Here is a 71,688-nt window from a genome sequence, read left to right on the forward strand (position 1 = left end):
GGCAATGGCGCCGGGAATTCCTTTTGATAGCGGCTTGAAGCTACGTCGGTATTTCCCCAAAGAGGAAGGGATGATGCAGCACAGCGACGGTAGGTATTTCCCTCAGTGATGAAACCAAGGTTATCGAACCAGTAGGAGAACCAGGCAACAAAACGTAAACAACACCTGCACAAAAATAACAAATACTCCTAACCTGACGTGTAAAAGGGGTTGTCAATCCCTTTCGGGTACGGCACCCAAGATAGGCAAAATGTACGTGAATAAATTGTAGTAGATTGATAGATCGAACGCCAAATAAAATAAATAAGAATAAATTGTAGCAAGGTATTTTTGGGGTTTTGGGTTTAGTAGATCTAAAAATAAAGGCAAAGGAAAATAGATCGCAAAGGCAAATAATATGAAGAAGTGACCCGAGGGGCGTAGGTTTCACTAGTGGCTTCTCTCGAGAAAAATAGCAAACGGTGGGTGAACAAATTACTGTTGGGCAATTGATAGAACTTCAAATACTCATGACGATATCCAAGAAATGATCATTACATAGGCATCACGTCCAAGATTAGTAGACCGACTCCTGCCTGCATCTACTACTATTACTCCACACATCGACCGCTATCCAGCATGCATCTAGTGTATTGAGTTCATGGAGAAACGGAGTAATGTAATAAGAACGATGACATGATGTAGACAAGATATATTTATGTAGAAATAGACCCCCATCATTTTATCCTTAGTAGCAACGATACATACGTGTCGGTTCCCCTTCTGTCACTGGGATCAAGCACCGTAAGATCGAACCCACTACAAAGCACCTCTTCCCATTGCAAGATAAATAGATCAAGTTGGCCAAACAAAACCCAAACATCAGAGAAGAAATACAAGGCTATAAGCAATCATGCATATAAGAGATCAAAGAAACTCAAATAACTTTCATGGATAAAAATAGATAGATTTGATCATAAACTCAAAGTTCATCGGATCCCAACAAACACACCGCAAAAGAGTTACATCATATGGATCTCCAAGAGACCATTATATTGAGAATCGAACGAGAGAGAGGAAGCCATCTAGATACTAACTACGGACCCAAAGTTCTACAAAGAACTACTCACGCATCATCGGAGAGGCACCAATGGAAGTGGTGAACCCCTCTGTGATGGTGTCTAGATTGGATCTGGTGGTTCTGGACTCTGCGACGGCTAGAATTGATTTTTGTCGACTCCCCTAGGGTTTCTGGAATATTGGGGTATTTATAGAGTAAAGAGGCGGTCCGGGGGCACCCGAGGTGGGCACGTGCTCCCCTTGGAGCAGCCCCCAGGTGCTTCTTCGGCCCATTCGTTGTCTTCTGGTCCAAAAAAATCCACAAAAAGTTTCGCTGTGTTTGGACTCCGTTTGGTATTGATTATCTGCGATGTAGAAAACATGCAAAAAACAGCAAGTGGCACTTGCCACTTTAGTACCAAAAATGATATAAAATGATTATAAAATATCCAAGATTGATAATATAATAGCATAGCAATCAAAAATTATAGATACGTTGGAGAAGTATCACTCATCCACTCTATCTCAACTATATCTATTCACAGGGTCAGCTTTCAGTTTCAGCCATGTCAGACCAAAGTGACAGCCAGAACAAATCTGAGGAGCAAGTTAACTTGAGTGAGGGCACCAGTCCCTCTGGCAGCTATGATGAGGGTAGCAGAAGCATCCCGAGCAACTTGCCCAAAGCAGCAACAAGGACAAGGAAGAAGAGAAACTCAAAATCAAAGGATGAAGACTTTGTTGTTGATGAAGAGGTCACTTCAAAGAAGAATGTTGTCAAGAAAGAGTTTGGCACTACAGCTTCAACCAAGCCTGGGTTGCACAAAAAAGCTCCTGCCAAGAGAGTGTCAATGTCTAAGGCTAGAGCCTCAACTCTTGAGATCTCCATGTCAACAGAAGAAGAGGCTGCTGGTGAGGGAAAGAAGAGGAAGGAAATGGTCAAGAAGACCATGGCTAGAGTTATTGGAAAGCCATCTATGATGATCCAATCAGATGAGGAAGAGAATGAGGAGGATGCTGCACCAGCACCCAAAGCACAGAAGTTGATGGGGGATGCCATCAAGTCAGGGGCTGCTCCATCAAAGCCCAAGACTGCCCCCAAGGCTGCTGTCGGTTCTATATCCGGCGTATCTCGTAGTAGGGGTCCTAAGCTAGGCGTCTTGGAGTGATGTTAACATGGACACAGGGTTTTACCCAGGTTCGGGCCTACTTTTGATTGTATTCATATGGGTGTAGTACAGAGTACATGCATGGGTCTACCACGAGATTGTTCTAATGAATATGAGATGTTCTATTGACTAGCCTGGCCTCGGTTTATATAACACACCAGAGGCCTAGGGTTTAGAGGAGTCCTTGTCTTGGGCGCCAAGTCTTTGTGGAATCCTCCTTGTATGTGGCATGGGCTGCCCGAAGTGGCCCATAAGTGAACCGCCATGGGGGTGTACGTCTCCAATGTATCTATAATTTTTTGATTGTTCCATGCTATTATATTATGTGTTTTGGATGTTTATGGGCTTTATTTTACACTTATGTATTTTTTTGGGACTAACCTATTAACCCAGAGCCCAGTGCCAGTTCCTGTTTTTCCCTTGTTTCAGTGTTTCGCAGAAAAGGAATATCAAACAGAGTCCAAATGGAATGAAACCTTCGGGAGCGTGATTTTTGGAACGAACGTGATTGAGGAGACTTGGAGTTGAAGTCAAGGAAGCTCCTAGGTGGCCACGAGGCAGGGAGGCGTGCCTGCCCCCCTGGGCGCGCCCCCACCCTCGTGGGCCCCTCGTGGCTCCCCTTACCGACTTCTTTCGCCTATATATATCCATATACCCTAAAAACTTCGGGGAGCAGAATAGATCGGGAGTTCCGCCGCCATAAGCCTCCGTAGCCACCGAAAACCAATCTACACCCGTTCTGGCACCCTGCCGGAGGGAGAATCCCTCTCCGGTGGCCATCTTCATCATCTCGGCGCTCTCCATGACGAGGAGGGAGTAGTTCACCCTCGGGGCTGAGGGTATGTACCAGTAGCTATGTGTTTGATCTCTCTCTCTCTCGTGTTCTTGAGGTGGTACGATCTTGATGTATCGCGAGCTTTGCTATTATAGTTGGATCTTATGATGTTTCTCCCCCTCTACTCTTTTGTGATGAATTGAGTTTTCCCTTTGAAGTTATCTTATCGGATTGAGTCTTTAAGGATTTGAGAACACTTTAGGTATGTCTTGCATGTGCTTATCTGTGGTGACAATGGGATATCACGTGATCCACTTGATGTATGTTTTGGTGATCAACTTGCGAGTTCCGTGAACTTATGCATAGGGGTTGGCACACATTTTCGTCTTGACTCTCTGGTAGAAACTATGGGGCACTCTTTGAAGTTCTTTGTGTTGGTTGAATAGATGAATCTGAGACTGTGTGATGCATATCGTATAATCATACCCACGGATACTTGAGGTGACATTGGAGTATCTAGGTGACATTAGGGTTTTGGTTGATTTGTGTCTTAAGGTATTATTCTAGTATGAACTCTATGATAGATTGAACGGAAAGAATAGCTTCATGTTATTTTACTACGGACTCTTGAATAGATCGATCAGAAAGGATAACTTTGAGGTGGTTTCGTACCCTACAATAATCTCTTTGTTTGTTCTCCGCTATTAGTGACTTTGGAGTGACTCTTTGTTGCATGTTGATGGATAGTTATATGATCCAATTATGTTATTATTGTTGAGAGAACTTGCACTAGTGAAAGTATGAACCCTAGGCCTTGTTTCAACACATTGCAATACCGTTTACGCTCACTTTTACCACTTGTTACCTTGCTGTTTTTGCGTTTTCAGATTACAAAAACCATTATCTACTATCCATATTGCACTTGTATCACCATCTTTCACCGAACTAGTGCACCTATAGAATTTACCATTGTATTGGGTGTGTTGGGGACACAAGAGACTCTTTGTTATTTGGTTGCAGGGTTGTTTGAGAGAGACCATCTTCATCCTACGCCTCCCACGGATTGATAAACCTTAGGTCATCCACTTGAGGGAAATTTGCTACTGTCCTACAAACTTCTGCACTTGGAGGCCCAACAACGTCTACAATAAGAAGGTTGTGTAGTAGACATCAAGCTCTTTTCTGGCGCCGTTGCCGGGGAGGTTAGCGCTTGAAGGTATATCTTTAGATCTTGCAATCGAATCTTTTAGTTTCTTGTTTTATCACTAGTTTAGTCTATAAAAGAAAACTACAAAAATGTAATTGAGGATAACTTTGAGGTGGTTTCGTACCCTACAATAATCTCTTTGTTTGTTCTACGCTATTAGTGACTTTGGAGTGACTCTTTGTTGCATGTTGAGGGATAGTTATATGATCCAATTATGTTATTATTGTTGAGAGAACTTGCACTGGTGAAAGTATGAACCCTAGGCCTTGTTTCAACACATTGCAATACCGTTTACGCTCACTTTTACCACTTGTTACCTTGCTGTTTTTATATTTTCAGATTCCAAAAACCATTATCTACTATCCATATTGCACTTGTATCACCATCTCTTCGCCGAACTAGTGCACCTATACAATTTACCATTGTATTGGGTGTGTTGGGGACACAAGAGACTCTTTGTTATTTGGTTGCAGGATTGTTTGAGAGAGACCATCTTCATCCTATGCCTCCCACGGATTGATAAACCTTAGGTAATCCACTTGAGGGAAATTTGCTATTGTCCTACAAACCTCTGCACTTGGAGGCCCAACAATGTCTACAAGAAGAAGGTTGTGTAGTAGACATCAGGGGGTCCTCGGACCGATCCAAGACGACGTGGTGAGTACCGCCTAGTCCAAGACACCGTCAGTAGCCCCTTGAACTGGTCTTCAAGTTGGGGACTCTCCTCGATTCTTCCAAATTGTTCTTCATCTTCGGTCATCGGTCTTGAAAATTGGTTCAACAAATCTTCTCATCTTCAATCTTGAGGATCGCCGAAGTGAATCCGAAGAGTTTACACGTTGGGTATCCAAGGAGCCCCTTTAAGTTATCGGCCTTTATCATTGCCTTGTTATTTTTACACCACACCTCGGGTTTGAAGTGTTTCCTGTGCGGCGGTATCCTCTGCGTCCGAGATCCAATGTCGAACTGTATCCAGGCTCTAATGTCGGACTGCATCCGAAGTGTCTTTTTGCAGCCGAGCTCCAACGCCGGTCTGCATCCGAGCTCCAATGCCGGAGAATATCCGAGCTCCAATGCCGGACTATATCCGAGGTGTCATAGATCACTTTGGCTCAAAAAAGTCGAAGAAGTTAAGCCGAGCTTAATGCCGAAAATGCCCTCTACCGGAAATGCCCTCTATAGAGGCAGCCACTTGCATCCGAGCTTTATGCCAGACTGCTTCCGAGGTGATGCACCACCTCGGGCTTGGGCTGATTGTTTGCGGATTTTTTTCCGGTTGATGCAATTTATTTACTGACATGATATATAGCCAGTAGCCCTCAAGGTGTGTGTCGGCCTAAAACCCGAGATGCACATTATAGGAGATAGTGATTGGCGGACGAGCCCTTGAGAGAGGGTCTCGAGAAGTCGCTGTAATATATTAGCTTGACGCCGGATAGGTCCTAGATAGTTCCTATTGTTATCCGAAGATGTGTTTGCCCATAGTTCGGTCAAGCCTAACACTGAGCACTTTGAATTTTCTGTATTGAATAGGCAATGCAGTAGCCCCCGAGACACTGGTCGGGTGGCAACACCGGATCAGGGGATCAATGTGCCCCTTTAATATTAGTAAATGATAAGCCCGAAGCCCGGTAGCTCCCGAGCCTTAATGTGGGCATGGGTGGCCGAATTAAGGATCGATATCTGGAGTAAAATCACAAATTATGTGTAATGATTCTATGTATCCAGGTACTCTACATCATTAATGCTCAGATTCGCACTATACAAAACTTTGATGACCAACCATCGGTTTCAACCTCCTCGGCCAGTAGCCGGGGAGTGTTTGTCCTACTTTATAAACGACAAACAAGGCAATCCGTCCATATGGTTTTATAAACAAAGGTACACGGAGAAATATGTTATGTTACTTTTTAAGGGAAGAAACATCGTCCGAAGAAAATAGTCCCGCTATCGGTTCCTTTCTTCGGATTGTCATGCTGATCATGATCATAAAACCTCTCCTCCAATCAATGTGGGAGGAAAATATTGAGGATTTAGTGTCGGGAAAGTTCCCGAACTCTATGGTCTTAATGAACCAAAATTTTCACTTCCGTCATTGCCGACCAATTATATCCTTTAAGATCGCTAGCTTTTGGCTTCACCCAGTCTGAGGTACTAACTCGGATGACCCGGTAGTAACAATCATAGAGGTGCTCCCTTTACTGCCTAGCCGAAAACTCCAGAACGTAGGGGTAAGCACAGGAGCCAGGCAACCCAGCTTGGCCAAAATCTTAAGTCAAATTGATGCATATTTATGGCTTTATAACGATGATTATGGAAGGCAGCCCTTGTATATTAAATATAAATGCCGATGATATGTTTATTTCGACTCCGTTGCGATCGTTTATCAGTTGAAAGTGGCCCATCGTCGGCTTCCACCCCCTTGTAGATGCTACGCAGGGTGTTTCCACAATAACAAAACAACCCTTAGCCGACGTCTCGGTGCCCGAAGGCGGTTGTGTTAGCGGAAACGAGGCAATCAGATATGTGAGCTTTATAACTTTCACTTAGTCATAGGAGCTTAAAGTTGGGAGGCCAATTATTAGCTCCCAGTTAGTGTTCGGCGACAGCCGAGGTCAAGCCGTTAACACTTCGGCCAATCTTGTGAACGGCCCGTCGTTTAACATGGGGTGACCTCCATCGATCTTATAGTTTAACACGGTCATCGAACCGCTGACCAGTTTACGCTTATTGTGATAGTCAGTTTTCAGCTTTCTCCACTGAGGCGCTTAACCATGCGAGCTGGAAGCACAATCGCAGTGGTTCTCCCTTTGCACACCTAGCCGAACAAAGCAGAACGTAGGAGGCAAGCACAGGAGCCGGGCAACCCAACTATTGACCGAAGACACAATTCGAAACCGATGCATATAAAGCAGTATCTGAGAATGTTTTGCCGAGGAGTCCATGGAATACTTTGGCTTTTGGTGGGTTCGGCTCTAGCCGCAGCCCCTCTTTGATATTGCCGAATCTTTAAAGGTTTTCGGCGTTGTACTGCGAGACTTATGCTGAAGACACACAAATAGGTTAAACATGCCATAAGATCGAAAAGCCAAAAAACTTACGTAAAAGCTTGACGTCCGAACTAAATCAAGTCATTTGGTGCCAATCCGAAAATTGGTCTTAAAATTTTTGTGCTTCTGTCGTGCATTCATATGACACATCCGATCTCAAGACTTCAAGCGGGCCAGCCTATGGCTGCAACCTCCTATCCCGAAGGCGGAGTACTGCTCGTTAAGCCATTTTAGCGAACTAAACTCGAGCGACATTAGATAGAAAACAGGCTATCCGGCTATTGACCACACACTCGAGTCGAGAAAGAAGTGGTAGAAAAAGACTTTGCAACGACTTAGAAGAAGAACACTTATTATAAAATGGCTCATATAAATTTGAGAGCCCCAGTTAACACGGGCAAAGAAAAGTGGTTTTTAACGAACCTCATTTTGACAAACATATTTTCGCATAAATATAATGTTTGGTCGAACCGAACAAGAATTAAAAAAACTAAGCATGGAAGCGACTTAGCTGGTTAATGTGCTCGGTGTCGATGCGCGGCCTGAGCTTACGGCGGGACGAGGTCCCAGCTCCCAAGCTGGTCCCGAGGTGGCAGAGCGAAGAGTTCGGCACTTCGAAGTAGTGACATAGCACGCCTAATGTGGCGGGGTAGAACCTCTAGTCCGAATGAGGCGACGGAGCAGGCCGACAGTATGACGCCGAAGTCCGTGGTGTGGGTTAATGATATGATGACGAAGCCCTGGTCTAGCCGAGGTGAGCGTGGTCCGTGGTGATTGGGACGACGACGTCGGCTTGCTGAAGTAATCGCGTGACGCAGTCGAAGTCGATTACCTACACATGTAAAATAATGCAGTCCAAAATAATAATAATATAAATATAGAAGAAAACCTCACATAATTAATTTACGAAAAATAATTTTTTAAGAGATGTGGCCTGGCTTTGAAGCCAATGTCGGTGCAGAGTGCTGGCGTGACAAAGCCTGTATTCACAGGGCGATTCGAGTCCCCAATGAGGCATTCACTGAACTGCAGACGGGAAATTGACCGAACCATCACGCAACCATCATTAATGCGGCCATCACTTGACAGACCTGTGTACATATGATGGAACAAATCAGAGTAATAATTTCTCGGAAAAAGTAAACCCAAGCAAGAAAAATTACTAGGATCAATAGCGTATGGTTTATCTGTTGTAGCAATCTGAAGAAAGGTTACTCCCAAAATTGGGACTCGATCGCACACCCATTGCCTGATGGGCGATGAAGCGACGGCATGGCGATGCTGGCAAAGGTTGGCTCGCCGAGGCAAAGCCCCTACGGTCCAGCTAACGTGACGAAGCTGGTCGGCTGATGATGTCGAAGTCTCGGGAGTAAGTTGATGATGAGATGGCGAAGCCCCCGGTCTAGCTGAGGTGACGGAGTGGGTCGGTAAGGAGACGTTGTGGCTGCCCTGTCAGCCGAGGTGTTGAAGCAGTTCGGCATGATGGACATCGGCTTGAAGAAGCAACAGTGCGACCATGCCAATGCAGGTCGTGACTTGTGACGTGGTCAATGTCGGCTTGATGAAGTGACCGTGCGACAATGCCTGTGTGCCCGCTCCGCGTAATCCATGGGGCGGCGATGTTGGTGATGATTTATCCTTCGCGATGCTGAACTCTTGTTCAACTCGTCTAGATGATGATCCGAAGAAGTTGAGCTCGGCTCAACAAAGCGACGACGTGTCTAGCGCAGGTCGCAACCGTGGAGCAATGTTGCCGGACTGGTTTGACACCAGTGTGATGGTGAAGAATACCTTAGAGAAGGCTTAAAATTTTATGGGCACGTGTTTAAGAACAATGCATAATACCCTAGAAAGATATTCTTCCAAAAAGATTGTCCAATATCCCGTTCATGAAGAAAGATGAACTCAGGTTGGATTCGTATTCGCGCAGAAAACAGATCCAAAAAGTGATGCACTAATCGAAAGGTTCCCGGAGTTTGAACGGTCGGATCGAGCTGAAATTTTGAGAGGTGGTAGATATGGAAATTCCGCAGAATATGAATGGTTGGATCTTCCAAATAACCTCCGAGCTAGGCTCTGGATACCACGTCCTAAACTCGTCCAGATTTCCGTCCAGACTCGACAGGCCTCCGGTATATCATAGATCGCCGGAGATTCCTCCATCGGAAGGCGATGAAATTTTACAGGGTTCACTACACCATGACAAAAAATTAAGGGCAATTAACTGCCGGGAATAAGCAAGAATTGGGGGCGAGTAACTGCCTGGAAAGCTTTATATGCCGGGCAATGATGTATAGGTCAATGCATCTGCCGGGAATATGGAAGCTAGGTGGGCAGGCCATCTGCCGGCATCTTTTGGGGCGGCCCAATTGCCCCAAATTCATTTTGGGGGCGAACGCACTGCCCTTAACCAGTTGGCGCGGAATTAACGAATTGAGGCCCAAAAAACGCGCGAGGCAAGTTGTGGGAGAATGAAAAATTAGAAGACACTGGAAGCCCACCGTGGCCTTTTCCCCTCCTCTTTCCCCTTCTCCACACACTTCATCTCAAAAGAAAACACATGTCGACGCTCTCCCTCCCTCAGCAGCCGCGCGCACTGCATCTCGCCGTCGCCGCCAAACCCTAGCACCGCCGCCCCTCCGTCGACCCACCGCTGCCGCGCCCCCATCCCCTGCATCGACCCACCGCCGCCGCCCCTGCGTCGACCCGGCGCTGCCGCCCCTATCCCCTGCATCCACCCGTCGCCTTCATCCCCTGCATCGACCCACCGCCGCCGAACCTGCATCGACCCACCGCCGCCGACCCCATCCCCTGCATCGACCCGGCGCCGACCCCATCCCCTGCATCGACCCACCGCCGCCCCCATCCCCTGCATCGACCCGGCGCCGCCGCCCCTGCATCCACCTAGCACCGCCGCCCCCATCCTCTTCATCCACACCGCAGGAGCATCCCCAATCCAGCCCGCCGCCCCTGCATCCACCCAGAACCACCGCCCCCATCCTCTTTATCCACGCCACAGGAGAATCCCCCAATCCAGCCGGACGCACCAGCATCACGCAATCCAGCGCCGCCGCCCCATCGCCTCCATCACCCCACATAGTTGTCCCAGTGTACAGGCGAAGCTGAATTAAAAAGATCTCAGCTTTGTGGGATATACATACAAAAACTTTGATGCTGTGAAAGGATTAAAACATGCAGGTTTGTGTCTTTGACATAATTTTGTATGTTGTGAAATATGGCTGGATTACAAGTATGGATTTCTTTTCTAGTGTTATTGGCATTTTCTCATATCATACTCATTATGTTTTGTAAACTTATAAATGACAGTTTTTCATAGTATAAACATGCTATTAGGTAGCTTCACCACTTGATGAAAAATGACCAGTATCTAAGTGGCATACATGCTGTTTATAATCCTTTGTTGTTTATTAATCTATAAATGTTTGCAGATATGCAAAGGAGCTCATCACTAAAAAGGCCCTCTATTGGTGCTATATTCCCCAAGAACAACACCTCCCGATACCCTTCGCCATCCTCACCCCTGGTTCACCTCCTCTGCCACCTACTCGCCAACTGATCAGCAGGAGCAGCAACAGCCTGAGAGTCGCAGATAGAGGTTGCACCGAGTTCTGTTCTCTGTTGTCACAGGTCTGCATTTAGAACATGCACAGTTTTTTTTTTGCTGAGGTAGTAAACTTGGCTATGAGCTATGAGTCTAATAGAAGATCCTTGTAACTTGAACTGTCAGAACATGATTCCTAATTTATGCCTATCAGGTGCTATTTAGAGTATATGACTTGGTACTTTTGATTTAGTTTCATTAATGATCTGGATGATAAACTGGACAAGTTTGTGGTACCTTTTGATATGCTAAATGTAAGATCATAACTGCATGCTAGTTGGTTATTGTTCTTCATCTAGGGTAATTATATTTTTACGCGTTCCAGGAACCAGCCTAAACCAGACTTTAAGGACAAGTTTAAGATCTAGGTTGGGAAGTGAAGAAGGTATCAAGCTGCAGCCATCAATAATTGAACAAGTGCCACTTCCAGCTTCTGGTGAGATTCTTGATCATAAGACTTGATATTTTTTATATCGTTGTGTGGTATCTTCTGATTTTAGTTTGAATACCTTGTAATTTGATTCTATCATTGCATGGTAATATTAGACTATATTTCGAATATTCGAGTGTTGCTCTGGTTTGTAATTATTGATTTGTGTTGGCTTGCGATAATTAGGCAAGGGTTCAAATTTAGTACAAGCAACTCGTGATGGACAAGAGTTGGATGGATCATGCTAGGTACAACATTAAGATGAACACGCTTTTCCACTTATATAATATTATCGAAGGATTATCTATTGATGAATCAATAATTGTAGGCATACAAAAACGTATATTGAAGGGGTCAAACAATTTATACAATTTGCATTTACCAATTCTGCTAGAGGGAGCAAGATATTATGTCCTTGTAAAATCTGTGTGAACTGTGCATGGAAGGAATCTAGTGTTGTCTATGAGCACTTAGTATGCGATGGGTTCTTGGAAGGGTATAAAAAATGGTTGTATCATGGGGAGGGACCGTTATGCCTTCCACAATGGTGCGAGCCTGTCAAGTTTCAAAACGACGAGGTTGAAGATGAGGACATATTTGAGGTACTTGATGAGATACCTGAAATGCTTGAAGATATAGGACATGAATTTGGTGAAGTTGGGGATGGTGGTGGGAATGATGGTGACCTAAGGGAGGATGGAAGTGATCCAAATATAGAGGCCTTTCACCAATTATTAGATGATGCAGGACAACTTTATCCTGGGTGCACAAGCTTCTCAAAGCTACACTTTGTAGTTAGATTACTCCACACCAAATTTCTTGGGGGTTGGAGTGATAAGAGTTTTAACATATTGCTCGAGCTGCTTAATAAGGCCTTTCCAGGGGACTCGCCACTTGTTACCTTGTACAATGAAACTTTTTTGATGCTTACATATATTCAGTATACCAAAAAATAGCTGCTAACAGAACACCTTTTTTTTAAAACGGATTAACAGAACACCTTTCATTAGCTAGATTATGCTTTGTTATGGGCAGTGGTGCTACTACAACAACTAAGATTTTGCTGTCCCTTGTTTAAGAATATAAGAATTTTCTAACGACATGGAGTCACATTACACATGACGCATCTAGGAGATACTGCAAAAGGTAATTCATCCTTTGTTGAATTTCAATAATATGCGAGATTTCACTGTTGATGGTAACACACAAGGTGTCTGCAGTTCTTCCGCTTCATTACAAGAGGTAGATCCGTAGATCCACTAGTATGGTTTTTGATTTTGATTAGCAAAAATTATATGGAGTTACTACAGTTCAAATAACGTTCTGTCACCAATTTGTATTGTCATCAATTTGTATTTTGGTATAATCATTTTTGAAGTAGTAACTACACAAGCACCACTGAGCAAGAACAAGTATACAGAGATTCCCAACAAATTCAAAAGAAGGCAGGTCAAATCAACCTATGGTTCCACAATGAAGCAGTGAACTCAAAAGTGATATTTATTATTACGTAGTGAACTTAATTCTCTCTTCCATAAATGTCAAGCCTTGAGGAGAAAATTATAGCTATTTAATGGGTAAAAGGGAATAATCCCTTCCATCATTTCCTATTTAGGCCTTCTGTTTCTACCTTCGTGTCTTTTAAAATAAGATTAAAGCATAGACTGCCAGAGGCAACAGGTGACCAAATTGGCAACATAGGTGATCAGAAATGAAATAGATGCACGTTTCTTTCAATATAATATACATTGTATTCTACGGCTGTATGTGTAGATACTAGATAAAATGATAGATAGATAGTTTTGTTTGGATGCTTGTATAATAACCGAACAAGAGCGTCAGCATGAAATAGAGGATATAGAAAAAACGCCATTCTAGTTACTTGTTTATCTGATTTGTTCTAATAACCCAAGCATAACCGCAAGCACCTAGTGGTCCTGCTACAGATCACACACTGAAACAAGTGCTCTCTCAGTGAATGGGGTCAAGGAGGACATGTTCCAAAGTGTTCAGTTTGACGCGAATTTGTTTACTGGATGGTAGAGAATGAACCCATTCTCCATTCCCCATGTTAGGCCCTCTGTATTTTTTCCAGTCATTGGTACCTTTTTGTATGAGGACCATGAACCAAGTGTGTAGCGCATACATGACTGAAGCATTCTTAGATCTGATTAACTCTACTGCTATAATATGTGATGCGTAATTTAGAAAAATTATTTGCATGTCCTTCTTGACCCCATTCACTGAGAGAGCACTTGTTTCAGTGTGTGATCTGTAGCAGGACCACTAGGTGCTTGCGGTTATGCTTGGGTTATTAGAACAAATCAGATAAACAAGTAACTAGAATGGCGTTTTTTCTATATCCTCTATTTCATGCTGACGCTCTTGTTTGCTTATTATACAAGCATCCAGACAAAACTATCTATCTATCATTTTATCTAGTATCTACACATACAGCCGTAGAATACAATGTATATTATATTGAAAGAAACGTGCATCTATTTCATTTCTGATCACCTATGTTGCCAATTTGGTCACCTGTTGCCTCTGGCAGTCTATGCTTTAATCTTATTTTAAAAGACACGAAGGTAGAAACAGAAGGCCTAAATAGGAAATGATGGAAGGGATTATTCCCTTTTACCCATTAAATAGCTATAATTTTCTCCTCAAGGCTTGACATTTATGGAAGAGAGAATTAAGTTCACTACGTAATAATAAATATCACTTTTGAGTTCACTGCTTCATTGTGGAACCATAGGTTGATTTGACCTGCCTTCTTTTGAATTTGTTGGGGATCTCTGTATACTTGTTCTTGCTCAGTGGTGCTTGTGTAGTTACTACTTCAAAAATGATTATACCAAAATACAAATTGGTGACAGGACGTTATTTGAACTGTAGTAACTCCATATAATTTTTGCTAATCAAAATCAAGAACCATACTAGTGGATCTACGGATCTACCTCTTGTAATGAAGCGGAAGAACTGCAGACACCTTGTGTGTTACCATCAACAGTGAAATCTCGCATATTATTGAAATTCAACAAAGGATGAATTACCTTTTGCAGTATCTCCTAGATGCGTCATGTGTAATGTGACTCCATGTCGTTAGAAAATTCTTATATTCTTAAACAAGGGACAGCAAAATCTTAGTTGTTGTAGTAGCACCACTGCCCATAACAAAGCATAATCTAGCTGATGAAAGGTGTTCTGTTAATCCGTTTTAAAAAAAAGGTGTTCTGTTAGCAGCTATTTTTTGGTATACTGAATATATGTAAGCATCAAAAAAGTTTCATTGTACAAGGTTTTTGTGTTCTTCATGTAAGAAGTTTGCAGGACTAGCAGTGGTCGGTGGAGATGATTTATCTGCGTACTTGTTGACTTCATGACTTTGTTGCTTCTTCACCACCCTGAAAATAATAGCTCTGTTTCGGTTGTCCCAAATGACATGTGACACCCTGAACTCTATTTGGTTGGTGCTTAGGAATTCAGTGAGCAAGTTTTACTTGCTGCAACATTGAAATGATGCTTGCTGGTTGGTTGCTTACTGAATTCAGGCTGAGTTCTCCAGTTGTTGTATTTGTAATATGAGATTTACCTAGTATTCCGTCCATTAGTCGTCAAAAGTTCAGCAAAATATGATAATGAAGAAATATTTCGCCGTGGCACAACCGAGTTGATGCTTACACTAGATATCTGGTTGATGATTTTGCATCTACTGTAATTTATTGCTTTAGCGGTGGAGTGGTTGCTCAGGTTTATTACATACCATGTTGCACCTCAGAGTACATCAGGACTTTTGGTATTATTATGAAGTATTTATTTATTTTGATGTAGTTTCACTATCTTGGCACTCCATTTTATGAACCTTATCATGTGAAGTTATTTGGATACTCACTGTGTTTGCATTTATCTGTATGCAGGAAACCCAATTTTGTATCTCAAATCAAGAGTAGGTTCCTATAAATTCTGGAGAAATGGAAATGGGAGACAAGGCAGTCGGCCTTGTGTTGACCATGACGAGTTTATCCATCTTTACCTACTACACTTTCTGGGTCATAATCTTGGTTAGTAACTTCTGGGCATTACATGCTTCATTTCTATATGTTTCTGTGTTAATGCATCGATGGTGATTTTGTTTCTCTTTTCCCGCCTAGCCATTTGTTGACGATGACCATTTTGTCCACCAATACTTTCTGCCTCAAGAATACGCCATCTTCATCCCTGTGTTTGCCGGTGTGGTGCTACTTTCGTTCCTAAGTATATTCATCGGTCTTGTGATGCTGAAGTCGAAGAAAAAGAAGGCTGCTTGATGGATTTGGTGACTCCCCTGCCGATCCAGTGGAATTTCTGGTGTACTTATAGAACCTAGTAGACAGGTCTTGTGGATATTGCCTTCGCTTGTGATCTAAGGCTTTCTCGTGACACTTATGTCATAAATTAGATCTAATGGGCATTTGCATGTTCTTGGTAGTTTACTGATGGCAAGGTGCATGACATTCCAAGAATGAACATTGGTCAAATATCAAGTGTTGTTACATCAATATTTCTCGGATTATGTGTTTGATCAATGTAGTCGGCACTAACATGTATCATGCTTGTGTGTAGTTCACTTTTGGTACCAGTACAGAAGCTGCACATAAAAGGCACAGCCAAATGTGTCTTGCTCATTTTAGCGTCTCCAAGCTGAATAGTCAATGTTGTCCTCTTGCCCAAAAAGGAAGGTGCGGAAGGCATCTCCGACTATAGGCCTATTAGCCTCATCCACGCCATCGCTAAAATCATCGCCAAGGTCCTCTCGCTCCGGCTAGCCCCCCACATGGATGGCCTAAAATCATCGCCAAGGTCCTCTCGCTCCGGCTAGCCCCCCACATGGATGGCCTAGTCTCCAACGCCCAAAGTGCATTCATTAAGCGACGCAGCATCCATGACAACTTTATGTACGTTCGGAATTTCGTACGGAGGCTACACAAGTGCAAAACTTCAGCACTCCTTTTCAAGCTTGATATCAAGAAGGGTTTGATTCGGTTAAGTGGAGTTACATCCTGAACCTCCTCCAACACATGGGTTTCCCCACCAAGTTTCGTGCTTGGATTGCTGCCCCTTTAATGACATCTTCATCTCGCATCATTCTCAATGGGCTGCCCGGCCCGCCGATCAAGCACGGCAGCGGGTTTTGTCAGGGGGACCCCATTTCCCCCCTCCTCTTTGTCATTGCGATCGATCCGCTGCATAAAATTCTTGACCTGGCAACCTGGAAAGGCCTTCTTCATAAGATTCGTGGGCGGGGGGCCACGGTAAGGACCTCTCTCTATGCGGATGATGCCGCGGTCTTTGTGGCTCCTATCAAGCAGGACATTGATAACCTCGCCTCGATCTTGAGAGGCTTTGGTGAGGTTACGGGCCTCTGTACCAACTTCCACAAAAGCTCGGTGGTGCCAATTCGATGCAACAACCTCAACCTTGGGCACATACTTGGGAGTATGCCGGCTACTCGAGCAACCTTCCCGGTGAAGTACTTAGGCCTTCCACTCTCGGTGTGGCAACTCAAGAAGGTAGATTTCCAATATCTTGAAGACAAGGCGGCTGGCAAATTGGTTACTTGGGAGGGCCAAAACATCACAACCATCGGTCGCACGGCGCTGGTCAAGTCGGTCTTATGCTCCCAAGCGGTGTTCTCCATTACGCCTCTCATCGTACCACCTAGCACTCTCCATAACCTAACCAAGATTCAAAGAGCTTTTCACTGGTCGGGCACGGACAAGACGACAGGCGCCAAATGCAAGGTCAATTGGGATACAGTCTGTAGGCCGAAGGAGTATGGTGGCCCTGGGGTGCTTAATACTGACAAGTTTGCACGTGCTCTTCCGCTAAGGTGGCTATGGTATAAGTGGAAGGAACCCCACATATTATGGGTTCGATTTGGCAACCCTTGCGCGGAGGATGATCTAAACTTCTTTTATGCTTCGATCACCATCACCGTGAGGGACGGCGCCAAAACGCCATTTTGGGATTCCCCTTGGCTTCTCGGGCGCAAGCCCAAGGACATTGCACCTCTAATTTTTTTAGGCTTCCAGGAGAAAGAATTGGAAGGTGAGAGAGGCTCTCAAAGGCAATGCATGGATTCTCAAAATCAACTTCAACACCATCGTCTCCGGTGATCACGTCCGGGAGTTTTTCACCCTATGGATGCTTCTGAGTGACGTCCACCTTGATAAGCAACTCCACGATGATAACGTTTGGAAGCACTCGAACGACGGGATCTACACGGCGGCCACCGCATATAAGGCTCAGTTCCTTGGATTAACTCTCTCCCCATGGACCGCATGGTTTGGCAAGCTTGGGCTCCCCCGAAGGTCAAATTTTTTGCATGGTTGGCCCTCCAAGATAGGATTTGGATAGCTGATCGCCTCAAGAGGCGGGGTTGGGCAAATTGTGGCCTTTGCCCTCTTTGCCAAAGGGAACAAGAAACGGATGCACATCTCTTCTTCAAGTGTTGCTACACACTTAGGCTTTGGAGGTCAATTATCGTCAAGCTTGGCCTTGCTCACATGGACACCATTGATTGGCACCTTGCCGGGTCCGTCCACGAATGGTGGGACAAGCGAACCGGCAACCACGTTCCTAGCCGGAGCGCTTCGGCCTCCCTCGCCATGCTTGTTTCTGGGACCATTTGGAATGAGCGAAATGCACGGGTGTTTCGGCACAAGTTCACACCGACGCCGATACTTCTCAACAACATCATGGAGGAGGCAAAGCTCTGGATTACCGCGGGTGCTAAAAGACTAGGGCCTTTTTTCTTGCGCGAGTAATCGGCATGCCGTGTATGTGGGTGCTCTTATAAAACTCTAAACTCTGCTTCTCCCTTATTTAATAGATGAGGCAAATCTTATGCCTCCGTTTCGAAAAGAAAAAAAATTGCTCAGTTATATAGGGGCCTGTTTCAGAGCCCAGCATATAGGACCAACAAAACAGGGTACAATACCACGAAGGATGTTGTCTCAAAAAAAAAAACAAAGGGTGATGATGGAGGGAATAATTATATTCACGTAGCAATTCACATGACAGAGCAAAAAGAAATATTTCTGAAGCCTCAGGAGTTCTACAACCAAAAGCTACAGTACAATCTGAATCTAAACATTTTCCCCATGTTCTCACTGAAATGAACGACAATCCTTGAGAAAACAAAATTAGACTACCAGTAAATCAAAATGAAAAACACAAAACCAAAGATAACCACCACTGAACAATGGGCGCACCTGGACATAAAGTTTGAACTCTGTAAAAGAGCTACTGAAAATAATCAAGAACATTCTCAAATAAAACTTATGGCGCTACAAACGTCAGGTCATATGCAGGGCACAGATTGTTATATCTTCGCGTTCATCCTAGAAAAATAATACCCACAGTTAAAAGCAACAAAACTTCTATGTCACTACCAGTGGCAGTACAACCACTGAATTAGAACTATTTGCACGGACTTATTCAGCTTGGTCAACTTCCATTGCTTCAACGGAGTCCGTGAGTATTTCCTTCAACTTTTGTCCTCTTTCTTTTGCCAAGCCAATGCACGCCTGCACAAATAAAAGGTCATTAGCTGAACCTCATTCCATCCATTAAGTTAGTGTGATAAAACAAAACCAACACCAATTAGCTAAAGTTGTTGTCATACTTGAATGGATACTAAATTACTAATACGTCAGGAAATAAACCATATTGTTGCCATTGTTATATATATGGGGAAAGGGATTGGAAATCAAACCTTAATTGTTGCCATGGACGTCACTCCACCTCCAGGTTTTTGTATTGACACTAAGCGGCCGGAAGAATCTAGAACAACTGTGACAGAGGTTTCTATTATTGATTCTTCTTCAGCAGTTGGGTCCGCTAGAATACTATCCTTGTGAAGTGCACATGTGAGAGGAAATGGAATGTCACCAAGAGTAAGCTTCCTCTTTTCTCTGTTTACCAATTCATATTTGGTTTTGCCTTCATTGCCTCCAACAGTAAAGACTCTACCATCATCACCAACAGATACTAGGGGAATTTCCACTGTGAATGCAACATGGTATTAATAATGATAAGTAACAAAAATCAAGCAAGATATTCGTGTAGTGAGAATAAAAATCAAATATCGTCAGTTAACAAGTCCTTTGAAGGAAAGTAACTAAGTAATACAGCATTGTTTCCTCTGACAGGCTCATTTGTATCATAGAATCTGGTGGTTACTTAATTTCAAAAGGTTATATAAACTTTGCAACTCATAAACTAAACCATATGAAGTAAAAACAACCAATAATAGATCAGGTCTTATTAAAATCTGTAACATGTATACAAACTTCCTCAGTTAACTACAAGAGGCGGTTGCAATATAAAAAATATGGAAACAGAAGATTGAATCATTACAGTTCATATATCATTAAGTAACCACCAGCAGAATACCAGTGCTAATGTTTCCAGTTATAGGTCAAACAAATAGTGGAAGGTTATCAAATCAATTAAGAGAGTGAAAGTAAATTAAACATACAATGTGTAAATGCAGCCACCACTGAGATCAGTGCAGCATCAAACAAAGATCCATCAGCATTCAAACAATAGACATCCTGCAAAATAGAGGTGTCAAGAAACGAAAAAAGCACATATCTCTTTGGCAAACTTATTAACAGAAGGCTATCTCAAACTTGTGTTTCTTCATTGGGTTTGTACAATGTACAAGCACACATCACACATGCTTGCCCAGTGCAGAAATCTAGAGAAACGACATATATGGTGCTACCATATGAATATGCGAGGCATGAACACAAAATTACAGAAGCAATTCTCGTAATGTAGAGGTAGGTGCTAAAATTAACCACCATCATCAAATTCTAACTACATCAGCACAGTAACAAAGAGACAAAGGTATTACGCATAAGCTCTTTTTTTCTTTACTTTGTGCTGTGTTCTGTTTATCATTTTTTTTAACTGTCGTGCAGAGTTCTGTTTATTTTGTTTGTTGCTGCGCAGAGCTGATCATTCTCCATTGAGGAGCGCGCTACTGAAAGCGTCAATCCTCAGTGAAACTTCGAAGTTTGGATAGGCACCAAGGGTGGAGGCCTTTCTCATTCTTATTCGACTTATCGCTATCACATGAATTTTGTCCTGATGACTTCTAAAGATGACTGGTCAGGGATATACTTTGATTCTATGAATAAAGGAATACCGGCGACCACAGTATCAAAATCAAAGTTGTATTACCAGGTATGCTACCCACGAAGCCTTCCCACTGATCAAACAGAGCTCCTTCAAATTTAACATCCCAGAGCTACAAAAGAGGATACAATAAATTAACTTCAGTGCCATATATGAGAAAAGACAGGTTACAGCACGGTAGGTAGAAAAAATGTGTGATCATCTATCAACCAAACTTAAATCTCTCAGAGCAGCAAGCACACTAATACCTATCCTATAACTTGCAGTTGAAACAAAATAATCAATAAAATTTAATGCAGTGAAAGAAATGTAAAATCACCCGCCTGAGATTTCAATTCACAGAAACAATCTGTGGTAAATATATCTGAAACGACCCATTTACATCTGTGGTAAAAGAGAATCATATGAATATATTTCAAACAGTGCTCTTGTAGGTGTGACATCCTTATTTGCTGTGGAAGAATGAACCAATCTAAAACTACACCATAACGATTTGCTGAAAGCAGAATCACAGTAATACATTCATCCCTTGTGTCAGCATGGTAAAGATACGCAAGAAATGCAAGCCACAACAGAAACCTCATGAGGACGTCCTCCAGGGCCTTGGAGATGACAGGCGCAGCCTCTGCTGGCCGTCCTGGCCTTACAAGCGGGGAGCAGATAGGCGGCATGTGGAACTCCACAGCTGCGGAAACACGGTGAAGTTAGCCAAACTGTACAGAACTAGAGCAGCAGCAGCAGCAGCTAAAGGAAGAGGAAGGCCACACGAACCGACTGATCCTTGGTCCGGGGTCTCGGCAGAGGGCGACATCACCTCGAGCTTGATCGACGCGAGCATGGCCTGCGGCGATGGAAAGCATTTCATCAAACAGGTGGCGCGCAACGCCAATATGGCAATGGGAACCGGAGATAGGTTGTGAGAGTGAAAGGGGAGCTTACGGTGTCACCCAGGCGGACGAGGGCAGAGCCGTGAGCGGAGGAGACGGCGCCGAGCGCGACGGTGGTGGGGCGGGCTTCGGCGAGGCGGCGGGCGTCAGGCCGGACGGACTCGCGGAGGTGACGCTCGAGGAACGCGAGGGGGAAGAGGCGGCGGTACGCCTCGACCTCCATCTCCCCCGCGAGCCCGCCGGCCGCCGTCGCGTCGGTCTCCGCGCTCATTCTTGTGGTCGGCGGGTCGCGGCGTGCTCTGTCGGGAGAGAGAGAGAGAGAGAGAGGGAAGAGCCGCGGGCTTCCTAGGGTTTATGCCACCCGGCCTCCTGGGGTGTCTGTGGGCTGTGGCGGTCTTGTTGGTCCGCCCCCCTGTAGCTAATCAGCGACGGCTGCTTCGCGTGGTCACCCTCGCGGCGGCGGTGCGTGGGGTCGGGGAGGTCCTGGTGGTGAAGGGAGTCGCCGGGGAGACGAGCTTGGTGGGTTCCCTGGGCGGCGGCGGCGCTGGCGAGATGAGCCCTGTGGGTTTAGGGTTCCTGCCAAATGAGCGATTTTGGAGAATGACGGCTTGTTGGCCGGGTTTTATTTTTATTTACTTTTTGAAAAGGAATGGCCGGGGTTTCGTTTACCTGCCGTTTCAGACTTCTGGAATTGTAATTGTCTATGTTTTTAAGGCGTCTCTAAGGCGACGCCTAGGCGTCGAGGCGCCCCCAGCGCTTTACAAATATGTCCGCTTTAGGCGCCTAGGTGTCGAGGCGCCCCAGCGCCTTAAAGCAAAGTGTTGCCTTAAAAACATAGGTAATTGTAATTATAAAAAGGAAAAGACTTCTGAAATGTGTTGGTGTCGAAGTTCGCAATTGAATTCCGCAAATTCCGATCCAAACATAGATGCCAAATGAGCTGTTCGAAGAAAATGCATTTTGAAGTTTTTCAAATAAAATAAAAATATTTTCGTTGACATTTGGTCTTACAGAAAAATTAGTACAAGACTATATTACTTGTGTCCCAAATTACGTATAGACCCATCTGTCTTAGTTATATGTAAAGTATGCGTTTCATCAGTTCTAATGTTCTTCATCTATCTCGTAGGATTTTGACCAAGTTAAGCACCATCTCCATCAACCCAGTTATCTAGTGTTGTAATTGAGTCAAAAGACTTCTACAACCAGTTTTTGTGGCTTTTTCGGGCTGTGGAAATAGGTTGTCCCTTACCCAGCTTGTTTTAGAATCCAACCTAAAATTTCCGAAGCCTACTAGGCAGCTTATTTCCATAGACCTAAATAAGCCCAAAAAGAACTGCCTACATTTACCCAAAAAAGAAAAGACTTCTGTGTTCATTCAACCATTCACATTATTTTATCAAGTGAAATCCATGTCCCTCTCAATAGGTTACTATTTAGACCTAGGTTTATTACAGTTATGATTATCCTTTTTTGTAACTTGTGAGTAAGAGTAAGAGTAACCCAAATCCTAACTTATTAACTCTTTACGATTGCTTATCATCAAATTGCATGTCAAAGTTCTTGCCAATTCTCGATTGCCGGACTTATAGATAATAATAGTATCTACAGAATTAGGGTGGGCCTGCTTCTCCCCAATTTTCAATAAAAATAAAAAAATGGTAACTGGTGAACCTTTTCTAGGAGGAGGGTGGCATGGCAAGCAAATTTTTGTGGCAACTTTATGCGGTAGGAGATGGCAAATTCTGCTGTTTTTTGCCGCAAATTTTTTATTCTTTTCAAAAATTGCCACCCCGATACAACTTGCCATGGAAGACATTCACAATTGCCATCCTCCCAAGCGAACGTTCACTGGCTATTTAGGTCCATAAAAATAGTCCACATCAGCTTGTAAGTCACTTTCTGTAAAAAAATAAAATCTAGGACTCTTAGATGCACATTTCGGCGACCTAGTGCACCAGTACATCGACACGTGTTAGTGCACTCTAATGTCCACAATCGCAGGTGCCCCAGATACGGAATTATGAACATCTTGAATAACCGGGGATAATTTTGGGGCTTTAAGCTTCATATCTAAGCGCAAACTGAGCAAGGTACATCACGGAACACACCACAAGGCATTGGACAGGGATGATCTAAGGCTGTTCCATGATATTGGTTAGTATACATCAGACTATGAGCTCTGTTCCGAATGTGTTTACTCTTTTCATGTTCATGTGCTCTATGCATACTTCGCTCTCTTCAAAATAATCATACTACTGGAAGATCACTAATATATCACTTCTTGCCTTTTCGCGCAAGGTAGCGCTCTCGGGCCGCCTGGATTTTACTATCCACATCAGATTGCTTAGCAGCTGCAGCTTTTGTCGGCGAGCCTGGTTGCTTCTCCTCTAGAGGTTCGTAATCTATCAACGCACTTGAACCGCCGCTGCAATAAGACACTCAAGGTTACTTGTCTAGCTAGCATTGTATCATGACACCGGAATGATAACCATTTGTTAATACATGGCTTTCATACCTTAATTTGTTTATGTTCAGTTTCTCAAGCTTCTTCAAGATTGGTTTAACCCAAGTCTGCTCGACCCCACAAACATTTCTCATGAAAGGGCGGGTAGTATTTATTAGTTCGTGGTAGACGACATACACAGGCAGTTTCCCGTATTCATCCCCTTCCAGTACAGAAGATGGATGCACCTGCATAAAAGGTGTACTTAGAAAGGTGCCAGTGGAGTTGCACAATTGAAGTAGCAGGTACAGTTCCACAAGAGGAGGTTAAATATGTCAATGAATTCTTGTTGCATGACACAACTGTTCTTCACAAATGATATTCAGCATGTCATAACTACGGTTTCCAAATGGCACAAACAACAAACTCGATGTCCCCTAGAATAAACTATTAAGCATCGCTGAGAAATAACTATAAACTTCAAGTAGCGACTGGCAGTTTCATTAATTCCAAAGGAAAGTCAAGACAGGCACAAATAAGACATACTCCCTCCGTCCCATAATATAAGAGCGTTTTTGACACTAGTATTAGTTTCTGCGTGTACTACTGGTTCAGTCTTACTTTTTAGCCCCTAGAATGCAAACTAACTGAATCTAACAAACAAATTATCAAGGTTATACCTGCACAAGTTGTGTCCTGTATCCAACCGTATGGTAACCATTATGATGAATCATCCTCTCAGCTAACTGGTTGCCATATCCTACACAAAGTGCTCTCCTCAATTTTCTGTAGTCAGGGTCACTCTTCTGTCCTCTCCTTGCTTGCAAATCTGTTGGACCTGAATTTTACAAAGCAAGTTTGCTTACAAAATTCAGTCAAAACTGGATGGGAAATACTCCAATCAGTTTCCAGCATCTCAGGGAGAGCAATGTACACGATATTTTAACTGATATAGACAACATGGTGTAGCTGTCATAATATCTCTTTTTTGTGCATAAATTGTGATTATTTGACGTGTTGTGCTGAAATTTCAACAGGAGACAGCATATACATTAATAATTTCACATGTCTGCTCACATTTCAACAATAGGAAGCCTTAATTCAAGGACAACAAATATACTGCCATTAGGCAACAAAGACTAATTATGTACGTGCACGGACAAAATCTGCTGTGCTATTTCAACAAACAAAATTTGCTGTTCTGTTTAGTTGCTATCTTATTATATTTAACTTCAAAATAAAATTAGACAAAATACAGCCTACAAATACTCTATAAAGAAGAATTTTGACAACACGATCTGAACAGATTATCCAAATTACAGAGAGCATCAAGCATCTATTGACTGGAATTTTATGCTCTTAAGATCATATGCACCCGCAATTTGCTTTAGTACTTGTACACTTGGGGGGAAAATACATGTCGAACATGTATACATTTTTCTTTCGACGGGTGAACACATGCAATTTTTTGTTGGCAAGAATATCACAATAAGTGCAGTGCCAAGAAAAAAAGAAGATAGAAGGATTGAACCCATCTTCTGTAATACTTATTTTTCACAAATTCTGCAAAGGCATATGCTGAGACATGTTAGGTGCTCCCAGTGGTGTTATCTAAATTAGTAAATTGTTCTATCTATTAGTTCCACATCACGATACAAGTTGAAATACTAAATCCTCAATGACGGATGTATCGGTTGCTTGTGTGCAAATGACGGATGTAATGATACAAGCTGAAATACTAAATCCTCAATGACGGATGTATCGTTTGCTTGTGTGCAAATGAGTTCCCACAGGTCATTGGAGTTTGGGACAAGATACAATCTACATGTAGATATAACTTTAATCTATTCTTCACTAATTGTCCTGCCACCTCAGCTCAGACCCAACGTTGCATGGTTTAGAGCTGATGGTGGAAGAGCATTGGGAATGCCCTTGTAAAGGTGTGGATTTTTTGGAACACAAGTCTCAAAGCCATTAATGGGTGCATGTGATCCTGAAGGCAAAAAACCTAAGAGCATATAACACTAGTCTTCACTCTTCAGCTTTGTTTTGAAGGTAATTCTTAGGAATCAAAACTGAAGCAATACATGTTCTTTATATAAAAAGCAGCTCTACCAGAGAGACATGTCTCGGTATAGGAGAAACAGGGGAACAGTTTTTAAGGGGTACTTTGTCAAGAATTTTGAGAAACAGAAAATATAACAAGTAGAAAACTGACCTTTAGCAATTTTTTGAATAATCTGACTTAATTGATTTCTCACATCTTTGCTGAATTTCATGCCCCGTACCTGCAAAGATAGTCTGGTGGTCAACATAAAGAACGAAACCTATTGTTTTGTACAAAACAAAGTGCGACTGCAAAGTCTTTCAAAGATATTATATAGATGCACGTCAACTTAATCATACTTGATACTTCTATTGTCATGTATGTAGCTGTAAATAGTAAACTATTCCCTCCGGCTCATAATATAAGATGTTATTACAACCGATATACTCACTTATTGGTTGTAATAACATCTTATATTATATTATGGAACAGAGGGAGTACAAGTTTAGGTAAAATGCCCAACAAATGAAGGACAAAGAACAGGTGGGCCAAACGTTGAGCAGTGAATTACAGGCTTAGGCATTGCCACACGTCACAAAATGGTATTGTTTATGAAGAGATAATTCCCTAGCTTTCAAGTAACTCACTCAATTTAAAATACTAGACGATCCTTACATTTAAACAAAGCATCAGAATCAAACCAGTATGATGTCAGCGTCCTCAGTTCTGTTGAACAAAATACCATTTCCCTTTGTCCTCTTAACAAACTCAAATAGAAGTTGTGGGCATAATTTGAATCATGAGACTTTGAGTCTTTGACAACAAAGTCAAGTCAATGAAAGTCCAAGCAACTAACACGAGTCAACAAGTCATAAGAGTAGAGAACATAAAAAAAGAAGTCAAGGAAGGCCCAAGATGAGAGAAGCCCGCAAGGGTGGAGGGATGAGAGGATCTGGTCCACCATAAGCTATGGACTCCCTCTCTCCCTAGTCCACCATGGACCAGTTGACCAACTTTGACCAATGTACACCTCCTACCTACCACCACCAAGTGTGGCCTTGGTCTTGTCAAGGACCCCTAGCCCTATATAAGCCCCCCATGGGCACGTACCCTCACTGACTCTCACTTGAATACAAACAAAGGGAGGGCACTAGAGCTCCAAAATTCACTCAGGGACCCTAGGATCAAGTTTGGGAGTCTCAAATGACTCAGGGAGCCTAGGTCACAACCGAACCTATTAAAAAAACATCGAAGTGTCAAGTTTGTCGGCGTACGACGACCTTCGATATAAGGTCGCCGTACAACCCCCTACGAATCATTGTTGTGATCACGTTACTAATGATACTGCCCTCTAATCTCCTGTTGTTATAACAATGACAACAGTTCTTGATACAGCTTGACTGTTCCAATAAGGTCCGATATGATTGCATGTATGTTCACAAACTTACAATGATTAATGCTCACTCATCCAAATTTTCTTCTCATCATATTTGAATGACAGTTTTATTTTCATTCACCTGTAAATCATGATCTGAGCACCATCTTGGATCATAGTCTGCTTGATCCCAGCTTTCAAATATTTGAAGCAATTGTACATGGTCACCCCAGCCAGAACCATCAGGGAGCTCTTGTCGTTTTCTCTTTCCTTCCATATCCTTGCTGTACATAAGAAGCAACAAGTTCATTACAATTGGCTAATGGGACCATTCTACATGAAATACATTAAAAACAACAAATGGTCACCTTCTAGTTTGCCGCAGTGTGATTTCAGCGGACAAGACTGCAGCAACAGTTAATGCCTGAGACAGACATCCCAGTTCATTAGCTTCAATCAAAGTCCTTGAAAGCGAAGGGTCAAGAGGGAGCTCTGTAAAAAAAATCACAGCATGCAATTTAGACAACCAAATCAGATTATTTAAAATTTACCAGAACAAAATAAACTTATCCTACATAATCCTTTTAATCACACAGCGAAAATTACTAAATAATAACTTTTTATTAACTACTTCACAGAAATCCTCCAATACCTTGGACAGTAAGATTTAAAACAAAGAGGACAATTTATTATCTAGCACTTACAACTAGTGATAGGGCATCATAGCAGGTGTGTAATTCAATTCATGCATATAGGTGTACCACACAAAAGCGTGGATTCGGGGATATACAAGAGCATTCCTCAACAAAATGTCAACACATAGTACCCACACGTACTATCCGCATGAACAGCTCATGTCGATCTCAAAAGGCACTTTACAACGAGTATTCATTTGCCTGATCTCAATTCTGTAGGTGATTTTTTGGTAATGCCCCAGCTTCAAATGGGCATAGGTGTAACCCCCCCCCCCCCCCACACACACACACAAAACCCAGCCACCCAGAGCTGCTTGCCGTTTGGTATAATAGCAATTTTCCTACAGACATCATTCAAGATAGGTTTGAATAACAATTGATTTCATGCTCAAACTTATACCTGCCATAAGGCGTCCAACATCTGTTATTTGCCCACTTTCATCAATTGCATCAATGAGGTATAACTGCCTCAAAGCATCTTCTAATGATTCACCTGCAGGTCATAAGCATTGGTCCATTAATAAGGAGACAGAGAAGATAATCCTAAATTTTATCCACCTGGATCACTACAGACAAAAATAATGGGGGTTTCCATGAGGGTCTTTGAAGTCACAGATTCCTGACAAGTGACAGTGAGCAGCTAATGACAGTGGTACGCAATTTCAGGAAATGCAATATTATAAACTGATGATAAAAAATGGCAAATGCAAACAGCATCTAACTGACCTATGCGCAATCACTTTTTTTAAGAACTTCTATATTGGCGTTCCTGTTAGGCTCGTGCACCACAAAACTAGTGTCATTGGGCTGACCAAGCATGATGCAGCACACTAAATTCTATAGTCAAGGCTGGACCCAGCAGCGCAAGAAAGGTGACTAAGTTATGACATGCCTGAACAAAGACCAGCCTGCAGCTGCTTAGGTTACCACACATAGTACTTAATTAGATGAAAAGAAGTTTTACGAAGTGAGCGCAGAAGGATTATTATGAATAAAAGATTCTGAATCTTATCTTACGTGATGGTGGGTCAAGGAAATCAAACTTTAGAATGTCGATATCAGGAAGATTTAATGATTTCAGATACAGAACACTTCCAGCAAGGGAGGTTCGTTGAATTTCTGGAATTGTAGCCTCGAGAAACTCCTTTTGGTAGATGGAACTTGGGTATAATCTATAACACTTGCCAGGCCGAGTTCTTCCAGCTCGTCCAGCTCGCTGGTCAGCTTGCACTCTAGTAATTCATGAAAAAAATCAGTGATTCATATTGTGTGTATTAAAGCTAGATAAAAAAATTGAGACAGTAGCTAGACATCTGTGAATGAAAGTAGTCTGGATAAGATGCAGACAGACAACCAGAGTGCATATCCCATTACTATTTACCTGCTAATCTCAACTACATCAAGTGAATACATTCCAGTTGACGGATTATACTGGCGTTGCTTTACATAACCACAATCAACAACAAACCTGGTGAAATAAGATATAGCACTATTAATAAAATGCCTCTCCGGGAATATCAAAATTGCAGGACATTTGAGTACTCAGCTATATACAGAAAATATTGCAAATTTTAATAGTCCGGTTTCAGTTGGGTAGTTGCTGCTGCATCAGCATTTTAGCATGAGAGGAAAAAAAACAAATCAAAAGCATCTCATTCATCCAAAGTAACACTGTGATTATAATACAGATAATTCGTTATCGATTAAAATCATTAATATATACTGAAGTTGATAACTGGATCACATCAGTTCTTAACAACTCCTGCAGGCATAAGACAGCTTTAATGTTTATCTTGGTGATATATATAATTTATTAACCATAACACTAACACCTCAGGATGCAATACAATGCATGAATCATGAATTCACACATATAACTAGCGCTGTCAAATGAAAGTTGTGTAAGTTAGATGGAAATTCATGGCGTAACAGGCAAAAGTATGCCATCTACATTTTACAAATCAATCTTCTACAAAATTCAAGTAAGCTAGTGTCGGAGATAAACAGGATGTAGTGATACACTAGTCCGTAAAAAATATGGTATTTGATTGATTATTTTCTAGAAAACCGCGAAGTCGATATAGATTCCCTAATTTAGAAACACAACATTTCAGTAATCAAAATTAAATATAAAAACAAGAGTATGGAAATGGAAACTGGACGTATGTGCACTTTAACTGATAATGTTTGCTTGCTTACACAACACCATCTACAGTTAACGAAGTTTCAGCTACATTTGTTGCAACAATGAACCGTCGACAATTTGGAGGTGCTGGAGAGAATACCCGAACCTATAAATAAAACTCAACAGATCAGCAAGAATTCTATAGGTATCAAATGCTTACGACCAAAGTGAAATCAAACCAAACATACATAAAACAAATGGATGCTGCTAAGCAAAGAGGTAAGAGAGCAAGATCATGTGCATAGTTAACACAAAACCTTAAATAGGTAATATTGTAGCAATGTGATAGCTCAAAGATAACAACAGAAAGGTTCACAAAACAAAATACACTATCAAGTAGCAATAATTGATCGCTAAGAAACAATTGCAAAGCAAGGCAATGCAACATTCTAAAAGCATATGATCATGAGTGAAAGACGAATCAGCTTCTCATAGTATACAATTTTTATTAGCAACACTAGGAAAACTTTATGAAATAAATCGAACTTTTGTCAAATTGTCGGTTTTAAAGTACTTCGTACAGACCCCAAAAAAAATCAAACTTAAGTTCCAGGAACTTATAGCTAAATTCTTAAAAAAAAAAGAACATGTCATGATATTCCTCTTAGTTGAAAGTCTTTATGTGATTTGGAGTGATCGATGTGCTCGGAAAAAAAATATTCAGAAGACCTTACTACAGGACCATATGGTTTTCAGATGGATTGACATTATATGTTCCAGTAAGGTATTCAGGAGGCTTGTAACTGACACATACCAGAAAGTTTTATTGAAATGCTACAAATAGTAAAACTTGATGTAAATTATAGGATTCAACTATTCATGCAGAAAACCAGCTGCTCATCCTCAACTAGAAAAAGTACAGGCTAATTTGCAAAGTAAAGAGAGAATTTATGCGATAAATATTGCTTCATTTCAGATTATGCGAGTGCACTGTGAATTTCAAAGTACTTCAAGTAGACCGCAAAAAAAGTCAAACTTAAATTCTATGAACCTAATTGCTAAATTTTAAATAAAAAACATACCATGAAATTTTTGTAATTGGGAGTTGGGACCTTTTTAAAGTGATTTGTAGCTACACATGTGCTGGGAAAAGAGCACACCCTAAGATTTCGAAATAAAAACTGAGAGCAAGCTAGCATTCATGAGATGGATATGTGGAAAGTTTTGGGGTAAAAGATTAAGGAAGAAAATATGCAACGGGAGATTAACTGATTGCCTGCTGTTCAGGTGGCAAAGAACCATGGAGTGGTAGGACAAGAGCATCCATACAAGATCCTTCCTCAAGATTTTGAATTCTTTCCTCCAATTTTGACACCATCTTGTCGATGTCATCCTGAAAAGGATACCAACAAGTTTGTATAAGTATGACAAAACAATAGTAAGGGTTCTGCATCCAACACATAGCCCCTTCAGTTATGCAAAAATACTCCCAGACATTTTAAAACCATATCAATGACAACATATGAAAGTTCTACAGGTATTCCAAAACTAAAATTATCAGTCACTCTAGATGGGAGGAATAAAATACAGTATCAAAATTCAAAAAAGAATCAGGTAAGATAATCAAGAGAAAATATTTTCTGAATATTTTGTTCTCTTATAAGAATAATGTGTAATTTGGTCACAAATTAGGGCCAAGTGGTAGTAGGCAGTAAAACCATCTCAAGTAATTGTCTTAAAACCTTAAGGACAAACTGGGACTCTCGGTATTATTGAATACCAAAAAACACAGGGACTTTTTTGCAAAATTATTGACGGCGGACGGGCAGAAGCACTAATGACATTATTAGTAGGTATATATAGATATAGATACACTAACAATGCAAGAAAAGAGGACAAACTAATATAAACTGCAATTAAATCAGCTAAGAAACAGGTCAAGGTCTTTCCTTAGTGTCAAAGACCACATAATGTCCTTCAAGTTGCATATAAGATAATGAGAGCATAAACAGTGGCCAATTTTGAGATACTGACCTTTCCTGTCATAAATATTAATACATCCCCAGGAGCTTCCTTAACATGTATATCTGTTGGAGAAAAATCTATGGGTATTATTACCGAAAATAAGATCTCCAACAATTATATAAATCATCAGGGCCAAAACTTTAAACAAGCCTAAAGACATAATTAAATGACTTCCCTATAATCGATGTTAGTTTCCACCAATAATTAGTCATACAATATAAACATTACTCTCTGATCATATTTATGCATGCATGAAATAATTTCCATGCCACCAAAAGGCATGCAGGCAGTTAGCTGGCAAACCTGTAGTTTGTATACGCCTTCATGTCAATGCCCTTCAAATTTTTAATAGTGTCAAATGGATAAGAGCCAAGGGAATGACCCAGAAACCAGTAGTACATGACCCTCCCAAGGCTGATCTTTTTGACATAGCAACTCACACCACCACAATCCCACACTTGCACCACCTCCCTTTACATCAAAGACAGTGACAGCCACACGATGGCAACAAGACGACAAGGGAGGCAAATTGCAGCCAGTACAGTGGCAGAATCAACAGCGGGGAGGGGGTTTGTCAGTGGTCTAGGATATGTGGGTATCCTAGTGTTTGGTGGGGTGTACAGGACCTACTCATCAGGGACAAAGTGCTACTACTTAAGGGAATATTCTCATCAGATGTTGAACCAATCACCAATGGATATGTCAAAATCAGACGAACAACTATGAAAGGGATGGAGTCATCCTAGATTATCAAATCCTCATGAGAGCAAACATTTTATTTTCTTTACCTTTTCCAAATAATAAGAGCCCTTTGTTGGATAGTATATTATATAAAAACACATGAAATGATGTACGATATGCATACATTAATGGCTCAAATGGATATTCTTGATAAACTTCTCCACAGTGGTTAAAGTTAAGCCAATTTGCAGGGATATTCTTGATAAACAAAGTGGCTCAAATGGCTCAAATGGATATTCTTGATAAACACATGAAATAAGTAGAAACAGCCAAAGTGAAAAAATGGTCTATTTCAGAGAACATGCAAAAGCTTTGCACATCTTATCTTTAAGAAGAGAGCACTGAGTCCATACAAGACAGCCGCCACTGCAGACTGGCACACAAAAATCTCACAGCGGTATCTACCTAGAAACAGAGAAAACGAATGGAAACAAGCCTACTCTCACTGCGGTTTCTAGAGCTAGAAACCTAAACAACAGAAGTTTGTTAGCTGCACTTGGATTCAGTTGGACTTGCAAATTGTGCTTTTCTGTTAGAATGATAGAGTTAACTGCATTTTTGTATTACGACCAAGTGCCTTGAAGTCTTAAAATAATAAAAGGAAATGGCTCTGCCCCTACACACTTTCGTCTCTACCAGCCAATTTGACCAACGCAGTATCCAACAGCAACTCAAGGGGTACTGACCTGTTACCCGCATACCACTATAAATCCAAATGCCCTCTTGTACATTCACGACATTAGATCAAAATCTTAGGTCTGCTGACAATGAATCAATTTCTGATTGATGTAATGGAAAAGTGATGAATACATATAGCTATTTGCCTACTTAGGAAGCACCAAAAAAATATTGGCATTCTATTGTAAAAGTTTATAACTGCAATAGTTACACAAACAAAAAATTATCCATACCTATAGCTGTTCTGAGAGAAGATTCAATATAATTTGTTGGACGATCTGTTCTGTAAAACTTCTCCACAGGGAATATAGTTCCAGGGATGTTCAACACAGGACATCCAGAGAAGAAATTTGACACTTTCAAACCATCGAGAGTCGCCGAAGTGATGAGAACTTTCAAATCTGAAGCTCGATGTTTGATCAATCTTTTCATTAAACCTAAAAGGATATCACTGTAACCAAAAAAAACATCAAAATGAGCCACTACAGATAAGTTCACAATCAACGCCACACTAAAACAAAGGAAGAAAATAGCATCATTTCAAGACTATGGTAGCTAGATTACATTCACAGGTTCCCACAACCAGATAGCTGGTCCTGATGAGTATGTTATTGGAAGTTTGAATCCAATTTGTTATTCTCTCATGTGACTTTTGAATCTGTTGAGCTATGCTGCAGAAAGTCGGGGTAAAGATAGAATAGTATCAACTCATGCAGAACAACGAGTGTGAATATGTGATTATCAGCATTAAGTATTTAAGTGTGACTGCAAGCTATCTGGTGCTATCCTAATCCATGTGCTCCCTCTTTCAGTTGTTACCCTAATGTTTAAATTGCCAGTCTTCCGATTACCTTCTACTCCCCCCGTCCCATAATGTAAGACGTTTTTTGACACTACACTAGTGTCAAAAAACTTCTTACATTATGGGACGGAGGGAGTATTATCAAAGCAGCAATAGCATGCCAGTGGTAAACTTTCCCTAGAGCCTCTCACCCCTACAACCCAAGTAACTCTACTTCGGTACAACATCAACATATGCATCCAAGAGCTAGAAGTTACTTTATGTTTGCAGTCAGAGGCCATCTCATCTAAAGAGTAACCAAGTAAGCATGTACTAGAGAAAATTACAATTTAGGTAATGTGTTACTGTTATATATTACTTCCTCCGTCCCATATTAATTTGCGCTCAAACGGATGTATCTAGCACCGAAATATGTCTAGATACATCTATTTGAGCGTCAATTAGTATAGGACAGAGGAGTATTTGAAAACATATATTAGTGAGTGGTCAATTAATTATTTGGTATGTACTGTGCAGTAAATTCCTACTAGTCGAGAAAGAAGGCATCAAATAGGATAGTACAAAGTTCATTTTAACCCAAGTTCACAACTCAGATTATAAATTGGACAGAGAAGCCAAATTGCTAGTATAGGTTACATATGTTCAAACTCAATACACGATATGATAAGAGATGCCGAAATAACAGTATTTGGTCATCCTACTAGTTTGATAGCTTCAAAGTTCTTACTCTATTGTGCTATGCATTTATGCTAGAGCTTGGCAAACTGTACTTCAATAAAACTTGATTAAAAACACTCTAAATTTTGATAAAGATTCCTGTAAATCTGTGTAACATAAAGATGACCATACGTGTTCAAGCTACGTTCATGAGCTTCGTCCAAGATAATTACTGAGTATTGCTTCAACTCAGGATTTGAAAGGCTTTCCCGCAGAAGAACACCATCTGTGAGGTACCTACGAATTGATTCAAAATATTCAATCCAAGAACTCAGGACATGCTTAAGTTACAAGAGAATTCAATCTTTCTGAAGCTTACTTGATCTTAGTCTTTTCTGAAGTTCGGTCTTCAAACCGAATAGCATAACCAACTTCTTCCCCAATGGAGACACCGAGCTCTTGTGCCACCCTCCTGAAAATAATTGAAGTTACTCTCGGCATGCCAGGTATCATACAGGGCAGTTCCTTCTAGGTGTTTATGCTCTTAATGTATTTTCTGTGCAACAAAATGATACTCCAGTCGAGCATTATGTTCCTATTGTAATTTGTAATATATCAGAGTTTGGTATCTCCACGGGCATATAGACCCATACATAGTTCTTGATACACAATCGATTCGATTGCATCCTCCTCCCAATCCAGCCAATTGACCTAAATGCACCCTCGCAGCCCACAAGGAAGACAAAAATGGTAGCATGATAGATCAGGAAGTAGAACCATATGCTCCCTGCCTCCCTGGCGCCTACCTCCCACGCAACTAGCCCACACTCTAGCAAATTGAACTATGCGCGCACGCTTGGGAGAGAGGGGAGCACCTGGAGACGGAGACGGCCGCGACACGGCGGGGCTGGGTGACCGCAATAGCACCGCGGCGGGTGTAGCCTCGACGGTGGAGGATCTGGGAGAGCTGGGTGCTCTTGCCGGAGCCGGTCTCGCCGATGACCACGATCACCGGGTTCGCCTCCACGGCGGCCACGATCTCGTCCTCGTGCTCCGAGATTGGCAGCACCGGCGGCCGCGACGGCGACGGCGACGGCATCTCCGAAGGAACCGGGGTGCTAGGGTTTAGTTTTTTTTTTTTTGAGCCACTGGGCTGCGCAGAGGGCAGGCAGATGGTCGACGGCTTTCAAAGTTCAAGCGTGCGTGGTTCGGGCGCGTCTATTCTTCGCCCAGTCGTTCTATTCCACTCACAGGAGCTAACCGGTTTCGGCCGGTTTTTGTAGTGGAACCAGTTTTTTTAGCCCATTTTTTTATGTTTTTCGAAAACTTTGTCTGTAACGTATAGCTAGCGCAAGAACATGCTGCGGGGCGACGGACGGCCAACCATTGATCCACCATGCAAATCACACCCGCGCTGTGCAGATTCTGTAAGTGATGTCCTCGACGACTTCGCAACATACACACGTGTCGCGTGTTTCCTAATTCATAGATTAAAAAGGCACGAATTTAGAAGAATGAACACAGAAAATGTTTAAGAAGTTCAAATTATATTCATGAATATTAAAAATATTCTATTTTTTAAAAAATATGTAAATAAATATTTAAAGGATTTCATGAATTGTTTCAAAATTCTCTTTGGATTTTTTAAATGATTATAATTTTTAAAGTGTTCTTGAAATTTAAAAATATCCATGGATTTATTTAAAAAATCATATTTTTTTAGAAAATGTTCATGTTTTTTTGAAAAAGAAGAAAAACAAAAATCAGAAGGAAAAAAGGTACTCCCTTCGTTCGAGAAAGTTTGTCCCTCAAATGGATGTATCTAGCATCAAGTTAGTCCTAAATACATCCATTTGAGGGACAAACTTGGGACAAGTTTTTTTAGACAGAGAGAGTATGAAAGAAACTAGAACTGGTAGATTAGCAACACCAAAATTCGCGACAATGACGACGATGACAACATGGCCAAAGGTAGCAGGGTGCTTGGGTTTATCTTTTTTTTACCTTTTTGTTTTGAGCTACTGAGCTACACCATAGCCTATTTCAAAGTTCAAGCATACACCCTATTGGGTTGGCTTGTCCTACAATACTAAATTTTTGCTTTGCAAACGTTTATATATTTCAAGTAGGTATATTCCAAAAAAATGCTATTCTTTGCTCGTCGGGAAGGATAGAACCTACAACGTGCAAGCAGGATGGATGACCGGGTTGGCCGGCCCAACTACGACAATGGGTGCGCACAAGTTCCATAGATTCCTGATTCTTTTTCTATCCTTGTTTTTCTCCTTTTGTTTTTTTCTCTTGTATTTTTCCTTTTAACCTGGTTCTCTTCGGTTCTTTCCTTTTGTTTTCCGTTTCTTATTTGATGAGCGTTTTTCTAAATCTATAAAAAAACATGAACAAATTTAAAACTCACACATATTTTTTAAAAGAAAATGTGAATTTTTTTTGGAGTCATAATGGTTTCCCCAACATCAGTAACGAGTCACTCTATGAGTGTGTTGGTTTTCCCATCACGAGTCATCTCTTCTCTAGCATGCTAAGAAAGAACTTATATCTACTCCGGGAAGGGACATCAGGTGAATATCATCAATTAATCACTTCACCTGGATTATTTGTCATATCTTCCTCAAAAATGCATGTCTAGGAATTCCATCAAGCACCTAGCAGGCATAAACTACCATAGTGAGAGAGGACATGGAAAGAAAAGAGGAATTCTTTCAGTGATGATAGTTATATTTGATTTTAAGTAGAGGAAGAATATTTGCACTGGAGTTAGAACATTAGTCCTACTTTTAGTGGTGTTGGATAGCAATACCTTCGTGGACCTTTAGTTGTGGCGATCCTCTACGGCGGTGGCATTTTTGTGGCAAGTAAACATACTAAGGTGGACGACAGGCCGCTGACAGAAGCAATGAACGAGGCGGAGCGTCCTGGTGGTGAAGGGCACAGGCCATGGGCGGAGGCAGATGGTTTTTTTAAACATGAGGAACAGATTTTGCCTCATTTCATTGATTAAGAAGGCGATTTAGGATTACAATGCCCGCCTGAGGGTGGAAATACACATAAAGAACTACTATCACGCCATGATCGATCTCAAATGTTTACCGCCGATGATTCCCAACACATAGCCTTCCGCTTGATGTTGGCAAGGTATAAATATACCGAAATACCCAAGCATTCCTCTCATTTGAAATTTCCCACAATGTGAGCATCGCAATGGATCGTCTAACTTTTTTTTATAATTGGAAGGGATCACATGCGATGTTATAGAATCAGACGCCTTCTCGCTTAAGTGCACATCACAGAGAAGTCCCTAAAGGGAGTAGAATTCCATTAGGTGACTTGTGTTGAACCCAGGTAGTCCTGGCCATCTCAGGCCCGGCCCTGTCGGCCCACCCAGGCCCGGCCCTAAAATCTAGGGCCTAGGCCCAATGGGCTTGACCGTGGGCTGGGCTTGGGCCTGAGTTTTGAGCCCACCAGCAGGGCTTGGGCTTAGCATATTGACATTTTAAGGAAGAGGCCCAGCCCACGGCCCTAAGCCCTAAGGGCTTTTCAGGGCTTTTTACCAGATGGGCCGGGCTTGGGCTTGAAAAGTAGGCCCGATGGTAGGGCCTGGGAGGGCCTGGGCCTCAGTTTTCTGCCATGGGCTTTTTTAGGCCTGGCCCAAGCCCGGCCCGGCCCGGCCCACGGCCAGATATAAACCCGGGTGATGTAAATCTTACATATCCCATCATTCTTGAGTTTGGACAACTCGATCTGAGGGGGTGATATCCTTTAGTTTTGCACCATTGAGCCATGGTGTATGCCAAAATCTGGTCTTGCTTCCATCTCGAGCAGTAACAGTAGTGCACTTCTAGAAAAGGTTCATGTCCTCGATGTTGCACTGGATTCCCAAGCCCACTCAAGCCATAGATGGCCTCGGTCCATTCTAAGCACAACCATTGGAGCCGAAGTGCTCTTGCAAAGTTGTCGAAGTTAAGAATTCCAATCCCCCAAGTGCAGTCGGGTGGCATACTAATTCCCACTTCACTTTGCATCTCCCCGAGACCTCATCTGTCGCCACCTGGAGAAAATATCATTCAAGCTTGGTAATGATTTTGGTCGTCTCATTTGGCAGGATAAGAGGAATAAGGTGGTAAATAGCTTTGAGCAATGATGACCAATTTGACCAAAGTGCCACGGTTGGCAGCGGTAATGAGTTTGCCAATGCCATCCAATTTTTTCTTGCAATCTTGTAGATTAGGAACTGCAAGCGAACCCCTCACAATCAATGAACCATGAGGAGCAGCATCTGATTCCGTATAGAGAAGCTTGTGACCGTGGCCAGGAACCTCTCCATCGGAGGCAAGAGAAACATATTGGAGGAATTTAGCATGGATGTAATGGGAAAGGAGAAGAGACACATATTCGTCACAATTGGTGGGACTATAAGATAGCAAATGATTACAAAACTGAAGTCCCTTTTCCAAAGGGTGAAAGTTGATCAAACAGCCGCATATGGTTAAGCTATACTTCATCAAGGGCTCGAACGATCATGCAACAAACATCAATAGTGGGGCTAGGTATTTAGGGATAGAGGGCACATCAGTCTATTTACATTGGAATTGTACTAAGAAAAGAGTCCGAAGCCTGAACTCCTCTGGTTTTTTTTTTTCAGTTTTAGTGAGAGCTAGTCCAATCTAGATTTGCCCCTTACACGAATTTCTGAGATCCGATCACTACGTAATTTTTGGCGTGTTATTAATCTTCAACTGGTTGTTTTCTAGTTTTACCAATTCTTCCTCCTCCTCGTTGTCGCCTCTCCCTCTCTGTATTCGCTGGTTAGTTGAACACTCAAGAGTTTTGCGCAGCGTAATGCCTGCTGCTTTTCAGCTTTCCTCCCCTTTTATTCCTTAACAGAAAATGATTGTGCCGCGGCTCCAGCGCTCCTACTGAATCGTGCCATCCCACGATCGAGCACCTGCTCCACGACGCCTACAAACTCTCCACAGATCACACAGACCGCGTCTCGTGGGAGCTGGCATCTAACTAACCTGACGAAACAGACGAAACATGCTAACTGAACTTTTAACTGAAGAAAAACAACTACTTTGACGCTAGACTGCTAGCAACAACTAGCTTATTGTGCAACAAACTCCCCCTAAGCTAGGTTTGCTTGCATCTGACGATTCCCACCCGATCACGCATCTCCTGGAAATGGATCCGTCCGAGCGCCTTGGTGAGAATGTCAGCAAGCTGGTCACCTGTGCGGACGTACAGAACATCAATGCTGCCGTCGTCGACGCACTGCCTGATGAAGTGGTAGCGCAGCTCGATGTGTTTGCTCCTGTCATGGAAGACAGGGTTCTTGCTCAGTGCTATCGCTGACTTGTTGTCGATGCAGAGTTTGGTGGCGCCGTCGACGCGCCCGAGCAGCTCTCCGAGCAGTCGCCTGAGCCAGATGCCCTGACACGCAGCTCCTGCTGCAGCGACATACTCCGCCTCGCATGAGGAAAGCACGACGATCTTTTGCTTGGCTGATTGCCACGACACCAGGCTGCCTCCGAGGAAGAAGATGGTGCCGTTGGTGCTCTTGCGATCATCCACGTCCCCGCCCAGGTCTGAGTCACTGTACCCGACGAGTTCCGCGCCTCGTTCCTGCCGAGCATAGCAGCATCCCAGCTGACATGTGCCGGCGATGTATCTCAGCAATTGCTTGACGGCGCCCCAGTGCTCGCTCGTCGTCGCCTCCATGAACCTGCTAACATACCCAACAGCGTAGGTGATGTCAGGTCGCGTGTGGGTGAGGTAGCGGAGACTGCCCACCACACTCCTGAAGTGCGTGGCGTCAACGGGCTCCCCGATCCCCTTCCGGCTGAGCTTGAGGCGTGGCTGCATTGGTGTGGCCACGGGGTGGCAGTCGTCCATGCCGGCCTTCTCCAGGAGCTTGCCGGCGTACGAGGACTGCGTGATGGTGATCAGCCCAGGCCTCTGGTCCACTTCTATGCCCAAGTAGTAGTTGAGCAATCCCAGATCGCTCATCTTGAAGAGCGTCATCATCTCCTGTTTGAACTCGGTGATCGCCGCCGCGGACGCACCGGTGATGATGAGATCGTCCACGTACACGCCGACGAGGAGACGACCACCCACACCAGTCCGTGTGTAGACCGCATGCTCGGACGGGCACTTCTCGAAGCCGAGAGCGTTGAGGCTGCCATCGAGCTTCGTGTACCACGCCCGAGGTGCTTGGCGCAGTCCATAGAGCGCCTTGTGCAACCGAAGCACCTTGCTTGTTTTGCCGGCGAGCTCGAACCCCGGGGGCTGCGCCACGTAGACTTCCTCCTCAAGATCGCCGTTGAGGAAGGCATACTTGACGTCGAGGTGGTGCACTTCCCAGTTCTCCTGTGCTGCTACGGCGAGCAGTAGCCGCACAGAGTCGAGGCGCGCGACCGGCGCGAACACTTCCTCGAAGTCGATGCCGGCGTGCTGCACAAAGCCCTTTGCCACGAGGCGAGCCTTGTGCTTGATCACCTCGCCGGTGGCGTTGCGCTTCTCCTTGAAGACCCATTTCAGCCCGATGGGGCGGTGACCTGCGGGTAGATCACACAGGGACCATGTCCCGTTAGACTCGATACAACTCATCTGTTCCTTCATCGCAGCTCGCCATGCTGCATGTGGTTCGGCCTCCGCGAACGTCGCGGGCTCGCCTTCAGGCAGCAAGAGCAGTTGCTCGGTTCTCCCAGCACCGGCCGCGCCCTCTCCGAGCACGTCGTCCACGCGGCGGAAGCGATGGACGGCGTCTGGGTTATCGGCGTCGTCGAACATGTCCGCGTCGAAGGGCGGCGGAGTGGCGTACTGCACGTCTTGCCACGCCGGAGCGGCAGGTGATGCGCTCCTCGACGCTGGTGTTCCTGTTGCAGCCCCGGCGGAGGTGGGCGTCGTCGTGGCCGGCACAGCCGCCGTTGTGGTTGTTCCAAGTGTTGGCGTTGACGGTGAGACGGTTGGAGCAGCGCTGTCCTCCCCTGGGTCGTATGTTGCGAAGTCGACGACGAACGTGCCGCCCGTGCTCGCCGTCTCGCTGCTCCAGTCCCAGCTCGCGTTCTCGTCGAACACGACGTCGCGCGATATGTGCACGCGCCGGCTCGCCGGGTCGTAGACCCTGTACGCCTTGGTGCCAGACTCGTATCCGATGAGCACCATGGGCGTGCTCCGGTCGTCCAGCTTCTTGAGGTTTGGCCGCGCGCTCTTGACATCGGCCACACACCCAAATACGCGTAGATGACTCACCTCCGACTTCTTGCCGTGCCAGGCCTCGTATGGAGTCGCGCCGTCCACGCTTCGAGTGAACGCGCGGTTCAGGAGATACACGGCCGTGGTCACCGCTTCTCCCCAGAAGTGATCTGGCATTCCTTTGGCCTTCATCATGCTTCTTGCCATGCCCACCACCGTCTGGTTGCGCCTCTTCACCACGCCGTTCTGCTGCGGGGAGTACGGCGCTGTCAGGTGGCGCTGGACGCCAGCGGACGCGAAGTGTTCCGCCAGCGCCACGGACGTGAATTCCCCGTCGCGGTCCGTGCGCAACGTCCCTAGCTTGCGCCGCGCTTCCGCCTCCGCACGCGCCTGGAAGTTCTTGATCGCCGTGGCGGCCTCGTCCTTGCGTGATAGCAAGGTGAGCCACATGTACCGGCTGTGGTCGTCGACGAGAAGGAGGAAGTATCGCCGTCCGCCTGGCGTCGCCGGCGTGATCGCCCCACACAAATCCGCGTGTACGAGGTCGAGAGGCATCTCCGCCAGCACCATGACACGTTGTCCGTGCGCGCGGCAAGACAAGCCGGGCGAACAGGGCGGAAATGCAACTTGTACAAACGATTTTGAGATCGTTTTACCTTGAGGATGAGAGCGCCGCGCCGGTCGTGTATGGTGAGGATGCCATGGCGCACTTTGATGTCGCAGCCGTTCTCGTCGAGCTGCCCAAGGCTCACGATGCTGCTCTTGAGCCTGGGGATGTAGTACACCTCCAGGAGCGCGCGCTGCGCTCCCCCGTCGTGCCGCGCCCCTCGATCTGCACCGCTGACCCGTCTCCGAAACGCACGGTTCCAGTGATGGCCGTGTCCAAGTCGGTGAAGGCCGTGCGGTCGCCGGTCATGTGGTTGGACGCTCCGGTGTCCAGGTACCACATCGCGTCGACGGTGGCGTCCTCGGCTGCTGGAGTGACGTGCGCCTGTTCTTCGTTGAGGAAGACTGTAGCGCGCGGTGCATCAGGACGGTCTGCAACCATCTCCAGCGGTTGCACGGGGTGCGTGAGCTCGACGACCTCGGCAAGCAGCAGCTCGGGATCGCCCTCCTCATCCGCCTGGGCCAGGAGAGCATCCTCCTCCCTTTTCTTCTTCTTGCATTCTCGGGCCCAGTGCCCTTTTATACCGCAGTACCTGCATTTTTCCTTGTCCCCGCCGCTCTTGTCGGGGTAGTCACCGCCGCGGCCGCCGCCGCGCCCGCCTCCGCGGCCACTGCCTCGGCCGCGGCCTCCGCCTCTTCGGCGGTTGTTGCTGCCGCCTGAGGGAGGCCCTGGAGCGCGGGGTTGCTGTTGGCGGGCCTGCCACTCCTCCCAGGTGAGGAGCAGCCGCCCCCCTGGCTGCCGTTGCCGCCGTGCGCATCGTCGAGTCGGTCCTGAACGACGCGTAGCTTGCCGGTGACCTCGTCCAGGGAGAGTGTGCTGATGTCCAGCAGCGTCTCGATCGCGATTGCCACTTGCGCGAACTGGGGCGGGACAACACGCAGGAACTTGACGACTACCTTTGATTCTTCCACCGTGTCGCCGAGAGCGCGCAGGGCGGCGACGATGCCGGAGAGACGGAGCGAGAAGTCGTCGATGGTCTCCCCGTCGCGGAAGGTGATCCCCTCGAAATCACGCCGCACCTTCTGCGCGTTGGCCTCGCGCACGCGCGTGGCTCCAAGACGCTGCGTGGCGATGGCGTCCCATGCCTCCTTGGCTGTCTCCTTCTCCCCCACGGCGAGCAGCATGTCCGAGGGGAGGCTGCGCAGGATGGTGATCATCGCATTCCGCTCGTGGTAGTAGGAGACGTCGCCGTGAGAGACCGCGCCCCACCAGCCGTGGGCCTGAAGGTAGACCTTCATAAGCAGAGCCCACTCGGCGTAGTTGGTGCGCGTCAGCGCCGGCAGCGCGCCCATCGCGGGCGCCGGCTGCACCGACTGCTGAGCCACCACGTCGCCTCGGCGACGAGTCCGTCCGTGGTCCTGTGACGGCGCGCGTATGCGTGGTGGCGTCTCCGATCGGCCTGCACCGCCAGCGGGCGTCCTCGTCACGGCCGCCGACGTCCTCGACATGGCTCTGATACCACTTGTCGCCCCTCTCTCTTTGTATTCGCTGGTTAGTTGAACACTGGAGAGTTTTGCGCAGCGTAATGACTGCTGCTTTTCAGCTTTCCTCCCCTTTTATTCCTTAACAGAAAACGATCGTGCCGCGGCTCCAGCGCTCCTACTGAATCGTGCCATCCCACGATCGAGCACCTGGTCCACGACGCCTACAAACTCTCCACGGATCACACAGACCGCGTCTCGTGGGAGCTGGCATCTAACTAACCTGACGAAACTGATAAAACATGCTAACTGAACTTTTAACTGAAGAAAAACAGCTACTCTGACGCTAGACTGCTAGCAACAACTAGCTTATTGTGCAACACTCGTGCCTTCTCTTTCATCTGATCCAATGCCGATTGCTCTTCTCTTGTTCTTCGGCTACGCCATTTTTCGTTTTTGCGGTTTACGATGAGTTCAATTCTTAACCTAGAGCTAGAGGGTCCGGGTGGCTTACCTGTGCCCCCAAGCTTGGAGGGATGTCTCAGAGTATCTTCAATCGGGCTCCCTACTCTCAACCTTAGAACGGGGTCGACCTGAAAATCGTCGCTTACTTGAACGAGGACGAGATAGTTGTTCCTCCGTCGGTCCCAGATCAAGATCCGAGCTTCGCGTCGGGGCTGCCCAGGCATGGATCCAGCAGTCGGGCGCCTTCACCGCCACTCCGGCTCGGATTCGGCAGCGACGACGTGTCTGGCGAATGCCCACGGCATGTGTCCGCTCTGTCGCCGCACAAGGCGAGTGGTGGCTCGAGGTACATGCGCAGCGGCCCGAGCGGCTCCGCGGCGTCCGAACCAGCCCGGAGCTGGGTGCTTGTCCAAGTGGGTCGGCCAAGCATGGCTTTGCCAAATGACATTCCCTAGTTTGACTTGTTGCCTGGGCTGGCTGCTTCATTTGCCATGTTACCCATGAATTCTCACGTCGGCATGCCGGTGCCAGCTACGGTGAGGAGGCCCCGTCCCCATGAATTCTCAGGTGGTCTCCCTTCTCCAATTACTCCGTCCGTCCGTCGTGCTGGATTAATTGCTCTTCCACGGAGCTGTTTGGGCACCTCTCGGTGTCCGTTTCTGGAGGCGACAGCCGCGATATATACGGTCCATCCGTGCATGCACGTGCCCGTGTTTTCTGAACAGGACATGGCTGTGTTGAATAGCTTTCTTTTTGGCGGGATCAGGGGGTATCTAGCTTGGAGCCAGACTACAGTAGGATGAATAACCATGCACGCTACTGTAGATGAAGACTTTGGGGCATCACTGGAAGAACTAGCAAATGATTTATGGTCGGGTCGGGTTTCAGCTTTCCGGAGGGCGGTGCACGCAAAGCCGCTGGCATGGCCGGTGTACGCGGCCGGCACGTCGCCCCTGCCAATAATCAGCTTTGTACTGCACGGCCTCGAAAGGGAAAACTTTGTGATCCCACTAGGGAAGGGGACGATGATGGTGCTAGTATATATACGTACTGTTATATGATTGGCTGTGGGTTTTTCATGATTGTAATTTCACATGCATGCAAGCCCCTCCTTATTACCAAGTGCTTATGATTTGTAATTATAGCTCTCAATCTTTTACTACTACCAAGTATACTGTGCTACGTACTACTAACAGCCGAATGATTGGTACGACCTCTTTCACAAAGGAGACAAGGAGGAGCTAGCACGCTAGGAGAGACATCCGTCACATGATAGCGTCCAGGAGCGAAGGAAAAGCGGGCGTGGTCTTTTTTCTTTCTTTTCAAATAATGGTACTACGATAACTCTTCTGTCCTGTACACTAGAAAAATACGTACGCATCCAATTACTACAGGGTTTCATCGGTTTATAACAGATCTTGCAGAGGAAACACGTGATAAAAACGACATAATAACCACGTGACAAATGTGGTAAGTAATTCGAACAATTAAACAAAAACCGACATGGTAAATACACATTGATGACTTCTGTATTGCAATGTCTATTGCCAAATTGACACCCATGTTAAGACATAAACTAGACGATGCCCCACACGTTGTTGCGGGGATATTTTGCAATACATTTCTAAGATATTAATAATTTTATAGAAATAAGAATATTCAGAGAAATAATATGTGAGCTAAAACTAAAAATACATATTGTTATTTGTGTTTGATTATTGTATTTTTGCAAAATATTTATTAAATATATCATGCATGTTTGCATGTTGAAGTTAATCTTTTCCTATGACTCATTGAATGTTGAAGTGGGTCTTTTCTAATGCATGTTGCTTGATAAGGTGTCATGCTTGCATGTTGAGAGAAATAGGTTAGTGGGGGCTAGCTATTTAGATATAGAAGATACCCCAAAATACAACGGTGGACCTGGGTGAGAGCGCACTCGAATTGAAAAAATGATTCAAAAATAGTCAAATATTTTTGAAACTTTTTGGCAACATACATGATATAGCATAATACTCTAAAGTTTCAGAACAAAATGAGTAATGTCGTATCAAAAATGTCAAATGCGGCCTAGCTCCATGAAGGCCTTAATTTCAAAACTTCAAAATTCAAACTTCTCAGTTTCAAAAAATTCAGAAAAAATACACATATACCTAAATACATAATGTACACATGTGCACATTTCCATGTCAAAATATGTTAAAATGAGAGCTACACAAAAAAAGACAAATCTTGGTCTTTTTTAACTTAGTACAATCGAAGTCGCTCACACACACGCACATACACTCACCCTTATGAACGCACGAACGCATACCCTACCTCTAGGGGTGGAATTCGAGCCGAGTCAAGCCAGCTCGACTCGACTCGCTAGAGCTTGTTTCATTAATGAGCTAGCTCGACTCGACTTGTTATTATAACGATCTCAAATCCAAGATTGGCTCGACTCGTATAACTCGCGAGCTGGCTTGTTTAGCTTGTTAAGCTCGTTAAAGATATGAACATTAGACCTTACAAATACGATAAAAAGATTAATTGAGAATTTAGCATGTGCATATGTGATCTTGTACGTGTGAGTCTCCTAGGTGGCTCGGCCTTGAGCGGCTGGGCCTTGTGCTGGGATGCAAGGTCTTTAGCGGCTGTATTTTATTATCCCTAAAAAATATTAATTTTTTACCAAGCTTAATGAGTTACCCGAGTACTCGTGAGATCGGCTCGTTTTAGTTGGTGTGTAAATGATCTTAAACTAAAGCTCGGCTTGGCTCGTTATTCTTCGAGTTCGAGTCGATTCGAGCCGAGTCACGAGCTAATCGTTTAGCTCGCGAGCTTCGAGCTTTTTTTCCAGCCCTACCTACCTCTATGAGCACCTCCGAGAGACTGAGCCGGCACATCATCTTAAGATTGACCAAGTCGCAACAGACGCCTTCGTAGTCAACGGGAACGTCTTCTCCAACTGAATGCACATCGCCAGAAGGTCTGAAATAAATATAGAAAAATGCGAGCACTAATGTCAAATTTAGGACTTGTAACTCTGGTGGACTGGAGATACCATTGACTACAAGCAGTAGATGATGTACTTCGATGGATCTAATATGTTGGAAAAACTGGGGCGGGGTAGTCCTGACATCTCCAACAGGCGATAAGATGCGGTATGTGCTGCAGATTTCATATACATACTTCAATAATGTTGCTAACTACGAAACTCTCCTACATGACCTTCACATGGTCATGACCATGGGTATCCAAAGGCTCGAGGTGCATGGTGATTTCAACCTTGCTATATCCAGATTAATCGAGATTTCAACGCCAAGGACACGTGGATACGGCATATTAGGAGGCAGCACAACATATGTGAGGTTGGTTCGAAAGACTGGAGTTCCACTCTTAAACATGGCAACAATGCAGCGATCGATGTACTAGCCAAGATGGGTGCAACGTGACCATGTACCCAAAATTTTCTTCCTCGAGCAGCTCTTCAAGCCGTCTATCAAGTTGTAGATCTACCAGGAACCGGCCTTGAAGGCTGTGGGCTTCGAGCCCTGCAGCACCGAGGCCGGGGCTCGAAGGCTGAGATAACATCATCATCATCCCATGAAAGCATGGTGGTAATTTCATCCTGGCTAGATGATATGTCTTCGTCGTATCTGTAATTTTTGATTGTTTTATGTCAATATTATACAACTTTCACATATTTTTGGCAATTTTTTATATGATTTATTGGACTAACCTATTGATCAAGTGTCCAGTGTCAGTTCCTGTTTTTTGCATGTTTTTTTGTCTCGCAGAAAATTCATATCAAACGAAGTCCAAATTCAATAAAATTTTACGGAAATTATTTTGAAATATATGTAATTTTTGGGACTTGGAATCAACGCAAACGGAGGCCCACACAGCCCACAAGACACCAGGGCGCGACCCTGGAGCCAGGCTCGTGGTGGTGGGTTGTGCTCACCTCGTACGTCGGTTGGCGCTCTACTTTGGATGCAAGAAAGCTTATATCCGGAAAAAAATCGTGTTAAAATCTCAGCGCAATCGGAGTTACGGATCTCACGGAATATAAGAAACGGTTTTCAGCCAGATCTGAGGAATGCGAAACATAAGAGAACAGAGAGGGAGATCCAATCTCGGAGGGGATCCCGCCCCTCCGCCGCCATGGAGGCCATGGACCAGAGGGGGAACTCTCCTCCCATCTAGGGGGAAGGCCAAGGAAGAAGAAGGAGGAGGGGGGCCTCTCTCCCCTATCTCCCGGTGGCGCCGGAGTGCTGTCGGGGCAAGGATCGTGACGGCGATCTACATCAACAATCTTGCTACCGTCATCACCAACTTTCTCCCCCTCTATGCAGCGGTGTAACACCTCTTCTCCATGCTGGAATCTCTACTTAAACATGGTGCTCAACTCCATATATTATTTCCCAATGATATTTGGCTATCCTATGATGTTTGAGTAGATCTGTTTTGTCCTGTGGTTAATTGTGATCTTGGTTGGTATGATTGTATATTTTATTTATGTGCTATCCTACGGTGCCCTCCATCTCGCGCAAATGTGAGGGGCCCTCGCTGTAGGGTATTGAAATGCATTCATAATTTGCTTATGGTGGGTTACGGGAGTGACAAAAGCTTAAACCCGAGTAGGTGGGTTGTTGCATATGGGAGTAAAGAGGACTTGATACTTAATGCTATGGTTGGGTTTCACGACCTTAATGATCTCTATTAGTTGCGGATGCTTACTAGGGGTCCAATCATAAGTGCATATGATCCAAGTAGAGAAAGTATGTTAGCTCATGCCTCTCCCTCATGTAAAATTGCAAGAATGATTACCGGTACTTGTTATCGATTGTCTAGGGACAAATGACTTTCTTGTTGACAAAAGCTATCCACTTTTATTACCTTGCAATTTATTTGTAGTTTTATTCTCGCAAAGTACTCGTAGTTTTATCCTTGCAAAATAGTTTCATACTTGTTTTCGGTAAAACAAACGTTAAAGTGTGCGTAGAGTTGTATCGGTGGTCGATACAACTTGAGAGAATATTTGTTCTGCCTTTAGCTCCTTGTTGGGTTCGACACTCTTATTTATCGAAGAAGGCTACAAATGATTCCCTATACTTGTGGGTTATCAAGACCTTTTTCTGGCGTCGTTGCCTGGGAGCAATGGTGTGGGGTGAATATTCTCGTGTGTGCTTGTTTGCTTTATCACTAAGTAGTTTTTATTGCCTGTTCTAAGTTGTTCTCTATCTTTAGTTATGGATATGGAACACGAAAGACCAAAAAATTAGTTGTACTTGCTACTCATGGAGATGGGGAACCTCCTAAAACCCTCGATACTTGTTATATTAAAGATATTATGCACTACTTTGATAATCCCGAGAAAACCCCATTCAACTATATAATGGGAGTAACGTTGGATCAAAGTGAATACTTTAGGGATTATCGCTTGACTCATAAAGGAAAATTATTATGGGATCAAATTCATATGTTGCATTGGTATGCTCGGGAGCTATGCTTGAGATATGATTATACTTGTTGCTCTAGGATGAACGCTCCACATCTTCCCTTTTCACGCAAATTTAATGATAATGAAACCTTGGCTTCTTACGCTAATGGTATATGTGATTATTATGATGTGGAACGAACAGAAGAATTTGTTGCTTTTAAGGGTGCTTATGAAATTGAATCTTTGTTTTTAAAGTATGAAGCTTTTGATGATGATGTTTATAGACCTGAAAATTCCGCCATCCTTAAATATTGGTATGATAATTACAAATATAATTCCAATATTGATGAATTTGTTGAGAAAATCTCCGATGTCCGAGAAGAGACTAATATTTTGCAGGAGTCTATGGAAGAAGGAATTGATGAAACTGTGAGCTCATTGGATGAAAAAGATGATGAGGAGAGCGAAGAACAAAAGGAGGAAGAGCGGATTAGCTATCCATGCCCACCTTCTAATGAGAGTAACCCTCCAACTCATGCATTGTTTAGTGTCGCTTCGTTCTTACCCAAGGATGAATGCTATGATAATTGCTATGACCCCATTGATTCTTTTGAAACATCCCTTTTTGAAGAACTTGATGCTTGCTATGCTTGTGGCCAAGATGACAATATGAATGATGCTTAGGGAGATGAACTTGCTATAGTTCCTTATGTTAAGAATGAAATTGTTGCTATTGCACCCATACATGATAGTCCTATTATCTTTTTGAATTCTCCAAACTACACTATGTCGGAGAAATTTGCACTTATTAAGGATTACATTGATGGGTTGCCTTTTACCATTGCACATGATTTTGATGAATATAATATGCATGTGCTCGCTGCTCCTACTTGCAATTATTATGAGAGAGGGACTATATCTACACCTCTCTATGTTTCCAACACGATAAAATTGCAAGAAATTGCTTATGCTATGTGTTGGCCTTTACTTGATGTGCATGAATTGTTCTTGTATGACATGCCGATGCATAGTAAGAGAGTTAGACTTCGTCATTTCATGATATATGTTGCTTTGTGCTCACTACTAAATGCCAAATCATTGTTAATTAAAATTGGCTTTGATATACCTTGGGATCCGGGTGGATCCATTACTTAAGCACCTTATGCCTAGCTTAATGGCTTTAAAAAAAATGCTACCAGGGAGACAACCCGGAAGTTTTAGAGAGTCATTTATTTCTGTTGAGTGATTTTATAAAGTTTAAAAATAAAAAATATAGAGGGGAACTTAAAACTTCACAAAAAGAAAAGTGAAAGTGAGATAGATGAGCACCGTGGAAGCGGGAGCATGCCTTGAACTTTGTTCATGCCCTTGGAAACTTTGTGAATCTTGAATTGCAGACACTTTTCAACAAAAATAATTATCCCCTTGTACAATTCCAGTGTATTATAAAAATAATGTGCCAAAATTTGCCTTTAGGATGAGTAGATTGCTTGTTGGTATGTGTGGTGCAAAAACTGAAACTTTGTCTGTAGTGCGTGATTTTACATTTTTTACTGGAACATCAAAAGCTTCTGAAACTTTTTGTAAGGTATTTATATACAATTTTTTTATTTTGTCCTATTTTTTCAGAATTTTTGGAGTATCAGAATTATGGTGAATGTTCAGATTACTACAGACTATCCTGTTTAAGACAGATTCTGTTTTTGATGCATTGTTTTGCTTGTTTTGATGAAACTATCGATTTTTATCGGTGGTACAAGCCATGGAAAAGTTATATCACAGTAGATACAATGCAAAAAAATTAATATGAATTGGTTTGCAACAGTACTTAGAGTAGTGATTTGCTTTATTATACTAACGAATCTTACTGAGCTTTCTGTTGAGTTTTGTGTGGATGAAGTGATCAAAGATCGAGGAGGTATCGATATGAGGAGAAGGAGGAGAGGCAAGAGCTCAAGCTTGGGGATGCCCAAGGCACCCCAAGTTAATATTCAAGGAGACTCAAGCATCTAAGCTTGGGGATGCCCCGGAAGGCAACCCATCTTTCTTCAACAAGTATTGGTATGCTTTCATTCTCGTTTCGTTCATGTGATATGTGTGAATCTTGGAGCATCTTTTGTGTTTATTTTTCATTTTTCCTTTAAGCACCATACTGGTATGAGATATTCCATGGTTGATTTATAGAATCCTCATTGCACTTCACTTATATATTTTGAGTGTGGCTTTATAGAATGCTTCATGTGCTTCACTTATATCATTTGAAGTTTGGATTGCCTATTTCTCTTCACATAGAAAACCGTTGTTTGTAGAATGCTCTTTTGCTTCACTTATATTTGTTGGAGCATGGTCTTTTGTAGAAAGAATTAAACTCTCATGCTTCATTTATATCTATTTATAGAGTCAACAGGAATTGGTCAATTGCATGGTTAGTCATAAAATCCTACATAAAACTTATGGATCACTGAATATGATATGTTTGATTCCTTGCAATAGTTTTGCGTTATAGAGATGGAATATGTGGGAGGTACTAGTAAACGGTTGTGGTTAGTAGGAATATTGGTGTTAAGGTTTTTGATTCCCGAAGCATGCACGTATAGTCTCTCGTTATGCTATGAAGTTGGAGCATGATTTATTATTGATTGTCTTCCTTATGAGTGGCGGTCGGGGACGAACGATGGTCTTTTCCTACCAATCTATCCCCCTAGGGGCATGCGTAGTAGTACTTTGCTTCGAGGGCTAATAAACTTTTACAATATGAGTTCTTTATGACTAATGTGAGTCCATGGATTATACGCACTCTTACCTTTCCGCAATTTGCTAGCCTCTACGGTACCATGCATTGCCCTTTCTCACCTCGAGAGTCAGTGCAAACTTCGCAGGTGCATCCAAACCCCGTGATATGATATGCTCTATCACACATAAGCCTTATTATATCTTCCTCAAAACAACCACTATACCAACCTATTATGGCCTTTCCATAGCCATTCCGAGATATATTGCCGTTGACATAGTATTTGTGGCTCAGCCATCGTTCATCATTTTTCATACATGTTATGCTAGATCATTGCACATCTTGGTATTGCCAGAGGCATACATATAGTCATATTTTTTTATAGGTATCAAGTTGTAATTTTTATTTCTTTTGAGTTATAAGTAAATAGAAGTGTGATGATCATCATTATTCATTTTTAGAGTAGAGCCCCAGTGAGGAAAGGATGATGGAGACTATGATTCCTCCACAAGTCGGGATGAGAATCCGGACAGTGAGAGAAGAAAAAAAAGATAAATAAAAATAAAAAGAAAAAAGAAAGAAAACTAAAAAAAGAAAGAAAAAAAGAAAAAAGAAAAAAGAAAAAGAAAAAATAAACAAAGAGAGAAGGGGCATTGTTAGTATCCTTTACCACACTTGTGCTTCAAAGTAGCACCATGTTTTTCATATGAAGAGTCTCCTATGTTGTCACTTTCATATACTAGTGAGAAATTTTCACTATAGGATTAGATGCACACCCACTTAGTTTTCATATTGAGCTTTCATACACTTATAGCTCTTAGTGCATTCGTTGCATGGCAATCCCTACTCCTCGCATTGATATCGATTGATGGGCATCTCCATAGCCCGTTGGTTAGCCGCTTCGATGTGAGACTTTCTTAGTTTTTGTTTTCTCTATATTTACCCCTATCATCATACTTTATTCCACCCGTAGTGCTATATCCATGGCTCGCGCTCATGTATTGCGTGAGGGTTGAAAAAGCTGAAGCGTGTTAAAAAGTATGAACCAATTGCTCAGCTTGTCATCGGGGTTGTGCATGATAAATACTTTGTGTTAAGAAGACAGAGCATGACAAGACTATATGATTTTGTAGGGATAGCTTTCTTTAGCGTTGATATTTCGAAAGACATGATTGTTTGTTGGGATGCCTGAGTATTGATGTCTTTATGTTAAATTATAGGCTATTGCTTTGAATCACTTATGTCTTAATATTCATGCCATGATTAGATATATGATCAAGTTTATGCTAGGTAGCATTCCACATCAAAAATTATCTTTTTTATCATTTACCTGCTCGAGGACGAGCGGGAATTAAGCTTGGGGATGCTGATACGTCTCCGTCGTATCTATAATTTTTGATTGTTTCATGCCAATATTATACAACTATCACATATTTTTGGTAACTTTTTATATGATTTATTGGACTGACCTATTGATCCAGTGCCCAGTGCCAGTTCCTGTTTTTTGCATGTTTTTCGTCTTGCAGAAAATTCATATCAAACGAAGTGTAAATGCAATAAAATTTTACGGGGAATTATTTGGGAATATATGTGATTTTTGGGACTTGGAATCAACGCAAACGGAGTCCCACACAGCCCACAAGACACCAGGGCGTGACCCCGAAGCCAGGCTCGTGGTGGTGGGTTGTGCTCACTGTTGGGGAACGTAGCATGCAATTTCAAAAAATTCCTACGATCACGCAAGATATATCTAGGAGATGCATAGCAACGATATGGGGAGAGTGTGTCCACGTACCATCGTAGACCGAAAGCGGAAACGTTATGTTAACGCGATTGATGTAGTCGAACGTCTTCACGATCCAGCCGATCCAAGTACCGAACATACGACACCTCGTGTTATGCACACGTTCAGCTCGATGACGTCCCTCGAACTCTTGATACAGTAGAGGGTCGAGGGAGAGTTCTGTTAGCACGACGGCGTGGTGACAGTGATGGTGATGTGATCCGCGCAGGGCTTCGCCTAAGCACTACGATGCTATGACCGGAGGAGTAAACAACTGTGGAGGGGGGCACCGCGCACGGCTAAGAGAATTCTTGGTGTGCCTTTGGGGTGCCCCCCACCCACGTATATAAAGGGGGGGAGGAGGAGGCCGGCGGCCAGGAGGGGCGCGCCAAGGGGGGAGTCCTACTTGGACTCCTAGTGCAAGTAGGATTCACCCCCCTTTTCCTTTCTCCACCGGAGGGAATAGGAAGGAGAGGGAGAGGGAAAAGGAAGGGGGGCGCCCCCTCCTTGTCCTATTCGGACTCCCTAGGAGGGGGGCGTGCGCCACCCTCCGCGGGCTTCCCTCTCTCTCCCTTTAGGCCCATGTAGGCCCAACACTTCCTCGGGGGGTTCCGGTAACCCCTCGGTACTCCGGAAAAATACCTGAATCACCCGGAACCATTCCGACGTCCGAATACTACCTTCCAATATATGAATATTTACCTCTCAACCATTTTGAGACTCCTCGTCATGTCCGTGATCTCATCCGGGACTCCGAACAAACTTCGGTCACCAAAACACATAACTCACAATACAAATCCTCATCGAACGTTAAGCGTGCGGACCCTATGGGTTCGAGAACTATGTAGACATGACCGAGACACATCTCCGGTCAATAACCAATAGCGGAACCTAGATGCTCATATTGGTTCCTACATATTCTACGAAGATCTTTATCGGTCAAAACGCATAACAACATACATCATTCCCTTTGTCATCGGTATGTTACTTGCCTGAGATTCGATCGTCGGTATCATCATACCTAGTTCAATCTCGTTACCGGCAAGTCTATGTACTCGTTCCGTAATGCATCATCCTGTAACTAACTCATTAGTCACATTGCTTGCAAGGCTTATAGTGACGTGTATTACCGAGAGGGCCTAGAGATACCTCTCCGATACACGGAGTGACAAATCCTAATCTTGATCTATGCCAACCCAAAAAACACCTTCGGAGACACCAGTAGAGCATCTTTATAATCACCCAGTTACGTTGTGACGTTTGATAGCACACAAGGTGTTCCACCGGTATTCGGGAGTTGCATAATCTCATAGTCAGAGGAATATGTATAAGTCATGAAGAAAGCAATAGCAATAAAACTAAACGATCATAATGCTAAGCTAACGGATGGGTCCAGTCCATCACATCATTCTCTAATGATGTGATCCTGTTCATCAAATGACAACACATGTCTATGGTCAGGAAACTTAACCATCTTTGATTAACGAGCTAGTCAAGTAGAGGCATACGAGGGACACTCTATTTTGTCTATGTATTCACACATGTACTAAGTTTCCAGTTAATACAATTCTAGCATGAATAATAAACATTTATCATGATATAAGGAAATATAAATAACAACTTTATTATTGCCTCTAGGGAATATTTCCTTCAGTCTCCCACTTGCACTAGAGTCAATAATCTAGTTCACATCGCCATGTGATTTGACACCAATAGTTCACATCTATATGTGATTAACAGCCATAATTCACATCACCATGTGACCAACACCCAAAGGGTTTACTAGAGTCAATAATCTATTTCACATCACTATGTGATTAACACCCAAAGAGTACTAAGGTGTGATCATGTTAAGCTTGTGAGAGAAGTTTAGTCAACGGGTCTGCCATATTCAGACCCGTATGTGTTTTGCAAATTTCTATGTCTACAATACTCTACACGGAGCTACCTGAAGGAAATATGCCCTAGAGGCAATAATAAAGTTGTTATTTATATTTCCTCATATCATGATAAATGTTTATTATTCATGCTAGAATTGTATTAACCGGAAACTTAGTATATGTGTGAATACATAGACAAACAGAGTGTCCCTAGTATGCCTCTACTAGACTAGCTCGTTAATCAAAGATGGTTAAGTTTCCTGACCATAGACATGTGTTGTCATTTGATGAACGGGCGCGGGATCACATCATTAGAGAATGATGTGATGGACAAGACCCATCCGTTAGCTTAGCACTATGATCGTTTAGTTTATTGTTATTGATTTCTTCATGACTTATACATGTTCCTATGACTATGAGATTATGCAACTCCCGAATACCGGAGGAACACTTAGTGTGCTATCAAATGTCATAACATAACTGGGTGATTATAAAGATGCTCTACAGGTGTCTCCGATGGTGTTTGTTGAGTTGGCATAGATCGAGATTAGGATTTGTCACTCCAAGTGTCGGAGAGGTATCTCTGGGCCCTCCCGGTAATGCTCATCACTATAAGCCTTCCAAGCAATGCGACTAATGAGTTAGTTGTGGGATGATGCATTACGGAATGAGTAAAGAGACTTGTCGGTAACGAGATTGAACTAGGTATGGTGATACCGACGACCGAATCTCGGGCAAGTAACACACCGATGACAAAGGGAACAACGTATGTTGTTATGTGGTTTGACCGATAAAGATCTTCATAGAATATGTAGGAGCCAATATGAGCATCCAGGTTCCTCTATTGGTTATTGACCGGAGATGTGTCTCGGTCATGTCTACATAGTTCTCGAACCCGTAGGGTCCGCATGCTTAACGTTCGATGATGATTTGTATTATGAGTTATGTGATTTGATGTACCGAAGGTTGTTCGGAGTCCCGGATGAGATCACAGACATGACGAGGAGTCTCGAAATGGTCGAGACATAAATATTCGTATATTGGAAGGTTACATTCGGACACCGGAATGGTTCGGGTCATTTCGGATGAGTTTCGGAGTACCGGGGGTTACCCGAACCCCCTCGAGAAGTTATTGGGCCTCATGAGCCTAGTGGTGGAAGAGAGGAGGCAGGCCAGGGAGTGGCGCCCCCATAGCCCAAACCGAATTATACTAGGGTTTGGGGGCCACCCCCTTTCCTTCTCTTCTCCTCCTCCTTCCCCCCCTTCTCCTTGTGGGAATAGGAAGAGGGGCGAATCCTACTTGGAGTAGGACTCCCCCCTTGGGCACGCCACACCTTGGCTGGCCTCTTCCTCCCTGCCCCCTTTATATACGTGGGAGGGGGCACCCCAAAGGCACACCAAAGTTTCTCTTAGCCATGTGCGGTGCCCCCCTCCACAGAAACACAATTCGCTCATATCGTCGTAGTGCTTAGGCGAAGCCAGGCGCCGGTAACTTCATCATCACCGTCGCCATGCCGTCGTGCTGACGAAACTCTCCCTCGGCCTCAACTGGATCAAGAGTTCGAGGGACGTACTGAGCTGAACGTGTGCAGATTGCGGAGGTGCCGTACGTTCGGTACTTGGATCGGTTGGATCGCGAAGACGTTCAACTACATCAATAGTGTTACTAAATGCTTCCGCTTTCGGTCTACGATGGTACGTGGACACACTCTCCCCGCTCATTGCTATGCTTCTCCTAGATAGAAATTGCATGATCGTAGGATTTTTTTTGAAATACTGCGTTCCCCAACAGTGGTATCAGAGCCAAGTCTATGCGTAGATGTTATATGCATGAGTAGAACACAAAGAGTTGTGGGCAATAATAGTCATACTGCTTACCAGCAACGTCTTACTTTGATTCGGCGGTATTGTTGGATGAAGCGGCCCGGACCGACATTACATGACCGCGTTCATGAGACTGGTTCTACCGACGTGCTTCACACACAGGTGGCTGGCGGGTGTCTGTTTCTCCAACTTTAGTTGAATCGAGTTTGACTACGTCCGGTCCTTGTTGAAGGTTAAAACATCACACTTGACAAAAAATCGTTGTGGTTTTGATGCGTAGGTAAGAACGGTTCTTGCTAGAAGCCCGTAGCAGCCACGTAAAACTTGCAACAACAAAGTAAAGGACGTCTAACTTGTTTTTGCAGGGCATGTTGTGATGTGATATGGTCAAGATGTGATGATATATAATTTGTTGTATGAGATGATCATGTTTTGTAACAGTTATCAGCAACTGGCAGGAGCCATATGGTTGTCGCTTTATTGTATGAAATGCAATCGCCATGTAATTGCTTTACTTTATCACTAAGCGGTAGCGATAGTTGTACAAGCAATAGTTGGCGAGACGACAACGATGCTTCGATGAAGATCAAGGTGTCAAGCTGGTGACGATGGTGATCATGACGGTGCTTTGGAGATGGAGATCAAACGCACAAGATGATGATGGCCATATCATATCACTTATTTGATTACATGTGATGTTTATCTTTTTATGCATCTCATTTTGCTTAGTACGGCGATAGCATTATAAGATGATCTCTCACTAAATTTCAAGGTACAAGTGTTCTCCTTGAGTATGCACCGCTGCGATAGTTCATCGTGCCGAGACACCATGTGATGATCAGGTGTGATAAGCTCTACGTTCACATACAACGGGTGCAAGCCAGTTTTGCACACGCAAAATACTCGGGTTAAACTTGACGAGCCTAGCATATGCAGATATGGCCTCGGAACACTGAGACCGAAAGGTCGAGCGTGAATCATATAGTAGATATGATCAACATAGTGATGTTCACCATTGAAAGCTACTCCATCTCACGTGATGATCGAACATGATTTAGTTTATATGGATCACGTGAACACTTAGATGATTAGAGGGATGTCTATCTAAGAGGGAGTTCTTAAAGTAATACGATTAATTGAACTTTAATTTATCATGAACTTAGTACCTGATAGTATTTTGCATGTCTATGTTGTTGTAGATCAATGGCCCGTGCTACTGTTCCTTTGAATTTTAATGCGTTCCTAGAGAAAGCTAAGTTGAAAGATGATGGTAGCAACTACACGGACTGGGTCCGTAACTTGAGGATTATCCTCATTGCCGCATAGAAGAATTACGTCCTGAAAGCACCGCTAGGTGTAAGACCCGCTACAGGAGCAACACCGGACGTTGTGAACGCCTTGTAGAGCAAAGCTAATGACTACTCGATAGTTCAGTGTGCCATGCTTTACAGCTTAGAACCGAGACTTTAACGATGTTTTGAAAGTCATGGAGCATATGAGATGTTCCAGGAGTTGAAGTTAATATTTCAAGCAAATGCCCGGATTGAGAGATATGAAGTCTCCAATAAGTTCTATAGCTGCAAAATGGAGGAGAATAGTTCTGCCAGTGAACATATACTCAGAATGTCTGGGTACCACAATCGCTTGACTCAGTTGGGAGTTAATCTTCCGGTTGATAGTGTCATTGACAGAGTTCTTCAATCACTGCCACCAAGCCACAAAAGCTTCACGATGAACTATAATATGCAAGGGATGGATAAGACGATTCCCGAGCTCTTCGCAATGCTAAAGGCTGCGGAGGTAGAAATCAATAAGGAGCATCAAGTGTTGATGGTTAACAAGACCACTAGTTTCAATAAGAAGGGCAAAGGGAAGAAGGGGAACTTCAAGAAGAACAGCAAGCAAGTTGCTGCTCAAGTGAAGAAGCCCAAGTCTGGACCTAAGCCTGAGACCGAGTGCTTCTACTGCAAAGGGACTAGTCACTGAAAGCGGAACTGCCCCAAGTATTTAGCGGATAAGAAGGATGGCAAAGTGAAAGGTATATTTGATATACATGTTATTGATGTGTACCTTACTAATGCCCGTAGTAGCACCTGGGTATTTGATACTAGTTCTGTTGCTCATATTTGCAACTCGAAATAGGGGCTACGGATTAAGCGAAGATTGGCTAAGGACGAGGTGACGATGCGCGTGGGAAATGGTTCCAAAGTCGATGTGATCGCCGTCGGCATGCTACCTCTACATCTACCTTCGAGATTAGTTTTAGACTTGAATAATTGTTATTTGGTGCCAGCGTTAAGCATGAACATTATATCTAGATCTTGTTTGATGCGAGACGGTTATTCATTTAAATCAGAGAATAATGGTTGTTCTATTTATATGAGTAATATCTTTTATGGTCATGGACCCTTGATGAGTGGTCTATTTTTATTGAATCTCGATAGTAGTGATACACATATTCATAGTATTGAAGCCAAAAGATATAAGTTTAACAATGATAGTGCAACTTATTCGTGGCACTGCCATTTAGGTCATATTGGTGTAAAACACATGAAGAAACTCCATACTGATGGACTTTTGGAATCACTTGATTATGAATCACTTGATGCTTGCGAACCATGCCTCATGGGGAAGATGACTAAGACTCCATTCTCCGGAACAATGGAGCGAGAAACAGACTTACTGGAAATAATACATACTGATGTATGCGGTCCGATGAGTGTTGATGCTCACGGCGGGTACCGTTATTTTCTGACCTTCACAGATGATTTGAGCAGATATGGGTATATCTACTTGATGAAACATAAGTCTGAAATATTTGAAAAGTTCAAAGAATTTCAGAGTGAAGTGGAAAATCATCGTAACAAGAAAATAAAGTTTCTACGATCTGATCGTGGAGGTGAATATTTGAGTTACGAGTTTGGTCTTCATTTGAAACAATGAGGAATAGTTTCGCAACTCATGCCACCTGGAACACCACAGCGTAATGGTGTGTCCGAACATCGTAACTGCACTTTATTAGATATGGTGCAATCTATGATGTCTCTTACCGATTTACCGCTATAATTTTGGGGTTATGCTTTAGAGATGACTACATTCATGTTAAATAGGGCACCATCTAAATCCGTTGACACGACACCATATGAGCTGTGGTTTGGCAAGAAAACCAAGTTGTAGTTTCTTAAAGTTTGGGGCCGCGATGCTTATGTGAAAAAGCTTCAACCTGATAAGCTCGAACCCAAATCAGAGAAATGTGTCTTCATAGGATACCCAAAGGAGACTGTTGGGTACACCTTCCATCACAGATCTAAAGGCAAGATATTCGTTGCAAAGAATGGATCATTTCTAGAGAAGGAGTTTCTCTCAAAAGAATTTAGTGGGAGGAAAGTAGAACTTGATGAGGTAATTGTACCTCCTCCCTTATTGGAAAGTAGTTCATCACAAGAATCAGTTCCAATGATTCCTACACCAATTAGTGAGGAAGCTAATGATGATGATCATGAAACTTCTGATCAAGTTACTACCGAACCTCGTAGGTCAACCAAAGTAAGATCTGCACCAGAGTGGTACGGTAATCCTGTTCTGGAAGTCATGTTACTTGAGCATGACGAACCTACAAACTACGAGGAAGCGGTGATGAGCCCAGATTCCGCGAAGTGGCTTGAGGCCATGAAATATGAGATGGGATCCATGTATGAGAACAAAGTGTGGACTTTGGTTGACTTGCCCGATGATCGGCAAGCCATAGAGAATAAATGGATCTTCAAGAAGAAGACTGACACTAACGGTAATGTTACTGTCTAGAAAGCTCTACTTGTTGCGAAAGGTTTTCGACAAGTTCAAGGAGTTGACTATGATGAGACCTTCTCACCCGTAGCGATGCTTAAGTCTGTCCGAATCATGTTAGCAATTGCCGCATTTTATGATTATGAAATTTGGCAAATGGATGTCAAAACTGCATTCCTTAATGGATATCTTAAAGAAGAGTTGTATATGATGCAACCAGAAGGTTTTGTCGATCCAAAAGGTGCTAACAAAGTGTGCAAGCTCCAGCGGTCCATTTATGGACTGGTGCAAGCCTCTTGGAGTTGGAATATACGCTTTGATAGTGTGATCAAAGCATATGGTTTTATACATACTTTTGGAGAAGCCTGCATTTACAAGAAAGTGAGTGGGAGCTCTGTAGCATTTCTGATATTATATGTGGATGACATATTGTTGATCGGAAATGATACAGAATTTCTGGATAGCATAAAAGGATACTTGAATAAGAATTTTTCAATGAAAGACCTTGGTGAAGCTGCTTATATATTGGGCATCAAGATCTATAGAGATAGATCAAGACGCTTAATTGGACTTTCACAAAGCACATACCTTGATAAAGTTTTGAAGAAGTTCAAAATGGATCAAGCAAAGAAAAGGGTTCTTGCCTGTGTTACAAGGTGTGAAGTTGAGTCAGACTCAATGCCGGACCACTGCAGAAGATAGAGAGAAAATGAAAGTCATTCCCTATGCCTTAGCCATAGGTTCTATCATGTATGCAATGCTGTGTACCAGACCTGATGTGTGCCTTGCTGTTAGTTTAGCAGGGAGGTACCAAAGTAATCTAGGAGTGGATCACTGAACAACGGTCAAGAACATCCTGAAATACTCTGAAAAGGACTAAGGATATGTTTCTCGTTTATGGAGGTGACAAAGAGCTTGTCAAAACCGGCGGATCTCGGGTAGGGGGTCCTGAACTGTGCGTCTAGGCGGATGGTAACAGGAGGCAGGGGACACAATGTTTTACCCAGGTTCGGGCCCTCTTGATGGAGGTAAAACCCTACATCCTGCTTGATTAATATTGATGATATGGGTAGTACAAGAGTAGATCTACCACGGGATCAAGGAGGCTAAACCCTAGAAGCTAGCCTATGGTATGATTGTTGTTCCTACGGACTAAAACCCTACGGTTTATATAGACACCGGAGAGGGCTAGGGTTACACAGAGTCGATTACAATGGTAGGAAATCTACATATCCGTATCGCCAAGCTTGCCTTCCACGCCAAGGAAAGTCCCTTCCGGACACGGGACGAAGTCTTCAATCTTGTATCTTCATAGTCCAGGAGTCCGGCCGAAGGTATAGTCCGGCTATCCGGACACCCCCTAATCCAGGACTCCCTCAGTAGCCCCCGAACCAGGCTTCAATGACGACGAGTCCGGCGCGCAAATTGTCTTCGGCATTGCAAGGCGGGTTCTCCTCCAAATTCCGTGTACCTGTTGAATAGTGTCCGGTTTCTTGTAAATGTAGTGCTCCTTGGCTTCTACGCCCAATAATGGCCGTCTTCCACGTGTCAAACGAATACGAAAAGTTAGGGTGTTTTCTTTATATTTACACCCCTAGTCGCGTGAATGAGCCGCCTATTTAAGGGGACAAGGATTTAGATCCAAACCACACCTTCTCCTTTCCGCGAGTATTCATCAGAGCGTATCCGACAGAGGTCCATTCTATCATGGCCGACCGCGCAGCTCCTCCTCTCGCCCTTCCAGCCCTCAGCCTGGAGATTGGAAGAGTTGCTCCATCCCGCACAGCGAGCTAGCAACGCTCCAGACCAAGGGATTTCTCCCCCCGGCCTATATGGTCCCTGTTCGAGCCGGACTTGCCACCTATAATGGCGGAGAGCAAGCGGAGAGCGCCCCCAATCCCTCCAAAGGAGAGCGGGTATGCCTTGTCCCCTACTTAATAAGAGGGCTCGAATTTCCAATTCATCCGTTTCTCCGGGGGCTCCTGGAGTTCTATGGCCTCCAGCTGCACAACCTCACGCCTGCCTCCATATTGCATATCGCGGGCGTCGTAGCCCTTTGCGAGCTATTTTTGGGCTGCGAGGCTCATTTCACGATGTGAAAAAGGCTATTCTGCCTTGTGCCCCGTTCTCAGAAGGGGTCAATATATCAAGTGGGCGGAGCCAAAGTGTGGCGCATCGCCGGGACCGGATATCTATTCAGAACCCCAAAGAAGGCATCCGAGGACTGGCCTTCGGAATGGTTTTATATAGAGGACGTCCCGCTGCCGGATCCTGTCCGGATTGGCCTCCCTGAGTTCGACATGCTCCCCTAAAGAAGCGCCTAAGCTGGCATCCACGGAGCCCTCAGAGGGAAAGCGACAAGGACGTTCTTTACCTGATGGGCCGAATAAGATTGTTAGCCCATTCCGGACTGACCATGATCGCGGTCATGGCCGCATGCATCATGCGAGGGGTGCAGCCGCTCCAGTATAGAGGCCACCCCATGTGGGACTTCAACGGGGAGGACGACGCCACCCGCCACGGCCGTAAGGGGCCGGATTCGGCTGCCGCTCTAATAAAGACCTTGTCCGCTTTGTACAAGGGAGAAGAGGAGGAATTTCTCCGCGTCAACCCACAGGGTGGATTTTCTATGTATAATCCCCCAAGTTGGGTAAGTGGACACTTTTACTTGCCCATCTGTTTTATATTCCCATCGTTAAATATTCAGTCTAACGACTTCAACGCAGGAACTGCGCCAGGCTGTTAAAGAAATAAACAGCCCTCCTCCACAACCCGAGGATCCAGGACGGTCCCTCGACCCGGCCTCTCAAGAGGATCCAGACTTATCTGTGGAGCTGATTGATGGGGTGTTTCATCAATTGAGCAAGGACAACGCCTTGGTGGCCATCACGGCCGATTACCCAGGGCTACTCCCAGCCTCACAGGTAACTGAGACCGAAGTCCCAGCACTTTGCAAAGGGATCTATCCTCGCGTATTTTCGATTGCCGTATGACAACCTGTTTTGCAGGGGAGGTCCTTGAGACGGGAGGCCGAGCCTGCGGCGACTAGCCAACGAGGGGCGGCAAGGCCCCGCGGGCTGAAAAGAAGTGCGGTCCGGACTGAGACGCCGGCGCAAAGGTATAGTGCGCCATCTTATTCCCAGGTGTTATTCCTTCAAAGCATACTAACGCTCGTGCTCTCTTCAGGACGAAGAGACCTCGCCGGACTATATCCGGAGAGGTTGCCAATCACGCCTCCACCAGCCAGGCTCCAAAGCCTGGTCCGGAAGCAGAGGCGAACACGAGGCGCGCACCGGACGCTCCTCCGACAAAGGATGCGGACAGGCTGTCTGCCACCAATTCCGAGGTGGAGAGTGCCATGAACCACAGGCGTCGCCGGACAGTTCTTCGCGATGCTTGTTTCTCCCAAGAGGCATTGGATGCCTTCAATTCAGGAGATGCGTACCTCTGTGCCGCTCAAAATGGTCTAGCCAGAGCCACGGAGCAATATGTAAAAGACATACGGGTAAGAAAATTTTGGTAATTATATATATACCAGTAGCCCCCGAGACTTGAAACAGTTAGAATAACTGATTTAAGGATCATTTGTTATGCATGTTCTTACAGAAAAGAATACCCTACTGTCCCAGGAGCTGGAAGAGTGCAAAGCCCAACTTGAGGCCGCACTAGCCGCGGCAGGGGAGCCCAAGGAGACCCCCTCTGGTAATATACGCTTCGAAAGATAAGTATTTTGCGAAGTGCAGCGTGGGTGCAAATCTGACAAATGAAATTGCAGATGGCGCCGGATTAAATCCGGAAGAGCAACAACTCCGGCGCCAGCTGAAGGCTGGTGAGAGCGTGCCGACAAAGGTGAGGCGGGAGAAGAACGATCTCCAAGATGCCAACACCAAGCTGGGCGTTGAACTGAAGGATGTTTGTGCCTAGCTGTTGGACTACGTGAAGGAGAATCAGCGGCTTCGACGCGGCATATATAGTAAGTGCTTAAACGAACTTTGAAAAAAGAGTTCGGCGAGGAAGTCGACTAACATAGTAATGTCTGTAGGTATGCTAACAGGTCGTCCTGCAGAGGAAATGCCCGGTTCTACGGGTGACCTTCTTCCCGAGCTCTCACAACTGCATGAGCGAGTTCAGCAGGTGATGCAAAGCGTCGCCCAGGCCTTGTGGCCATCCGTCTCCATGCCCGAAGGCCTTGGAGAGCTTGTAGAGAAGCTGAAGGGAGCGCGGCTGCGCTTCTGATTGTGGAAGATGTCGGCCTGCCGTCAAGGCGCCAGGGAGGCCTGGGCCATGGTGAAGACGCGGTACACGAAGGCTGACCCAAACCACATGGCCGAGGTCGGACCTGTGGGGCCCGATGGGAAGGAGATCCCTGTGAGCTTAGTATACGACCAAGTAGAATTGGTCGCAAAGTATTCCCAACAGGACTGTAAACTAGACCGCCTGTTAGATGGTATTGAAGAGGAATACAATCAGTCATATTGACTATGTAATTATAATTGACATGTGTAATGCCTTCTAGCCGAATTGTAGATCGTTTGTCATGGCCGACCTTTTCGCTTCAACCTCGGGACCTGACGGTCCGGAGTGTGTCCGAATACCCTCGCAGTTATATAAGAACCGGGGTATGCATGGAGACCAGGCGTAGGGGTCATTAGTGCTTGAACAGACAAGTGCCCAACTAGTTATGTTATATTACATGGTTAGTAAGAAACATCTTCCAGGGAGAATAGTTCCGTTAGGGGTTCCTTTCCCTGGGAGGCATGCCCTAAAGTGCATGTCCATTCTGCGAAAAGAGACGCAGGAAAAACATCTGGGGGCGTATAGATAAATAAGTGAAAAAAGATCATCTTTAGTTCACCGACCGAATATTCCCTTAAGAACGCTAGCTTTCGGCTTCACCCAGTCTGAGGTACACATCCGGCTGATCCGGCAGTAACAATCGCAGAGGTGCTCCCTTTACCGCCTAGCCGAACAATCGGGAACGTAGGGGTAAGCACAGGAGCCAGGCAACCCAGCTTGGCCAAAACTTAAGTCATATCGATGCATATAATGGTGAATAAAAGGTACATGCAGAAGTGTGACACATGTGTTGGGCATGAAGCCCGTATAAATAAGCTTCTGTTTAGAGAAGCCCCCAGGTTTAACGAGCGCGGATAGTGCATCACTGTATGAGCCTTTAAAGGCTATAAGAGAGAGAGGGGAGAAGGAGAGAAATGTAAGACATAAAGTATATAAAAAATGGACAGAGGAAGGAGACGAACACAGAGTCCGGCGCTAGGCGTAGAATCTTCGGAGACGGGCTGCGTTCCATGGGTTCGGCTTGAGTCGGTTATCCGATGCATCTCGCAGGCGGTACGCTCCACCAGTTAGGACTTGGTCAATTATGAAGGGACCTTCCCACTTGGGCTTGAGTTTTTCCTTTTTCTTGTCCGGCAGGTGTAGAACTAATTCGCCAACGTTGTAATTTTTGGCCCGTACTTCTCTGCTTTGGTATCTTCGAGCCTGCTATTGATAGAATGCGGAACGGGCTTTTGCCACGTCATGCTCTTCCTCCAAGGCGTCCAAACTGTCCTGCCGATCGAGCTCGGCTTCTCTTTCTTCGTACATGCACACTCGAGGTGAGTCATGAATTATGTCGCAGGGCAAAACTGCCTCTGCGCCGTACACCATGAAGAATGGTGTGTATCCGGTGGTGCGATTTGGCATGGTCCACAGCCCCCCAGAGTACGGAGTCGAGCTCCTCTACCCAGTGCGTATTAGATTCCTTAAGGGACCACACTAATCTGGGTTTGATGCCGCTCATGATAAGACCATTTGCACGTTCGACCTGGCCGTTAGTTTGTGGGTGATAGACGGAAGCATAATCGAGCTTGATCCCATGTTTTTGCACCAGAGTTTTACCTTGTCGGCCGTAAAGTTCGTGCCGTTATCAGTGATGGTGCTGTGGGGGACGCCGTAATGGTGTACAACCCCGGATATAAAGTCTATCACCGGTCCGGATTCGGCCGTCTTAATAGGCTTGGCTTCTATGCATTTGGTGAACTTATCCACCATGACCAGTAAGTATTTGTTCTTGTGGGTTCCGCCTTTAAGTGGTCCAACCATGTCAAGCCCCCAGACCGCGAAGGGCCAAGTGATGGGGATAGTTTGGAGGGTGGTGGGTGGCATATGGCTTTGGTTTGCAAAAAGCTAGCAGCTGACACATCGTTGGACTAAGTCCTGGGCGTCTTCCCGGGCCGTCGGCCAATAAAAGCATGTACGGAAGGCCTTGCTTACAAGGGACCGAGCTGCAGCGTGATGACCGCCGAGTCCGGCATGAATTTCAGCCAGGAGGTTCCGCCCTTCCTCTTCGGAGATGCACCTTTGAAGGACTCCGGTAGTGCTTTTCTTATAAAGCTCTCCCTCATGGACTTTATAGGCTTTAGATCGCCGCACTATGCAGCATGCCTCATTTTGGTCATCGGGGAGTTCCTGCCTGGTAAGGCAGGCGAGGAATGGTTCTGTCCACGGGGTGATGACGGCCATTATTACGCGAGCTGAAGGTGTTATTTCATTGGCAGAGCCTCCAATTATGTCAGAGTGTTCGGTGTCGGGCAGTGCGGTTGGGTCCGGGCTGTTATTGCCAGGTTCCCCTTCCCATACTACGGACGGCTTGAACAGCCTTTCCAAGAAGATGTTGGGGGGGGGGGACTACATCACGTTTTGCGCCGATGCGTGCCAGGACATCTGCCGCCTGATTATTTTCCCGGGCTATATGGTGAAATTCGAGCCCTTCGAACCGAGCTGACATTTTTAGGACGGCGTTGCGATAAGCTGCCATTTTTGGATCCTTGGCATCAAAGTCCCCATTTATTTGGGATATTGCGAGGTTCGAGTCCCCGCGCACCTCTAGGCGTTGAATGCCCATGGATACTGCCATCCGGAGACCATGTAAAAGGGCCTCATATTCGGCTGCGTTGTTGGAGTCTGTGTACATTATCTGGAGTACGTATTGAACTGTGTCCTGTGGGGGACGTCAAAACAATGCCAGCCCCTAGACCGGCCAACATTTTGGAGCCGTCGAAGTGCATGACCCAGTTTGAATATGTGCCGTACTCTTTAGGGAGTTCGGCCTCCGTCCATTCTGTGACGAAGTCGGCCAAGACTTGCGACTTGATAGCTCACCGTGGCTTGTAAGTTATGTCAAACAGGAGGAGCTCAATGGCCCATTTTGCAATCCGGTCTGTCGCGTCATGGTTGTTTATAATATCGTTAAGTGGCACTTCCGAGGCTACTGTTATTGAACACTCTTGAAAGTAGTGTCGCAGCTTCCGGGATGCCATAAATACCGCGTACGCAATCTTTTGATAATGCGGGTACCGTGACTTGCACGGAGTAAGGACAGTGGACACATAGTAGAGCGGCTTTTGAAGGGGGAATTTGCGTCCGTCTGTTTCTCGTTCGACGATGAGCACTGCGCTTACGACCTGATGGGTTGCTGCAATGTATAATAGCATTGGTTCGCCAATGTTTGGCGCGGCCAGGACTGGGTTTGTTGCCAAGATGGCTTTTATTTCGTTGAGTCCGGCCGTGGCTGCATCCGTCCACTCGAAGTGTTCGGTGCGCCGAAGGAGGCGGTAAAGGGGTAGGGCCTTTTCTCCCAAGCGGGAGATAAAGCGGCTTAGAGCCGCCACACATCCAGTTAATTTTTGTATTTGTTTGAGGTCCTTCGGGATATCCAATTGTGACAGAGCACGAATCTTGGCTGGATTTGCTTCAATTCCTCTACCGGATACAATGAAGCCCAAGAGCTTTCCGGCTGGAACGCCGAAAACACATTTTTCCGGGTTGATCTTGATGTCGTATGTTTGGAGGTTACCGAATGTTAGCCTCAAGTCGTCTACTAGAGATTTGACATGTCTTGTTTTAACGACCACATCATCTACATATGCCTCCACTGTTTTGCTGATCTGGTTTGCCAGACATGTCTGAATCATGCGCTGATATGTTGCGCCGGCGTTTTTGAGCCCGAAGGGCATTGTGTTGAAGCAGAATGGGCCGTATGGTGTGATGAATGCCGTTGCGGCTTGGTCTGACTCTGCCATCTTTATTTGATGGTAGCCGGAGTATGCGTCGAGGAAACACAACGAATCGTGTCCTGCGGTAGCGTCGATAATTTGATCGATGCGGAGGATAGGGAAGGGATCCTTTGGGCAAGCCTTGTTAAGGTCTTTAAAATCAACGCACAAGCGCCAGGATTTGTCCTTCTTTGGTACCATCACCAGGTTTGCTAGCCAGTCCGGGTGTTTTATATCTTTGATGAATCCGGCCTCCAATAGCTTGGCTAGTTCCTCTCCCATGGCCTGTCTCTTAGGTTCGGAAAAACGCCGAAGAGCCTGTTTGACTGGCTTGAGTCCTTTTAGGATATTTAAGCTGTGTTCGGCCAGCCTGCGTGGGATTCCTGGCATGTCTGAAGGGTGCCAGGAGAAAATGTCCCAGTTCTCTTGTAGGAACTCTCGCAGTGTGGCGTCTACATCAGGGTTTAACTGTGCCCCGATGGAAGCTGTTTTATTGGGGTCCGTTGGATGGACCTGGAATTTGACTATTTCGTCCGCCGGTTTAAAGGAGGTGGACTTGGATCTTTTGTCGAGTATCACATCGTCCCTATTCATCGTGGAGCGCAGCGCAGTCAGTTCCTCAGCCGCTAGGGCTTCGGATAGCGCCTCAAGGGCCAGTGCGACTGTCTTGTTTTCAGCGCGGAGTGCTATGTCCGGATCACTAGCGAGAGTGATGATTCCGTTAGGCCTGGGCATCTTGAGCTTCATGTACCCGTAATGGGGTATTGCCTGGAAGATTGTAAACGCTTCCCGCCCGAGCAGAGCGTGATATCCGCTACTGAACGGGGCCACTTGGAACGTGACCTCTTCGGACCTGTAATTATCCGGCGTGCCGAACACCACATCTAGTGTGATTTTTCCTGTACAGCACGCTTCCCGACTGGGGATTATTCCTCTAAAGGTTGTGCTGCTTCGCTCAATGCGGTTCCACTCTATTTCCATTTTTGAAGGGTTTCCTCATAAATGAGGTTCAATCCGCTGCCGCCATCCATGAGTACCTTGGTAAGACGAAAGCCGTCCACTATTGGAGTGAGGACCAATGCGGCTGGTGCTCGGGCTGTTCGGAATTTAGGTTCATCACTGGCGTTAAAAGTAATAGCCGTGTCACTCCATGGGTTTATTGTTGCTACTTGGTAGACTTCAGCAAGGCTGCGAAGGGTTCTTTTTCTCATATTATTTGATGCGGAAGTCTCGAAGACTGTTAATACCGTACTGGTGTCTCTGGGATGGCTTTCTGTGGCTTCTGGATTAGAAGATCTTCGCCAATTTTTGCCACCTGTCGGAGTATCCAACATGCTCTAAGGCTATGAGTTGGTGTGGCGCCCTCTGCCCTGTGAATTTTACAGGGTCCATTAAGCCATCCTTCCAGCACGGTTCCGTGCCCTGTAGAGGGCTTTTGCTTTTTGGTATTGAACCCGGGTGCCTGGCGATGATGCACCC

At 44.5% G+C, this 71,688-nt stretch overlaps 3 protein-coding genes across 5 annotated transcripts; 1 reads left to right on the plus strand and 2 right to left on the minus strand.

Moving 5' to 3' along the window:
• The first annotated feature begins 9,745 nt into the window (after positions 1-9,745).
• On the plus strand, positions 9,746-15,880 carry LOC125550630 (dolichol-phosphate mannose synthase subunit 2). 3 transcript variants are annotated; one of them, XM_048713661.1, is made up of 5 exons: positions 9,746-10,437; positions 10,689-10,855; positions 11,187-11,297; positions 15,212-15,355; positions 15,446-15,880. In XM_048713661.1, exons 4-5 carry the CDS (start codon positions 15,266-15,268, stop codon positions 15,599-15,601), a joined length of 246 nt encoding a protein of 81 aa, XP_048569618.1. In that variant the 5' UTR covers positions 9,746-10,437; positions 10,689-10,855; positions 11,187-11,297; positions 15,212-15,265; the 3' UTR covers positions 15,602-15,880. The 3 variants fall into 3 exon arrangements, 2 of the variants coding, with proteins under 2 accessions (XP_048569618.1, XP_048569617.1); XM_048713660.1 differs by having other exon boundaries at positions 9,748-10,437; positions 10,689-10,887; XR_007301728.1 differs by lacking the exons at positions 15,212-15,355; positions 15,446-15,880 and adding exons at positions 11,478-11,539; positions 11,620-12,038 and having other exon boundaries at positions 9,750-10,437; positions 10,689-10,887.
• A 2,695-nt stretch (positions 15,881-18,575) lies between these two features.
• Positions 18,576-21,966, minus strand: LOC125550633 (exosome complex component RRP43). The gene is made up of 7 exons (XM_048713663.1): positions 21,420-21,966; positions 21,252-21,321; positions 21,060-21,165; positions 20,526-20,592; positions 19,816-19,891; positions 19,051-19,340; positions 18,576-18,862 (listed from the first exon to the last, which is right to left on the minus strand). The coding sequence occupies exons 1-7, from the start codon at positions 21,636-21,638 to the stop codon at positions 18,770-18,772; spliced, it is 921 nt and encodes a 306-aa protein (XP_048569620.1). The 5' UTR covers positions 21,639-21,966; the 3' UTR covers positions 18,576-18,769.
• Positions 21,967-23,404: 1,438 nt separating this feature from the next.
• Positions 23,405-36,153, minus strand: LOC125550631 (probable pre-mRNA-splicing factor ATP-dependent RNA helicase DEAH4). Its single transcript, XM_048713662.1, has 16 exons — positions 35,834-36,153; positions 35,338-35,430; positions 35,151-35,255; positions 33,733-33,950; positions 32,090-32,142; positions 31,332-31,448; positions 30,130-30,221; positions 29,312-29,398; positions 28,948-29,162; positions 28,331-28,423; positions 27,604-27,727; positions 27,378-27,519; positions 26,032-26,101; positions 24,494-24,651; positions 23,886-24,061; positions 23,405-23,795 (listed from the first exon to the last, which is right to left on the minus strand). The coding sequence occupies exons 1-16, from the start codon at positions 36,055-36,057 to the stop codon at positions 23,645-23,647; spliced, it is 2,118 nt and encodes a 705-aa protein (XP_048569619.1). The 5' UTR covers positions 36,058-36,153; the 3' UTR covers positions 23,405-23,644.
• Between the last annotated feature and the right edge of the window lie 35,535 nt (positions 36,154-71,688).

This window comes from Triticum urartu, chromosome 4 (genome assembly GCF_003073215.2).
Source record: "Triticum urartu cultivar G1812 chromosome 4, Tu2.1, whole genome shotgun sequence".
Classification (NCBI taxonomy): Eukaryota; Viridiplantae; Streptophyta; class Magnoliopsida; order Poales; family Poaceae; genus Triticum; species Triticum urartu.

Excerpts from the sequence above, each read along its gene's own strand:
- LOC125550630 (XM_048713661.1), top strand. The coding sequence starts at position 15,266 with ATGGAAATGGGAGACAAGGCAGTCGGCCTTGTGTTGACCATGACGAGT. Across the intron at positions 15,356-15,445 it reads CTTTCTGGGTCATAATCTTG|CCATTTGTTGACGATGACCA; the intron begins GTTAGTAACTTC and ends TTTCCCGCCTAG.
- LOC125550633 (XM_048713663.1), bottom strand. The coding sequence starts at position 21,638 with ATGAGCGCGGAGACCGACGCGACGGCGGCCGGCGGGCTCGCGGGGGAG. Across the intron at positions 21,322-21,419 it reads TCGTCCGCCTGGGTGACACC|GCCATGCTCGCGTCGATCAA; the intron begins GTAAGCTCCCCT and ends CCATCGCCGCAG. Across the intron at positions 18,863-19,050 it reads CGTCCATGGCAACAATTAAG|GCGTGCATTGGCTTGGCAAA; the intron begins GTTTGATTTCCA and ends TTATTTGTGCAG.
- LOC125550631 (XM_048713662.1), bottom strand. The coding sequence starts at position 36,057 with ATGCCGTCGCCGTCGCCGTCGCGGCCGCCGGTGCTGCCAATCTCGGAG. Across the intron at positions 27,728-28,330 it reads TGTTGGACGCCTTATGGCAG|AGCTCCCTCTTGACCCTTCG; the intron begins GTATAAGTTTGA and ends TTTTTTTTACAG. Across the intron at positions 27,520-27,603 it reads ACACTGCGGCAAACTAGAAG|CAAGGATATGGAAGGAAAGA; the intron begins GTGACCATTTGT and ends TCTTATGTACAG.